General features: G+C 43.7%; 1 protein-coding gene and 2 non-coding genes across 3 annotated transcripts; 2 read left to right on the forward strand and 1 right to left on the reverse strand.

Moving 5' to 3' along the window:
• The first annotated feature begins 1,350 nt into the window (after positions 1-1,350).
• AP1S3 (adaptor related protein complex 1 subunit sigma 3) lies at positions 1,351-60,657 on the forward strand. The gene is made up of 5 exons (XM_038749233.1): positions 1,351-1,407; positions 38,840-39,018; positions 45,437-45,545; positions 56,254-56,391; positions 59,405-60,657. Exons 1-5 carry the CDS (start codon positions 1,405-1,407, stop codon positions 59,438-59,440), a joined length of 465 nt encoding a protein of 154 aa, XP_038605161.1. The 5' UTR covers positions 1,351-1,404; the 3' UTR covers positions 59,441-60,657.
• Positions 60,658-65,849: 5,192 nt separating this feature from the next.
• Positions 65,850-65,986, forward strand: LOC119931190. Its single transcript, XR_005452046.1, has one exon. It is a non-coding gene; the product is annotated as a small nucleolar RNA SNORA7 (small nucleolar RNA).
• A 5,073-nt stretch (positions 65,987-71,059) lies between these two features.
• Positions 71,060-71,253, reverse strand: LOC119931090. The gene has a single exon (XR_005451954.1). It is a non-coding gene; the product is annotated as a U2 spliceosomal RNA (small nuclear RNA).
• Between the last annotated feature and the right edge of the window lie 836 nt (positions 71,254-72,089).

Consider the following 72,089-nt stretch of genomic DNA (forward strand, 5'->3'; position numbering starts at 1 on the left):
GTGCTTTGCATGTAGTAAGCGCTTAATAAATGCCATCATTATTATTATTATGGGTTCTAAACCCGGCTCTGCCACTTGTCAGCTGTGTGATTTTGGGCAAGTCACTTCTCTGTGCCTAAATTCCCTCATCTGTAAAATGGGGATGAAGACTGTGAGCCCCCCTCATGGGACAACCTGATTACCTTGTAACCTCCCCAGCGCTTAGAACAGTGCTTTGCACGTACTAAGCGCTTAATAAATACCATCATTATTATTATTATGGGTTTTAATCCCGGCTCTGCCACTTAGCTAGATGACTTTGGGCAAGTCACTTCACTTCTCTGGGCCTCAGTACCTGTCAGCTGTGTGAGTCTGGGCAAGTCACTTCTCTGTGCCCAAATTCCCGCATCTGTAAAATGGGGATTAAGACTGTGAGCCCCTCTTGTGGGCCAACCTGATCACCTTGTAACCTCCCCGGCGCTTAGAACAGTGCTTTGCACGTAGTAAGCGCTTAATAAATGCCATCATTATTATTATTATGGGTTCTAATCCTGGCTCTGCCACTTGTCAGCTGTGTGAGTTTGGGCAAGTCACTCCTCTGGGCCTAAATTCCCTCATCTGTAAAATGGGGATGAAGACTGTGAGCCCCCCTCGTGGGACAACCTGATCACCTTGTAACCTCCCCAGCGCTTAGAACAGTGCTTTGCACGTACTAAGCGCTTAATAAATGCCGTCATTATTATTATTATGGGTTTTAATCCCGGCTCTGCCACTTAGCTATATGACTTTGGGCAGGTCACTTCACTTCTCTGGGCCTCAGTACCTGTCAGCTGTGTGAGTCTGGGCAAGTCACTTCTCTGTGCCTAAATTCCCTCATCTGTAAAATGGGGATGAAGACTGTGAGCCCCCCTCGTGGGACAACCTGATCACCTTGTAACCTCCCCAGCGCTTAGAACAGTGCTTTGCATGTACTAAGCGCTTAATAAATGCCATCATTATTATTATTATGGGTTCTAATCCGGGCTCCGCCACTTGTCAGCTGTGTGAGTTTGGGCAAGTCACTCCTCTGGGCCTAAATTCCCTCATCTGTAAAATGGGGATGAAGACTGTGAGCCCCCCTCGTGGGACAACCTATCACCTTGTAACCTCCCCAGGGCTTAGAACAGTGCTTTGCACGTAGTAAGCGCTTAATAAATTCTATTATTATTTTATTATTACTGGTGGCGGTGATGGAATACAGGTGAGGCCGGCTCTGTGCCCTGGCCACCTCCGGGCGAGGGCGGGGAGGGGGAGGAGGAGGAGGAGGAAGAAGAGGAGGAGGAGGAGGAAGAAGAGGAGGAGGAGGAGTTTGGTAACTTTCATTTTGGTGGCATTGTGGGAAAGAGCAATGGTCTGAAGGCGGCTCAGCCAGCGTTGGAGCCCACCATGGTGAGTCACCAGGCCCGGGGGCTGATGAGCTGCTCACCTGGCTGCCTGTCACCTGCTCACCTGGGTGCTCACCTGGGTGCTCACCTGGGTGCTCCTCACCTGCCGGCCGGGCCGGGGGGCGGAGGGGACACCCGGGGAGGGGAGGGGACACCTGCGGATCGCTCAGCCATTCAATCCATCCTGTTCATTGAGTGCTCACTACCTGCACAGCGCTGGCCTAAGCTTAGCACTGCAACAGCAGGCCCCTTTCCTGCCCCCAAGGTGCTCAGGATTGGGGGCGGTGGGAGGGGACACCTGGGGATCATTCAGTCATTCATTTATTTATTTATATATATGTATTTATTCATGTTTATCGAACGATTACTGCGTGCAAAGCACTGTGCGAAGGGCCCGGGAGAGTGCTCTGCAACAGCAGGCACCTTTCCTGCCCCCAAGGAGCTCAGGATTGGGGGAGGTGGGGAGGGGACACCTGCGGATCATTCAGTCATTTATTTATTTATTTATTTATTTATTTATTTATTTATTTATATATTTATTCATGTTTATCGAACGATTACTGCGTGCAAAGCACTGTGCTAAGCGCCCGGGAGAGTGCACCACAACAGCAGACTCCTTTCCTACCCCCAAGGAGCTCAGGATTGGGGGCGGTGGGAGGGGACACCTGGGGATCATTCATTCATTCATTCATTCATTCATTCATTCATTTATATCGAACACTTACTGCGTGCAAAGCACTGTGCTAAGCGCCCCGGAGAGTGCACTACAACAGCAGGCACCTTTCATGCCCCCAAGGAGCTCAGGATTGGGGGCGGTGGGAAGGGGACACCTGGGGATCATTTAGTCATTTATTTTTATTTATGTATTTATTTATTCATTCATGTTTATCGAGCGCTTACTGCGTGCAAAGCACTGTGCTAAGCGCCCGGGAGAGTGCACTACAACAGCAGGCACCTTTCCTGCCCCCAAGGTGCCCAGGATTGGGGGCGGTGGGAGGGGACACCTGCGGATCATTCAGTCACTCATTCATTCATTCATTCATTCATTCATTCATTCAATCAATCATTCATTCATGTTTATCGAACGCTTATTGCGTGCAAAGCACTGTGCTAAAAGCCTGGGAGACTGCACTACAACAGCAGGCACCTTTCCTGCCCCCAGGGTGCTCAGGATTGGGGGCGGTGGGGAGGGGACACCTGCGGGCCATTTATTTATTTATTTATTTATTTATTTATTTCATTTAATCATTCATTCATTCATGTTTGTCGAACGCTTACTGCGTGCAAAGCACTGTGCTAAAAGCCTGGGAGAGTGCACTACAACCGCAGGCAGCTTTCCTGCCCCCAAGGACCTCAGGATTGGAGGAGGTGGGGAGGGGACACCTGCGGATCATTCAATCATTTACTTATTTATTCATTCATTCATGTTTATCGAACGCTTACTGCGTGCAAAGCACTGTGCTAAGCGCCCGGGAGAGTGCACTACAACAGCAGGCACCTTTCCTGCCCCCAAGGACCTCAGGATTGGGGGCGGTGGGGAGGGGACACCTGCGGATCATTCGGTCATTCACTCATTCATTCACTCATTCATTCATTCACTCATTCATTCATTCACTCACTCATTCATTCATTCACTCATTCATTCACTCACTCATTCATTCATGTTTATCGAACGCTTACTTTGTGCAAAGCACTGTGCTAAGCGCCCGGGAGAGTGCACTACAACAGCAGGCACCTTTCCTGCCCCCAAGGAGCTCAGGATTGGAGGAGGTGGGGAGGGGATACCTGGGGATCATTCAGTCATTTATTTATTCATTCATTCATTCACTCAATCATTCATGTTCATCGAACGCTTACTGCGTGCAAAGCACTGTGCTAAGCGCCCGGGAGAGTGCACTACAACAGCAGGCACCTTTCCTGCCCCCAAGGAGCTCAGGATTGGGGGTGGTGGGGAGGGGACCCCTTGGGCTCACTTGGAGTTCAGGGTTGGGGGTCAGGGAGAGGACACACCTGGGGATCTGAGCTGGGAGAGGGGACAGGGCGCAGAGGAGCCGGGGGTCCCGGGGGTCTCCAGGGAGAGGCCAAACAGGACCTGCACCCGGGCCGCGCGGATGGGGAACAACAAGGATGGTATTTGTTAAGCGCTTACTATGTGTCAAACACTGTTCTAAGCGCTGGGGTGGATGCAGGGTTATCAGGTTGTCCCAGGTGGGGCTCAAAGGCTCAATCCCCATTTTGCAGATGAGGGAGCTGAGATGCAGAGAATAATAATAATAATGGTATTTGTTAAGGGCTTACTATGTGTCAAACACTGTTCTAAGTGCTGGGGTGGATACAAGGCAATCAGTTTGTCCCAGGTGGGGCTCACAGTCTCAATTCCCATTTTGCAGATGAGGGAACAGAGGCACAGAGAATAGTAAAAATGATGATGGTATTTGTTCAGCGCTTACTTTGTGCCAAGCACTGGGGGAGATACAAGGTCATCAGGTTGTCCCAGGTGGGGCTCACAGTCTCAAACCCACTTTGCAGATGAGGGAGCCGAGACGCAGAGAATAATAATAATAATGATAATAATGGTATTTGTTAAGCGCTTACTATGCGCCAAGCACTGTATTAAGTGCTGGGGTGGATACAAGGTCATCAGGTTGTCCCAGGTGGGGCTTACAGTCTCAATCCCCATTTTGCAGATGAGGGAGCTGAAACGCAGAGAATAATAATAATAATGGTATTTGTTAAGCGCTTACTATGTGTCAAACACTGTTCTAAGCGCGGGGGGAGATACAGGGTCATCAGGTTGTCCCAGGTGGGGCTCACAGTCTCAAACCCACTTTGCAGATGAGGGAGCCGAGACGCAGAGAATAATAATAATAATGATAATAATGGTATTTGTTAAGCGCTTACTATGCGCCAAGTACTGTATTAAGTGCTGGGGTGGATACAAGGTCATCAGGTTGTCCCAGGTGGGGCTTACAGTCTCAATCCCCATTTTGCAGATGAGGGAGCTGAAACGCAGAGAATAATAATAATAATGGTATTTGTTAAGTGCTTACTATGTGTCAAACACTGTTCTAAGCGCGGGGGGAGATACAGGGTCATCAGGTTGTCCCAGGTGGGGCTCACAGTCTCAATCCCCATTTTGCAGATGAGGGAGCTGAGACACAGAGAATAATAATAATAATAATGATGATATTTGTTAAGCACTTACTATGTGCCAAACACTGTTCTAAGCGCTGGGGGAGATGCAGGGTCATCAGGTTGTCCCAGGTGGGGCTCAAAGGCTCAGTCCCCATTTTGCAGATGAGGGAGCTGAGACACAGAGAATAATAATAATGGTATTTGTTAAGCGCTTACTATGTGCCAAGCACTGTTCTAAGCGCTGGGGTGGATACAAGGCAATCAGGTTGTCCCAGGTGGGGCTCACAGTCTCAATCCGCATTTTGCAGATGAGGGAGCTGAGACGCAGAGAATAATAATAATAATGGTATTTGTTAAGCGCTTACTATGTGTCAAACACTGTTCTAAGCGCGGGGGGAGATACAGGGTCATCAGGTTGTCCCAGGTGGGGCTCACAGTCTCAAACCCACTTTGCAGATGAGGGAGCCGAGACGCAGAGAATAATAATAATAATGATAATAATGGTATTTGTTAAGCGCTTACTATGCGCCAAGTACTGTATTAAGTGCTGGGGTGGATACAAGGTCATCAGGTTGTCCCAGGTGGGGCTTACAGTCTCAATCCCCATTTTGCAGATGAGGGAGCTGAAACGCAGAGAATAATAATAATAATGGTATTTGTTAAGCGCTTACTATGTGTCAAACACTGTTCTAAGCGCGGGGGGAGATACAGGGTCATCAGGTTGTCCCAGGTGGGGCTCACAGTCTCAATCCCCATTTTGCAGATGAGGGAGCTGAGACACAGAGAATAATAATAATAATAATGATGATATTTGTTAAGCACTTACTATGTGCCAAACACTGTTCTATGCGCTGGGGGAGATGCAGGGTCATCAGGTTGTCCCAGGTGGGGCTCAAAGGCTCAGTCCCCATTTTGCAGATGAGGGAGCTGAGACACAGAGAATAATAATAATGGTATTTGTTAAGCGCTTACTATGTGCCAAGCACTGTTCTAAGCGCTGGGGTGGATACAAGGCAATCAGGTTGTCCCAGGTGGGGCTCACAGTCTCAATCCGCATTTTGCAGATGAGGGAGCTGAGACGCAGAGAATAATAATAATAATGGTATTTGTTAAGCGCTTACTATGTGTCAAACACTGTTCTAAGCGCGGGGGGAGATACAGGGTCATCAGGTTGTCCCAGGTGGGGCTCACAGTCTCAAACCCACTTTGCAGATGAGGGAGCCGAGACGCAGAGAATAATAATAATAATGATAATAATGGTATTTGTTAAGCGCTTACTATGCGCCAAGTACTGTATTAAGTGCTGGGGTGGATACAAGGTCATCAGGTTGTCCCAGGTGGGGCTTACAGTCTCAATCCCCATTTTGCAGATGAGGGAGCTGAAACGCAGAGAATAATAATAATAATGGTATTTGTTAAGTGCTTACTATGTGTCAAACACTGTTCTAAGCGCGGGGGGAGATACAGGGTCATCAGGTTGTCCCAGGTGGGGCTCACAGTCTCAATCCCCATTTTGCAGATGAGGGAGCTGAGACACAGAGAATAATAATAATAATAATGATGATATTTGTTAAGCACTTACTATGTGCCAAACACTGTTCTATGCGCTGGGGGAGATGCAGGGTCATCAGGTTGTCCCAGGTGGGGCTCAAAGGCTCAGTCCCCATTTTGCAGATGAGGGAGCTGAGACACAGAGAATAATAATAATGGTATTTGTTAAGCGCTTACTATGTGCCAAGCACTGTTCTAAGCGCTGGGGTGGATACAAGGCAATCAGGTTGTCCCAGGTGGGGCTCACAGTCTCAATCCGCATTTTGCAGATGAGGGAGCTGAGACACAGAGAATAATAATAATGGTATTTGTTAAGCGCTTACTATGTGCCAAGCACTGTTCTAAGCGCTGGGGGGGATACTAGGTGATCAGGTTGTCCCAGGTGGGGCTCACAGGCTCAATCCCCATTTTGCAGATGAGGGAGCTGAGATGCAGAGAATAATAATAATAATGGTATTTGTTGAGCGCTTACTATGTGTCAAACACTGTTCTAAGCGCTGGGGGAGATACAGGCTCATCAGGTTGTCCCAGATGGGGCTCACAGGCTCAGTCCCCATTTTGCAGATGAGGGAGCTGTGACGCAGAGAATAATAATAATAATGGTATTTGTTAAGCGCTTACTATGTGTCAAACACTGTTCTAAGCGCTGGGGAGGTTACAAGGTGATCAGATTGTCCCACGGGGGGCTCCCAGTCTTCAGCCCCATTTTACAGATGAGGGAACTGAGGCCCAGAGAAGTGGAGTGACTTGCCCAAAGTCACACAGCTGAAAAGTGGCAGGGCAGGATTAGAACTCACGCCCTCCGACTCCCAAGCCCGGGCTCTTGCGACTGAGGCAGTCCACACGGTTGGGAAAATTAGCTGCAGCTCCTGCTTGCCTTTTCCCATCCCTCCGAACTTGGGGTTCCTCAGCTCGATCCAGACTTTCCCCATCCCCTCTTATTGTCAGTCCCATGTTTGCCCCCCTCCTAGGAGCTTGTGGGAAGCGACTACCTTTTTTGAACCTGTGGCTACTCATTATATAATAATGATAGCATTTATTAAGTGCTTACTATGTGCAAAGCACTGTTCTAAGTGCTGGGGAGGTTACAAGGTGATCATGTTGTCCCCCGGGGGGCTCACAGTCTTAATTTCCATTTTACAGATGAGGGAACTGAGGCGCAGAGAAGTGAAGTGACTTGCCCAGAGTCACCCAGCTGACAAGTGGCGGAGCCGGGATTCGAACCCATGACCTCTGACTCCAAAGCCTGGGCTCTTTCCACTGAGCCACGCTGCTTCTCCATATAGAGACGGTCCCCTATAGGACTGTGCCACTTTCATTCCTTCCTCTCCTGTTTCCCAAAGATTCACGGAGGGAGTTGAGGGGAAAGGGTTCGGTGGAGATGAAATCATAGTTGGCCAAGTTTCCACGTCCTTACCTGGGCTTTTAACTAATAACACACACTGCTACTAACAATAATTGTGGTATTTAAGCGCTTACCATATGCCAAGCGCTGTACTAAGCGCCGGGATAAACGCAGTAGAACAGAGCTGACACAACCCCTGTCCCACGTGGGATGCGCAGTCTAATAATAGACTTCTAGACTGTGAGCCCACTGTTGGGTAGGGACCGTCTCTATATGTTGCCAACTTGTACTTCCCAAGCGCTTAGTACAGTGCTCTGCACACAGTAAGCGCTCAGTAAATACGATTGAATGAATGAATAATAATTGTGGGATTTGTTAAGCACTAATTAACTACATGCCAGGCACTGTACTAAGTGCCGGGGTGGATACAAGCAAATCCGGTTGGACACAGTCCCTGTCCCACGGGGGGCTCACAGTCTCAATCCCCGTTTTACAGATGAGGTGACTGAGGCTCAGAGAAGTGAAGTGACTCACCCAACGTCACACAGCAAACAGGTGGCCGAGCCGGGGTGAGAATCCAGGCCGTCTGATTCCCAGGCCTCCCGTTTCACCGATGAGGAAACTGAGGCCCGGAAAGCTTAAGTGACTTGCCCAAGGTCGCACAGCAGGCCAGTGGCAGAGACAGGATTACAATCAAGGCTTCCCAACTTCCAGAAATGTGTATTTTCCACTAGGCCGTGTCTTTCTTGCCCTCTCTTCCTTACCCCCTTGCTTTAGTCCACGGCTTCCTGGGTGATCAAATTGTGACCCTCAATCTGATGTTGGGTAGGGACCGTCTCTATATGTTGCCAACTTGTACTCCCCAAGCGCTTAGTACAGTGCTCTGCACACAGTAAGCGCTCAATAAATACGACTGAATGAATGAATGAATTTAGCATCTGGGGTTCACCTGAAAGAGTAGGTAGATTGGTGATGGGCAGGTTCAATATTATTTTATTTTGTTAGTATGTTTGGTTTTGTTCTCTGTCTCCCCCTTTTAGACTGTGAGCCCACTGTTGGGTAGGGACTGTCTCTATAGGTTGCCAACTTGTACTTCCCAAGCGCTTAGTACAGTGCTCTGCACACAGTAAGCGCTCAATAAATACAATTGATTGATTCAACAGAGTGAAGGTTTGTTGTGGGAAAGGAGTGTGTCTGCCAACTCTGCTATATTGTACTCTCCGAAGAGCTTAGCACAGTGCTCTGCACACAGTAAGCGCTCAGTATATATCATTGATTGATTTATTGACTCTGCGGAGTACAGGGGTGCTTTCTATAAATGGTGAGGCACTATAAAGGAAAGGACATCAAAACGGCACCTTGTCCAATCCTCTGCCTTCAAGCAGGTGAATTAGTAAACCACCCAGGCCCTGTGGTTCTTTAAAAAAAAATAAAGAAGATATTCCCATGTGTAAAATGAGGCATTATTTATACTTTTAGTGTATTTTTCCAATACAGAATTAATGCATGATTTTGAGTGATAATTTACTTCCTGAGCAGAAATTGTCAATTGTCCAGAAAACGCAAAGTTGTGGTTCCCAATATAAAAGTAGCTCAGTTTTATTCCAAATTCAATTTCTGTAAGGTAGGAAATGTCTTTTCTGGAGTACGCGTAAACTTTGCATTCCAGGCACGTAAAAATGTTAAGGGGGGGTGAGGTGACACACTGTGGAATCCCTTTTATTGTTGGAACATGAGACTTAACTGAACGTTGACATATTGCCACCTGAAACTGTCCTGTGATATTAATTACTGTGCCAGCTTCCTTCTGGATAGAGCCTTAAGAACATTTCTCACTCTCTGTACTTTCTGGGGTGGCAAAGTCGCGTTGGGAATTTGGCCCAGCCATGACCACAATTAGAAGGGCACAGTGTAAATTCAAGATCAAGGTGGGGCTAATTTATCAATCCAACTGTGTAATAATTTCCTTCTCTCCCTGATCCTTGGTAACCACTGCTTACTAATTTAATCTTCCCCACGAGGCAGGTGTGTTTGTGGCCGGGGCGGGGGGGAAATCTTCCATTTTAAAGATTGTTTTGACTCCATTTCTAAGTGGGGCAAATCTAGTAATAGCTGGAAAGAGCATGGACTTTGGAGTCCGAGGTCGTGGGTTCAAATCCCGGCTCCGCCACTTGTCAGCTGTGTGACTTTGGGCAAGTCACTTCACTTCTCTGGGCCTCAGTTCCCTCATCTGTAAAATGGGGATTAAGACTGTGAGCCCCCTTGGGGCAACCTGATCGCCTTGTAACCTCCCCAGCGCTTAGAACAGTGCCTTGCACATAGTAAGCGCTTAATAAATGCCATTATTATTATTATTATTATTATTATTATTATTATTCCATCGCTCTGGAGGCAAAATACATGTTACGGAGGCACTGATACTAGTCCCAAATCCAGGATTATCTCGGGAACCACCTTGCCCTCAACTTTATCTCTCCACCCTTCTGCCACCCTGGTGTGGCATCCCCACAACACATATATGTCTATATTTGTTATTTATTTATCTATGTATATTAATGTCTCTCTCCCCCTCTAGACTGTGAGCTCTTTGTGGGCAGGAACATGTCTGTTTGTGGTTCTATTTTACTTTCCCAAGCACTTAGTACAGTGCTTTGCACACAGTAAGCGCTCAGTAAATACGAATGAATGAACATTATTATTATTATTATTAGAATGAATGAATCCCCCTGCCTTACCTCCTTCCCCTCTCCACAGCACCTGTATATATGTTTGTACATATTTATTACTCTATTTTACTTGTACATATTTATTGTATTTGTCTTATTTTGTTAATATGTTTTTTGTTGTCCGTCTCCCCCTTCTAGACTGCGAGCCCGCTGTTGGATAGGGACTGTCTCTATATGTTGCCAACTTGGACTTCCCAAGCGCTTAGTACAGTGCTCTGCACACAGTAAGCGCTCAATAAATACGATTGAATGAATGAATGAATGAACTTGAGGGTTGGTTCGGCCTCCCTCAGCGTAATTCAGGACTATGTTGCAAAGCAAACTTTGGACTCGCACTTGACAGAGAGTCATTCGGCAACGGGAAATACTGCTGGGAGGTATTATCTTTTTCAAAACGAGATTAGAAGAATCACGGATTCTCTTTGTAGTATCGTCATCATCTGGGGCTAAAAACGTCATTGGGAGGAGATTTTTTGATGGTTTCAAACACCCACTAAGTGAAATGAAAAGGGGTGTCTCCACCCCCTTCCAAAAATATCTCTGATTGAGGCTTTAATTTGGTGCTTTCTCTGTCTTTGCATGGATAGCCTATTTGAACAGATGAATTCTGAAAACCTATCACAAACTGATTCTTAAAAAGCGTATGGCATCAAAGAATAATACAGTATTCCACCTGATTGGTTCAAAAAACAATGAGGAAATTGCTCTCCTTTTTTCTTAGGTAAGTGATGATTCTCGGCTGTGTAAACCAACAAGGTTTTTTTTTCAGTTTACACTAAAGATTTATACTTAAAAGAACTACATTTTAAAGCACGGTTTTATCTCTGGATAGAGAGTTGCCCGTAGAAGTCGAGGAGTGACAAGCCCATTTAATAGTCCTATATCTAGTTCACTTTGGTGAGTCATTCAGTTGTATTTATTGAACGCTTACTGCATGCAGAGCACTGTACTGAGCACTTGGGAGAGTACAATATAACAATAGAACAGACACATTTCCAGCCCACAAGGAGCTTACAGTTAAAAACATTTGTGCGGGTCTCACTGAACAATGACATGAAAAGTCATGAGTGCAGGGCAGTATCATCTGAGGGGGGAGAGTAAGTAAGAAGCAGCATGGCTCAGTGGAAAGAGCCCGAGCTTGGGAGTCAGAGGTTGTGGGTTCTAATCCTGACTCCGCCACTTGTCAGCTGTGGGACTTTGGGCCAGTCACTTAACTTCTAGACTGTAAACCCACTGTTGGGTAGGGACTGTCTCTATATGTTGCCAACTTGTACTTCCCAAGTGCTTAGTACAGTGCTCTGCACACAGTAAGCGCTCAATAAATACGATTGATTAACTTCTCTGTGCCTCAGTTACTTCATCTGTAAAATGGGGGTTAAGACTGTGAGCCCCGTGTGGGACAACGTGATTACCTTGTATCTACCCCAGTGCTTGGCACGTTAACAAATACCATTATTATTATTACAAAGCTGCTCTGGGTGTCACTGCAGCCTTATTTAGGAAGGCCCTGCTTGCTCCAGGTGGGAAGTGGCTCAAAATGTGCTGTAAATATGGCCAGCACACCCAACTCAGCCATTCTCATGATTAAGTGCGATTTCATGGTCAATTGCATCTTCAAAAACAAAGGACAGATACACACCCACATTATGTATACAATTGAATTCGAGTTTGGAAAGATTCAAGAGGAGGAAAATTTTGGTCACTTCTAATCAGTTATTAAGCATCCACATCACAAAGGCCATCATGCTTGGCCTGCAGCGTGTCTGTTGGAGTCACCCGTTGAGTATGACAGACAATAATTATAATAGTAATGATGACATTTATTAATCAATCAATCGTATTTATTGAGCGCTTACTGTGTGCAGAGCACTGTACTAAGCGCTTGGGAGATACAAGTTGGCAGCATATAGAGACAGTCCCTACCCAACAGTGGGCTCACAGTCTAAAAGGGGGAGACAGAGAACAAAACCAAACATACTAACAAAATAAAATAAATAGAATAGATATGTACAAGTAAAATAAATAAATAAATAAATAAATGAATAAATTGTGCCAAACACTGTTCTAAGTGCTGGGGGGGGGGGTACAAGGTGATCAGGTTGTCCCACGGGGGGCTCCCAGTCTTCATCCCCATTTTACAGATGAGGGAACTGTGGCACAGAGAAGTGAAGTGACTTGCCCAAAGTCACACGCCTTGGCCCTGGGATTTCAGAACCAAGAACCGGTGGGAAGTAATTGATTACGGTGCTGGTGGTTTGTGCAGTTTTACTACACAATCTCACACCTCCTGCTGGGGCATGGAGTTCAAGAAGTGAATAGAGAGCGGTGCAGCACATTACAAGAAGCAGCGTGGCTCAGTGGAAAGAGCAAGGGCTTTGGAGTCAGAGGTCATGGGTTCCAATCCCGGCTCCGCCACTTGTCAGCTTGTGACTTTGGGCAAGTCACTTCACCTCTCTGGGCCTCAGTTACCTCATCTGTAAAATGGGGATGAAGACTGGGAGCCCCCCGTGGGACAACCTGATCACCTTGTAACCTCCCCAGTGCTTAGAACAGTGCTTTGCACATAGTAAGCACTTAATAAATGCCATCATTATTATTATTATTATTACAAGAGTGCATGCAATAATTTCATCTACAAAACCCATTTGGAAAGCGGTCCAACATCAATGCTATGTTGTAGCACCCATATCTATGAGGTGATGGCCTTGGTAGTTTCCCAGTTTGGCCTGATATTTTTCAGAATTTCTTCTGGCCCAACTCACCTCGCAGGAAGCAGCATAGCATAGTGGATAGAGCACGGGCCTGCGAGTCAGAAGGTCATGGGTTCTAATTCCGTCTCTGCCACTTGTTTGCCGTGTGGCCTTGGGCAAATCACTTAACTTCCCTGTGCTTCAGTTACCTCATCTGTAAAATGGGGATTAAGACTGTGAGCCCCAGGTGGAACATGAACTGTTTCCAACCTGATTTTCTCGTATCCACTTAGTACAGTGCCTGGCACATAGTAAGCGCTTGACAAATACCATGATTATTATTATTATTAGAACACTCAAAGTGGTTCTTTGATCAGAAACCTTCACCACTGTTGGCATAGAGAAGCAGCGTGGCTCAGTGGAAAGAGCCCAGGCTTTGGAGTCAGAGGTCATGGGTTCAAATCCCAGCTCCGCCAACTGTCAGCTGTGTGACTTTGGGCAAGTCACTTAACTTCTCTGGGCCTCAGTTACCTCATCTGTAAAATGGGGATTAAAACTTTGAGCCCCCCATGGGACAACCTGATCACCTTGTAACCCCCCCAGCGCTTAGAAAAGTGCTTTGCACATAGTAAGCGCTTAACAGATAGCATCATTATAGTCTCAGCAGGCATTCCCCTGGTAGGGCTCTTTCCATATCTTAAATTCCATATCTCAGATTGTGGGTCTTGCCATCAGTTAATTCCAAAAAAGTCAGCTGATGCTGGATCTTATCTTCTGGATCGTCTCATGGATCTTCAAACTGAAAATATAGAAAACTAATCTTTCCTGAGGTGGTTTCTGAAATTTTCCTCCATCTAGTTGAAAGCCTAGTGTACTGTAGTTCGACAGTTCTCAAGGATTCCCGAGGGAAATAATTCATAAGCAGGAAATCGATTGCATTGAACTTCCCAAGCGCTTAGTACAGTGCTGTGCACACAGTAAGCGCTCAATAAATACGATTGAATGAATGAATACATGGAAAGGAGAATCTTATTTATTTATTTATTTATTTTATTTGTACATATTTATTCTATTTATTTTATGTTGTTAATATGTTTTGTTTTGTTCTCTGTCTCCCCCTTCTAGACTGTGAGCCCACTGTTGGGTAGGGACTGTCTCTATATGTTGCCAACTTGTACTTCCCAAGTGCTTAGTACAGTGCTCTGCACACAGTAAGCGCTCAATAAATACGACTGAATGAACGAATCCCAATAATGGGCTGTTTATTATTATTAATATGATGATAATATTTGGGGAATTTGTTAAATGCAGGCAATGTGCTAAACAATGTACTAAGCGCTAGGGAAGGTTCAAGCTAATCAGGTCAGATTCAGTCCCTGTTCCACATGGGGCCCACATTTTAGGGGAAAGGGAGAACAGGTATTGAATCCCTATTTTTCAGATGTGGAAACAGAGGCACAAAGAAGGGAAGTTACGTGTCCAGGGTCACATAGCCGACAAGTGGCAGAGCTAGGATTTGAACCCAGATCCTCTGACTCTCAGATTCATACTCTGTTCGCTAGGCCACGCTATGCTGCATGTTCTGCCTAAGCCTTAAAATCATGTGTGTCTTGTTGTCAGAGCACATACTCTTCATTCAATCATATTTATTGAGCGCTTACTGTGTGCAGAGCACTGTACTAAGCGCTTGGGAAGTACAAGTTGGCAAGTACATGCTAGTGCCTGAGGAAAAGTCTACTTTCACCACTGCTTTGCGCATTCTTTAACGAGGAAATTACCCAACCAGCGCGGTCTCTTCACCAACCGATGAAGCAAACTGAAAATTAAAGATGCTTTATGCTCCTTCATGTTCTTCTAAATGCATTCTACCGAGAACAACACCCTAGAGTTTTTGTTCTCCACTTAAAGAATAAGCAGTAATATTATTTATTAGAGAAGCAGTGTGGCATAGTGGAAAGAGCCCGGGCTTTAGAGAGTCAGAAGTCCTGGGTTCTAATCCCGGCTCCGCCACTGATCAGCTGTGTGACTTTGGGCAAGTCACTTGACTTTTCTGTGCCTCAGTTACCTCACCTGTAAAATGAGGATTAAGACTGTGAGCCCCACATGGGACAACCTGATCACAAGTGCTTAGAACAGTGCTTTGCACATAGTAAGCGCTTAACAAATGCCGTCATTAAATTAAATTAATTCTCTGTGCCTTAGTTACCTCATCTGTAAAGTGGGGATTAAGTGTGTGAGCCCCACGTGGGATAATCTGATTACCTTGTATGTATCCCAGTGCTTAGAGCAGTGCTTAGCACATAGTAAGCGCTTAACAAATGATATATTATTATTATTTATTAAGCACCTACTGTGTATAAGTCACTGTACTAACCACTGGAATAGAATCCTAACACAGGTGGAAATTAGACAGTGATCCTTGACCTTTGGAGGGCTCACAATCTTAAAATGGGGAAAATAAGATCTTTTAATAATGATATGCATTCTGCTGATATCACTCCTTTGAGAGCATTCCTTGAGAGCAGCAGAGCAACGCATAACAGACAAGAAGCAGCATGGCCTAGTGGATAGAGCACGGGCCTGGGAGAGAGCAAGACCTGGGTTCTAATTCTAACTCTGCCACTTGTCTGCTGTGTCACTTTGGACAAGTCACTTCAGTTCTCTGTGCCTCTGTTACCTCATCTGTAAAGTGGGGATTAATAATAATAATAATGGCATTTGTTAAGTGCTTACTATGTGCCAAGCACTGTTCTAAGCACTGGGAGGGATACAAGGTAATCAGGTTGTCCCACATGGGGCTCACAGTCTTAATCCCCATTTTCCAGATGAGGTAACTGAGGCACAGAGAAGTTAAGTGACTTGCCCAAAGTCACACAGCTGACACCCTCCTTCCTCTCCCCCTCCCTTCTTCCTCTCCCCCCCTCGGCTTACCTCCTTCCCCTCCCCACAGCACCTGTATATAGGTATATACGTTTGTACGGATTTATTACTCTTATTTGTACATACTTATTCTATTTTATTTTGTTAATATGTTTTGTTGTCTGTCTCCCCCTTCTAGACTGTGAGCCCACTGTTGGGTAGGGACCGTCTCTATATGTTTCCAACTTGTACTTCCAAAGCGCCTAGTACAGTGCTCTGCACACAGTAAGCGCTCAATAAATACGATTGAATGAATGAATGAATGACAGGCGGCGGAGCCGGGATTAGAACCCATGACCTCCGACTCCCAAGTCCGGGCTCTTTCCGCTGAGCCACGCTGCTTCTCTAAAGACGATGAGCCTTATGCAGGACAGGGACTATGTCCAATCAGTCAATCAATCGTATTTATTGAGCACTTACTGTGTGCAGAGCACTGGACTAAGCACTTGGGAAGTACAAGTTGGCAACATATAGAGACAGTCCCTACCCAACAGTGGGCTCACAGTCTAAAAGGGGGAGACAGAGAACAAAACCAAACATACTAACAAAATAAAATAAATAGAATAGATATGTACAGGTAAAATAAATAGAGTAATAAATATGTACAAACATATATACATATATACAGGTGCTGTGGGGAAGGGAAGGAGGTAAGATGGGGGGATGGAGATGGGGACGAAAGGGAGAGGTCCAATCTAATAAACTTGTCTCTACCCCAGTTCTTAGTATAGTGCCTGGCACATAGTAAGCGCTCAACAAATAGCATTAAAAAATGGTCTCCCGCAGAACAGTCCTATAACGCAGCAAGGAAAGCTTTTCAGGGACCTGCTCCTTGAAGTGTAGAGAGAACAAGAAGTAAGCGAGGTAATGGAGGGCAGGGAGGAAGCTGGCAAGGCAGTGAGACCTCAGGAAATATCCACCGTCACTCTCCGATCCCCTTTCCAACCTAGCTGAAAGTTGGATGGTCAGTTCATTTCATTTAATCGTATTTATTGAGCGCTTACTGTGTGCAGAGCACTGTACTAAGCACTTGGGAGAGAACAATAGAATAAGCAGACACATTTCCCTGCCCACAACGAGCTTTCCGCCCACCATCCCCTACTGCCGACAGAGACTTTGGAAGGATTGTCGGTCCTGGGATCTCCCGGGGCAATCATCGGTCCCTAAAAGAGAAGAAATGTGGCCTAGTCATCATCAGTCGTATTTATTGAGCGCTTACTGTGTGCAGAGCACTGTACTAAGCGCTTGGGAAGTACAAGTTGGCAACATAACTAGTTGGCCTAGTCGATAGAGCACGGGCCTGGGAATCAGAAGGACCTGACTTCTAATCCCAGCTCCGCCACTTGTGTGCTGTGTGACCTTGGGCAAGACACTACAATTCTCCGTGCCTCAGTTACCTCATCTGTAAAATGGCGATTAAGGCTGTGAACCCCATGTGCCCAGCCCAATTCGCTTGTCCCTACCCCAGTGCTTAGGAGCAGTGTCTGGCACAGAGAAAGCGCTTAACAAATACCATATTATTAATGTCCCTTCAGAGCTCTTTAGAACCCATCAGGCTCAGGAACAAATATTTTTAGCTCTTAATATAGCACAGCCAATATTGTCCATGTTCTTTCCTTTCATTAGCTTATCCACACAGCTACCCAGGGGGATAAAATGTTATCATTTTTATGAAACAGATGAGAAAATTGATTCCAGGGAAGGTATGATTTGACCAAGATCAAAAAAGCAAATTGTTGGCAGAGGTGAGATTAAAGTGATGTCCATTGGCTTCTACTTCGCAAAGTTATTCTGCAGACTTCTCTACCTTGTTTCCATGCCTGGTGTCTCATGCCGGGATCTTTAAGATTACTGACTTGGGTTGTGCCTCTAGGCTGGAAGCTTATAAAGGGCAGGGACCGTGTCCACTAGTTCTGTTGTACTCTCCCAAGCGCTTGGTAGAGAGCTCTGCACGTATTAAGCGCTCAATAAATACTATTGATTGATTGATTGAGCCTTGGTGAGCTTTCCTGAATAGGCGGAGGTTCTATCGCATCCTAAACTTTACGAGATGACGACCCATCTTGATTGTTTATATTTTGGTTGAGTCTTTTTCTATGAGAGGAAACAGTCTTCGAGGGGTGGTGTCCTAGGGGAAACTTGGGACTTTCAGTTCTGTCAGTGGAATTGTCAGTTATATATACCTCCGAGCTTGGGTGGATTCCTACAGTCTGGACAAGTCACTTAAATACGATACGATGCAGCCTTACTTTATCTCCCTATTAATCAATCGATCCAACAAATTTATTGAGCGCTTCCCATGTGCAGAGCACTGTATTATGGGAGGCTACAATATAATACCGTTGATAGGAACATTCCCTGCCCCACAAGGAGCTTACAGTCTAGAGGAATGTCTATAATAATAATAATGGTATTTGTTAAGCGCTTACTATGTGCAAAAAGCACTGTTCTAAGCGCTGGGGGGGATGTAAGGTGATCAGGTTATCCCACGGGGGGGCTCACAGTCTTAATCCCCATTTTACAGATGAGGTAACTGAGGCACAGAGAAGTTAAGTGACTTGCCCAAAGTCACACAGCTGACAAGCGGGGGAGCCGGGATTCGAACCCATGACTCCCAAGCCCAGGCTCTTTCCATTGAGCCACGCTGCTTCTCTTGTCTATCCACCTGTAACATAGAAAGAGTGTACATCCCAGTTGAATACTCGGACAATTACCTGGGGGTAGTAAAAGTATCTGTGCTCTGCACACAGTAAGCGCTCAATAAATACAATTGATTGAATTGTGTGTCACCCGTGCAAATTAATCCGGATTTGCAGCCCCTGATTATGCCGCCCTGTCCTCCTTTTTTAGAACTCTGCGTCAAAAGTCATGCTGCTAAAGAGAAGCAGTGGAAAGTACACAGGCCCAGGAGTCAAAGGACCTGGGTTCTAACCCTTGCTCTGCCACTTGTCTGCTGTGTGACTGTGCCTCAGTTACCTCATCTGTAAAATGGGGATTAAGACTGTGAAATCCATGTGGTACATAGACTGTATCTTGTTTGTGCCCGGTACTTAGTACAGTGCCTGGCACATAGCATTCATTTTGATCGAGTGATAGCTTGGCTTTCCTTCCCCAAACAGATTTTTAAATTGTGAGAGGGCTGAGAACTTGAGGCTGTGAGGGGGAAAAAAGTAAAGCTAAGTAACCAGATTTACTTCAGATATGAAGAAACAGAAAACCCAGGCACTCTGTGGGTTTTCTAATGTAGAAATTCAGGTCCTGCAGTAGCCTCAAGTTAGATTGTAAATGATCCCGGCTTCCTCCTTTTGCTACCTTGTTGCCTTTTTTGTCTCCTATTTGCCAACGTTTTCTTCTTCCTCATGGCAAAAGTGCAGCAGGAGCACTTCAGTAATCTTAGTGAAAGCAGCAGAAAGGGATGACAGCCCAGACCGACAAGCTTCCATCGGTCCAATCAATCAATCAATCAATCACATTTATTGAGCTCCTAACTCTGTGCGGAGCACTGTACTAAACTCTTGATAGAATACAATCAAATTAGTAACAGCTCTGCCCTCAAGGAACTTATCTAAGGACACATTCTCGAACTAATGAGAATTAGAACAGTTTTTTGGGGAAGCAGAAATCTGAGTATAATAATAATGATAATGGCATTTATTAAGCGCTTACTATGTGCAAAGCACTGTTCTAAGCGCTGGGGAGTTTACAAGGTGATCAGGTTGTCCCACATGGGGCTCACAGTCTTAATCCCCATTTTACAGATGAGGGGACTGAGGCCCAGAGAAGTGAAGTGACTTGCCCAAAGTCACACAGCTGACAAGTGGCGGAGCCGGGATTTGAACCCATGACCTCTGACTCCAAAGCCCGGGCTCTTTCCACTGAGCCACGCTGCTTCCATTTTTACATATAACTGCACTATCTGCATTATTCAGAACGGGCTGAATTTGCTCAAGGAATTCTTCTTGAATTCTTTTCCTTTGATTTCCTGTGGCAGATTTGAAGACATCGCAACGATAAGTATATGGTCTGGCATTCTCTAAAAAAGGATGTTTTTGAGACGGATGTAATTATATACAAATGTACTGCCTACATTTCAAACTTCCTATTGTGTTCATTGTTAAATCACTTGAAAAGGATGTTGTCATTCGGGGTTGTGAAATCCCATTCGTAAAGTGAGGAGGTCTTGGAAATCACTGATGTTTATTTCATAATCACCATGGTGAGGCAGATTTCGAGATATTAGCAGCACTATTGTTAGCAGTTTCTGTATAGAGTTTCATCACATGTATTGTAGTATTGAGGCTCTAACTCTATTAGGAAGAAGAAGGAAAGTATATTGAATTTCCTTATATCTTGCTTCCTGTAGGCCCTTGACATGTGCATAGGGCAGAGTTTATTTTAAGTAATTCAGTGGTCTTTATGAGTGTTAAAAATTCACAATCCTTGGGACAGGAAGCCAGATCAGAGTGGCACTTTCCGCTTGTCCCTAGGCAGAGCATGGTAAAAGGTAAACAGGCATCTCTCTTGCCTCTCTACTGGGTAATAATAATAATAATGATGATGATGGTACTCGTTAAGCCCTTACTATGTGCAAAGCACTGTTCTAAGCGCTTAGTACAGTGCTCTGCACAGAGTAAGCGCTCAATAAATATGATTGATGATGGGGGGATACTAGGTGATCAGATTGTCCCACGTGGGGCTCACAGTAAGTTCCCAGGAGGTTGGAAATCAGTTGCCCTGTAACTCTGTAGCAAAAATATGTACCCCAAAAGCAGGTTTGAGGGGCTCCAAGATTTATTTTAGGCAAACCACAGGTTTTGTGATGGAATGGGCTCTAACCTCTCTAATCTCCAGGGGGATTCAGGTGTAACTGCTCCCCCTGCCACTCCCAGAACTCCCTGAAACCAAATCGCGTGATGCGGGAGACAGGATCCTTGAAATTGGCCCAGCCCTCAGGGGTCTCCAAACTAGGAGTGGCCCTATTTATCCCCATCCCATTCCCCATCTTCTTCCACAGAGGGCAGGTCCCTCAAGGCCAAGTAAACCCTTGGTGGTCTCAGATGCCCAGGGAGTCTCCAAAGCCTGAGGGTGACACAGCACATCAAACTGTGTGTACAGTGTTTGCTGGCTTTGAAAAGTCCAGGTAGTCATCAGTCTTCTCTGCTAGAGAATCTGATGATCGGAGTTCCGCTTCGGCACCAAAAAAATGATATCTGGGATTGTCTTCTTCACCATTATTTCATCATTTCTTGACCGGCACAGTGTCCTTTTTGCCACTCTGGTTGGAGCAAGTGTTAAAAAATAGGAGGACCTTAAGGCTTAGTGTTCCTGCATGTTTCTGTGAAGACAGGATTTAAAATTTTATTCAGTGTTGTGGCGTCTTCAAGGCTTAAGTCACTGGCCGCAATTCTCAATGTCCCATGAACTCACCTGTCTCTACTTAACTTCTCTGTGCCAGTTACCTCATCTGTAAAATGAGGATTAAGACTGTGAGCCCCATGTGGGACAACCTGATCACCTTGTATCCCCCCAGTGCTTAGAACAGTGCTTTGCATATAGTAAGTGCTTAACAAATAGCATTATTATGATTATTATTTAAAGCAGGCATATCCCAGGAGAGTAATTATTTGCTCACCTTTGTATTCCACTCTTCAAAACGGCCATGTTGAACTAGATGGGGAGATGTGAGGGAATGCAAGCCTGGGAGCTTTCCATTTATGCCACCTTACACACAAAGCAACTAAGCTGGCATGGAAGAAAATTGAAAACTCAGAAAAAGTGAATCACCCCTCACAAGCCAAAAAGGTCGATATGAAGAATGTCATTGTGTTTCATCTTCAGAGATAATGTTATTTATTAATGGGGTCCCCACCCATGTTTTCAGGCAGGACTGTGACGAAGGATTCTTGATTCTGGCTCAGCTTAAAGAGGGGTTAGTAATAATCGGAGTTGTATTCAAACAGAAGAAAATCCTTCTGCTGTTTATACCAAATAGAGTTAATACCCCACCTTCAGTGGCTGATTATAGTGTTCACAGAGAACAGATCCTGGTGTCCTATTGAGCCAAAAGATGTGGTCAGAATGGTCAACTGTGGGTATTCCACCCACAAGGGCAGAGCTCCCACCACCATGCTCAGAGCCCATTTCAGTTGCTCTTTCCCTCCTAGCCCACTGTTGGGTAGGGACCGTCTCTATATGTTGCCAACTTGTACTTCCCAAGCGCTTAGTACAGTGCTCTGCACACAGTAAGCGCTCAATAAATACGATTGAATGAATGAATGAACACTGTGCTGTACTTCATGGAGAGCATTTTCATTTTGTAGCTTGTAATTGCACAAAGTAATGTTTACTGAGCCTGATGGGTTCTATCAATATTTCAGGACAATTGACATCTTTGCATTTCTGCCCCTCCTATCTCCACGTACACACCTTCAAAACTTATTCCTCTGGAAGATATCTTGAGTAAACTAGGTTCAGAGTTGGGGAATGATGAGCTTTTACCCGGAGCCATTTTCATCAGGGTTGGTGTGTGACTTAATCACTGAGAAAACCTGGAATGTAGGTAACCTAATAAGTCAGATTTTTAGCTCATAGGGGGAAAGAAAACGTAAGGCTCATTAAGCATTCTGAAGGGAAAAGAAAGTATGTCAATAAAGCATTGTGATTATTTTTGAGAATATTCATAAAGTGTAGAGCTGTCTTTTACATGAACAATATGCCTCACTAGATAGAAAACACGATTGCTAGCAGCATGGCCTAGTGGAAAGAGCACAGTGTCTCGGAACCAAGAGACCTGTGTTCTAATCCTGGGTCTTCCACTTATCAGCTGGGTGACCTTGGGCTAGTAGTAATAGCACTAATAATAATAATAATAGTATTTGTTAAGCGCTTACTATGTGCAAAGCACCGTTCTAAGCGCTGGGGAGGTTATAAGGTGATCAGGTTGTCCCAAGGGGGGGGGGGGGGGGCTCACAGTTTTAATCCCCATTTTAGAGATGAGGTAACTGAGGCACAGAAAAGTTAACTGACTTACCCAAAGTCACACAGCTGGTAGTTGCCGGAGCCGGAATTTGAACACATGACTAATAGTATTTATTAAGTATGTAGTGTGTGCAGAGCATTGGAATTAGCATGGCGTAGCGGGTAACGCACGGGTCTGAGATTCAGAAGGTCATGGGTTCTAATCCCGGCTCCCCCACTTGTCTGCTTTGTGGCCTTGGGCTAGCCATTTCACTTCTCTGTGCCCCAGTCACCTCATCTGTAAAATGGGGATGGAGACTGTGAGTCCTGTGCAGGACAAGGGCTCGTATCCCACCTGATTTGCTTGGAGCCACCCCAGCGCTTAGTTCTGTGCCTGGCACAAAGTAAGCACTTAACAAATATCATAATTATTATTATTATTATACTAAGAGCTGGGAAAGAATGCACAGATGGGAATTAAGGTCCCAACCTTCGGGGGGGCTCACAATCTAAGAATAAAAAGGTGAAGAGGGGACAGGTGACGGACGCATAAGGAGAGATGAAACAAAGCACGAGGATAATGTAAAGACCAGAAAAATATATGAGGCATTATGGTGACAGGAGCAGAATTTTAGCCTTCTGGTGTCTCACAGCCCAACATTCACAACTGCAGCCATGGTGACTGCTACAGAAGCAACCTTCGTTCATTCATTCATTCAGTTGTATTTATTGAGTGCTTACTGTGTGCAGAGCACTGTACTAAGCGCTTGGGAAGTACAAGTTGGCAACATATACAGACGGTCCCTACCAAACAGCGGGCTCACAGTCTAGAAGCGGGAGCCTTCACAGCCTCCTGACATTTTGTGCAGGTGGTAATAATAATTGCGGAATTTTTTAAGCGCTTACTGGGTGCCAGGCCCTGTTCTAAGCGCTGGGATGGATAACAAGCAAATCGGGTTGGGCACAGCCCTGTCCCACGTGGGGCTCCCAATCTTAATCCCCATTTTCCAGATGAGGTAACTGAGGCCCAGAGAAGTGAAGTGTCTTGCCCAAAGTCACACAGAAGACACGTGACGGAGCCGGGATTAGAACCCAGATCCTTCTGACTCTTAGGTCCATGGTCTATCCACTAGGCCAGGCTGCTGATATTTTTTTTTCTTTCTCATTTTCTTTCTCTTAGCAGGTCGGGATCGAGGGCCTTGAGTGAAGTGGACAGCTGGGGTGGGTTCCCGGGGAGACGGCGTAGTGGGCTGATAGAGGAGGATGTCAAAGGCCCTGGATGTCACAGAAGGAAGGTGGCCACCACAATGGAGAGGGAAGCCTGTGAAACGCTCTGCAGCAATTAGAATCCATTAACTGCTCTGTGCCTCAGTTTCCTCATCTGTAAAATGGGGATTACATTCCTGCTCTCCCTCCAGGCTGTGAGCCCCAGGTGGCATAGGAACCGTGCCTGATCTGATTGTATTGTATCTACTTTCAGTACTTAGCAATCAGCCAATCAATCAGTGGTATTTATTGAGCGTTTCCTATGTGCAGAGTGCTGTACTAAGCCCTAGGAAGCATACAGAACAACAGAATTAGCAGACATGTTCTCTGCCCACAGTGAGTTTACGGTCTAGAGGGAGGAGCTAAATAGTATTGTATATTGTATTGCATTATTGTATTGTATGGGGAAGCAGCATGGCTCCCTGGAAAGAGCCCGGGCTTTGGAGTCAGAGCTCATAGGTTTGAATCCCGGCTCCGCCACTTGTCACCTGTGTGACTTTGGGCGAGTCACTTCACTTCTCTGTACCTCAGTTTCCTCATCTGTAAAATGGGGATTAAGGCTGCGAGCCCCATGTGGGACAACCTGATTACCTTGTATCCCCCCAGCGCTTAGAACAGTGCTTGGCGCATAATAAGTGCTTAACAAATGCCATCATTATTATTATTATTATAGAATAAATTGGGTCAGATTCAAATTCAGCATATTTAAAAGCTGCAGTATTCCTTAGCACCATTTAGCCCTTTTCCGTGCCCGTAACGAGCTTACAGTCTAGAGAGGGAGACAGACATTAATGTGAATCAATCAGTCATATTTATTGAGTGCTTACTGTGCTTGCTTGGGAGAGTATAATACAACAGAGGCGGCAGACACGTTCTCTGCCCACAGCGAACTTATAGTTTAGAGAAGTGCTTAGTGTAGTGCTTGGCATGTAGTGAGCATTTAATGCCACCCTTTTTCTTTTCACAATGGCAGTGGAAGGTGAAGTTCTTGATCTCAGCATTGCCAACACAATTTGTACTTGGGTTTTACTTCTGTCCTTCATATACAGAAATGACAGCATTGAAGATGAGGTCCCAACCCCACTTACAGATGTGGCCGAAAAACCCAATGCCGAGATGAACACTGCATCTCCTGGTTGCGTGTTGTGTTAGTATCCTGTCTTCTATAACTTACAAAATTTAATTTCAGACGGTAATATGACTTCACATTAACATTTGCTTGAAGTCATCACAACTATTTTTGACTGCTGATGCAAATCGAGACTCCTTGATAAAGAAATAGTCACCGGAAAGGTCTTGATTTCTTCTCCAAATGCAAATTTCAGATGCCCTTCCACCCAGAAATTTCCTTGGCCCACTTCTGAGTTTTTCTTATGCTGTTGCCCTTGGTCAGTCCCAACTTTTTCAGAGTAGAGTTTAGCCAAACAATTCCACAGGAAACCTGTTAGGAAAAAAGGGAATGTCAATTCCCTAACTTTGAATTCAATTTATTATTAACCTAAACTCCCTAGAGCAATTACTTCCTGATTGGCTGTCATTGTTAAAGAAATAGATCAAGGGGAATTTTCTCCTTTGATGATTTAAGAGTGATCTTGAGGAGCCAAATAACAACTGTAAAGTTTTTATGAAGGTTAAAAAAAATTAAAATCTTAATTATAAGCCCTGTTGTGCTTTCTCAGGTACCTTCCAAAAGATTCAGAGCAAGCAGGATTTATAATAATAATAATAATGATAGGGTATTTAAGTGCTTATTATGTGTCAGGCACTGTTCCAGTTGCTGAGGTCGATACAAGTTAATTCACTGAATGCGGTCCCTGACCCACATGTAGGAGGGAGAAGAAATATTTAATCCTCAGACTGATGAGGAAACTGAGACACAGAGAAGTAAAATGACTTGTCCAAGGTCACACAACCAGAAAGTGGCAGAGCTGGGATTAGAACCCTGTTCCTCTGTCTCCCAGAGTTGTGTTCTTTCCGCTAGGCCACTGCATAATAATAATAATAATGATGGCATTTGGTAAGCGCTTACTATGTGCAAAGCACTGTTCTAAGTGCTGAGCATAGTCTAAGCATCTAAGCATAGTCCATTAGTTGAATTTCTGTCAAAATGTGAGAATGTAAGAAATGAAGCATTGCCAAAACTGAATCAGATGATCGTCTATTGAGCTCAGGATTCTGTGATGACAAGCGGTAACATCATCATCATCATCAATCGTATTTATTGAGCGCTTACTATGTGCAGAGCACTGTACTAAGCACTTGGGAAGTACAAATTGGCAACATATAGAGACAGTCCCTACCCAACAGTGGGCTCACAGTCTGAAAGGGGGAGACAGAGAACAAAACCAAACATACTAACAAAATAAAATAAATAGAATAGATATGTACAAATAAACTCTTTCAATCAATCAGTGGGGTCTATTGAGCACTTACTGTGTGCAGAGCACTGTACTGAGCACTTAAATACTTGGATGCGTGGCAGGACCCTGTGATGGTACATTCTTTAACATTAGTTCCGCTGTTCAGCGCTGTGCCCCAGTGCTTAGAACAGTGCTTTGCACATAGTAAGCACTTAATAAATGCCATTATTATTATTATTAGGGGTATACCATAAGCATCTCTCATTTTTCCCTTCTGCAAGAAGAGTCATTCTTCTGTTTGAAGGTGACACTGCTGACTGTGAGGGTTTTTTTTGCGCGAGAAAACTCTCACATGCTTTGTTACCCAATGTGGACGCTTGACTGAATTTAACCAGCGCCCTACTGAATATACAGACCCGTTCAGCCTGCACAGCTTCTTGGGATAATGAATTCCGCATGCTGCTACCCGCTGTTTCCTTTAATTTCCTTTTGTGTGTTTCTTCTTACCTGCCTTCTCTCATGGACACAATGCTAGAATTACAGTGACGAGGTAGTACTGACACCCTCCCTCCCGAATCTCTTTTATTTGGGTCTATTTTCAAAATCATTATCAATCAATCAATTCATCGTATTTTTGGAGTGCTTACTGTGTGCAAAGCACTGTACTAAGTGCTTGGGAGTGCACGGTACAACAGAATTAGCAGACAGGTTCCCTGCCCACAATGAGCTTACAGTCTAGAGGAGGAGCTGTAATGTATTGTAGAAGAAATTGAGTCAGTTTCAAATTCAGCATCTTTTTAAAAGGTGCAGTGTTCCTTAGGGCCATTTAGTGCCTTTACCTACTAGTTGTTTAGGAAAGCTGCGTGGCTCAGTGGAAAGAGCCTGGGCTTGGGAGTCAGAGGTCATGGGTTCTAATCCCGGCTCCGCCACTTGTCAACTGTGTGGCTTTGGGGAAGTCACTTCACTTCTCTGGGCCTCAGTTCCCTCGTCTGTAAAATGGGGATTAAGACTGAGAGCCTCCCGTGGGACAATCTGATCGCCTTGTATCCCTGCCGGCGCTTAGGACAGTGCTTTGCACACAGTAAGTGCTTAACAAATACTATTATTATTATTAAAGCTTGGAAATTGAGTGCTAAAGTGCCCACTGTAGCACCCATTATTTGATAGTATTTGCCAACTGCCCACCTGCAGTGAAAGTCAGGGCCTGTCCAGAAGATGCTTACATGGTGCTTTTTAATCTCTGAAAGTCATCTCCTAGCGACAGAACTAACGAATCCTATCGATAAGCCGCATTCCGAGAATGCCCGGAATCTTTTTCAGTAGCTCCTTTCCTTCTTCCTCATCCTTATCTTTGTCAAGTTTTAAAGAACCGAGTGCGACGGCAAGCAGGCGGGTATTCATTCGTTCAGTCGTATTTATTGAGGACTTAGTGCACAGCACTGTACTGAGAACTTGGGAGAGTACAGTATAACTATAAACTGACGCAGTCCCTGCCCACAAGGAGCTTCCAGTCTAGAGGGGGAAATGCAGGTCCTTTAGGGAGCTGATTCTTGGAAGACTGCTCTCTTCCCACCTCTGATTTCTGGCTGTTCTGCATTTGTCTGTGGGAGTCTTCAGTGCAGTGTTCGGCGGTGATCATCAATCATCATCATCAATTGTATTTATTGAGCGCTTACTGTGTGCAGAGCACAGTACTAAGCGCTTGGGAGGGACAAGTTGGCAACATATCCAGGCCTTGGTGGTGGTAAGCACTGGTGAATGCATTATGGAGGAAATCAGTTGACTGTCACACCCTCCATCCCCTCACTCACGATCTTCCATCCAGCCAGGTTTGCACCTGAATGAATCAGGAAACAACCCTAAAGCCAAATAATAATCACAGTAATGATAATAATGATGATCATTCATTCATTCAGTCGTATTGAGCGCTTACTGTGTGCAGAGCACTGTACTAAGCGCTTGGGAAGTACAAGTTGGCAACATAGAGAGACGGTCCCTACCCAACGGTGGGCTCACAGTCTAGAAGGGGGAGACAGAGAACAAAACAAAACATATTAACAAAATAAAATAAATAGAATAGATATGTACAAATAAAATAAATAAATAGAGTAATAAATACATACAAAAATATACACATATATACAGGTGCTGTGGGGAGGGGAAGGAGGTAATGGCTGGGGGGGATGGGGAGGGGGAGGAGGAGAGAGGAAGGAGGGGGCTCAGTTTGGGAAGACCTCCTGGAGGAGGTGAGCTCTCAGTAGGGCCTTGAAGGTATTCATTCAATTGTATTTATTGAGCGCTTACTGTGTGCAGAGCACTGTACTAAGCGCTTGGGAAGTACACATCGGCAACATATAGAGACGGTCCCTACCCAACAACGGGCTCATAGTCTAGAAGGGGGAGACAGACAACAAAACAAAATGTTAAGCACTTACTGTGTTCCAGGAACTATACCAAGTGTGGGGGTAGATAAACAGTCATGGGGGGTTTTTGATGGCATTTATTAAGCACTTACCATGTGCAAAGCACTGTTCTAAGCGCTGGGGAGGTTACAAGGTGATGAAGGTGTCCCACAGGGGCTCACAGTCTTAATCCTCAGATTAAGGAAATCCTCAGATGAGGTAACTGAGGCACAGAGAAGTTAAGTGATTTGCCCAAAGTCACACAGCTGACAATTGGCAGAGGCAGGATTCATTCATTCATTCATTCAATCGTATTTATTGAGCGCTTACTGTGTGCAGAGCACTGTCCTAAGCGCTTGGGAAGTACAACAGTGCTTTGCACATAGTAAGCGCTTAACAAATACCAACATTATTATTATTACAAGTTGACAACATATAGAGATGGTCCCTACCCAACAGTGGGCTCGATTCGAACCCATGTCCTCTGACTCCAAGGGCCGTGCTCTTTCCGCTAGGCCACGCTGCTTCTCTGATTGGGTTGGCACTCAATCAGTACTCAAGTATAGTATCTACGCCAGCGCTTAGAGCAGAGCCTGGCAATATAGTAAGCACTTCACAGAGACTATAAAAAAATAGCAAAAAACCCCCAGATCTTCTGCAAGTGAGAACTCTGGCAAATTGAAGCACTGATGCAGAGAAGTGTGACGCTTGTGGATAAAGGGATAGAACATAATGATGAACACTTCCCCACCAGCAAAGCATGAACACAATGAACAGTGAAATCAGTGTTGTACACAGCCTGCCTGAAAATGGCCAAAGCAAGCCGAGTTCCCTCATGATGCATTTATCGTGTTTGTTCCCTCCACGGGTCATTGAGAGGTGAGGTTTTATTCAGATAAGTAGAGATAGAGAAGCAGCGTGGCTCCGTGGAAAGAGCCCGGGCTTGGGAGTCCGAGGTCATGGGTTCAAATCCCGGCTCCGCCGCTTGTCAGCTGGGTGACTTTGGGCAAGTCGTTTCACTTCTCTGGGCCTCAGTTCCCTCATCTGGAAAATGGGGATTAAGACTGTGAACCCCCCGTGGGACAACCCGATCACCTTGTATCTTCCCCAGCGCTTAGAACAGTGCTTTGCACATCGTAAGCGCTTAACAAATAATAATAATAATAATGGCATTTATTAAGCGCTTACTATTGCAAAGCACTGTTCTAAGCGCTGGGGAGGTTACAAGGTGATCAGGTTGTCCCATGGGGGGCTCACAGTCTTAATCCCCATTTTACAGATGAGGTAATTGAGGCACAGAGAAGTTAAGTGACTTGCCCAAAGTCACACAGCTGACAATTGGCAGAGCCGGGATTTGAACCCATGACCTCTGACTCCAAAACCCGTGCTGTTTCCACTGAGCCACGCTGCTTCTCCAGTAATAATAATGGCATTTGCTAAGTGCTTACTCTGTGCAAAGCACTGTTCTAAGTGCTGGGGGAGGGGATACACGGTGATCACATTGTCCCACGGGGGGCTCACAGTCTTAATCCCCATTTTACAGATGAGGTAACTAAGGCTCAGAGAAGTTAAGTGACTTGCCCAAGGTCACACAGCAGACATGTGGGGGAGCTGGGATTAGAATCCATGACCGCTAACTCCCAAGCCTGGGCTCTTTCCACTGAGCCACGCTGCTTCTCTAATGTCATTATTATTATAAATGTTCAGTAGATAGCAGGTTTGCCCTTTGGGGTGAAGTGGGCAGAGACATGGCTAGTCAATCAGTCAATCAATCAATCAATCAATTGTATTTATTGAGCGCTTACTGTGTGCAGAGCACTGTACTAAGCACTTGGGAAGTTCAAGTTGGCAATATATAGGGACAGTCCCTACCCAACAGTGGGCTCACAGTCTAAGCCCTTCAAGTGGAATGAGGGCTTCCTTAGTACAGTGCCAAGCCTTAGTACAGTGCTCTGCACACAGTAAGCGCTCAATAAATACGATTGAATGAATGCTCTGCACGCAGTAAGTGCTCAGTAAATACAGTTGACTGACTTGGTGCAGAGGTGTGAAGGACACACCTTCAGGAGGCCTTCCCAGACTGAGCCCCTTCCCTCCTCTCCCCCTCGTCCCCCTCTCCATCCCCCCCATCTTACCTCCTTCCCTTCCCCACAGCACCTGTATATATGTTTGTACAGATTTATTACTCTATTTATTTATTTATTTATTTTACTTGTACATATCTATTCATTTTATTTTGTTAGTATGTTTGGTTTTGTTCTCTGTCTCCCCCTTTTAGACTGTGAGCCCACTGTTGGGCAGGGACTGTCTCTATATGTTGCCAATTTGTACTTCCCAAGCGCTTAGTACAGTGCTGTGCACACAGTAAGCGCTCAATAAATACGATTGATGATGATGAAGGACAGACACCCGGACCCGAAGTCCAACTGCAATCAGTGGCTCTATGCAGCTCCTCACTTCCAGGCATGTAATAATAATAATGATGATTCTGGTATTCAAGAGCTTACTATGTGTCAAGCACTGTACTAAATGCTGGGGTAGGTGGAAGATAATCAGGTCCCACATGGGGCTCCCAGTCTAAATAGGATAGAGAACCGGTATTTGAACAGGTACTAAATCCCCATTTTGCAGATGAGGGAACTGAGCCACAGAGAATTTAAGCGATTTGTCCAAAGTCACCCAGCAGATAAGAGAAGCAGCGTGGCTCAGAGGAAAGAGCCCGGGCTTTGGAGTCAGAGGTCATGGGTTCAAATCCCTGCTCTGCCAAGTGTCAGCTGTATGACCTTGGGCAAGTCACTTCTCTGTTCCTCAGTTACCTCACCTGTAAAATGGGGATTAAGACTGTGAGCCCCCCGTGGGACAACCTGATCACCTTGTTACCTCCCCACCACTTAGAACAATGCTTTGCACATAGTAAGCACTTAATAAATGCCATTATTATTATTATTAGGGGTATACCATAAGCATCTCTCATTTTTCCCTTCTGCAAGAAGGGTCATTCTTCTGTTTGAAGGTGACACTGCTAACTGTGAGGGGTTTTTTTGCGCGAGAAAACTTATTAGTGGCTTAATAAATGCCATTATTATTGTTATTGTATTATTATTGTATCTTCCCCAGCGCTTAGAACAGTGCTTTGCACATAGTAAGCGCTTAATAAATGCCATCAAACAAAAAAGAAAGTGGCAGAGCTGGGATTAGAGTCCAGGTTCTCAGACTCCTGGGCCCATGCTCTACTGCTGCTCACAAGGAGCAGGTACCTCTGGAGCCTGGAGATCCTGAATGATGCTACCAAGTTCCCAATCAATTAATCCGTTAATCAATTAATTGTGTTTATTGAGCACTTCCTGTATGCAGAGCACTCTCCTAAGTACTTGGGAGGCCTCAGTTACCTCATCTGTAAAATGGGGATTAAGACTGTGAGCCCCCCGTGGGACAACCTGATCACCTTGTAACCTCCCCAGTGCTTAGAACAGTGCTTTGCACATAGTAAGCACTTTACAAATACCATTATTATTATTATTATTACAATGCAAACAGAGTTGGTAGACACGTTCCCAGCCTGCAATGAGCAGTCTCCAATTGTCCCTGAGAATATTCACTCATTCATTCAATTGCATTTATTGAGCGCTTACTGTGTGCAGAGCACTGTACTAAGCGCTTGGGAAGTACAGTTCAGCAACAGAGATAATCCCTTCCCACAATGGGCTCACACAGTCTAGAAGGGGCGAGACGGACATCAAAGCAAGTAAACAGGCATCAGTAGCTTCATTATAAATAAATAGAATTATATACACATCATTAATAAAAATAAATAGAATTATAATTATGAATAAGTACATATATACACAAGTCCTGGGGGTTCAGGGAAGGGAGGTAGAGCAAAGGGAGCCAGTTGGGGGAATGGGGAGGGAAGGGGGAGCAGAGGAAAAGGGAAGCTTAGTCTGGGAGAATGGAATGGGAAACTCTACGAACGTCCATGGGTACAGTGCCAACTTCAGCTAGAATAAAAATAAGACTTACTAAGGGCTATTAACTGCTTACAATGTTCCAAAAGTTGTTAAGCATTAAGTAGGTCCAAGCTAATTTGTTGACTGGTTCTGTTGTGTTGGACTCTCCCAAGAGCTTAGTACAGTGCTCTGTGCACAGTAAGTGCTCAATAAACACCATCGATTTGGTCTGCTCTAATGCATGATTTCATGAAGTGATTTTGATAGAGCGCTATTGAAATACGAGGGCACATTCTGCCCTCAGCTCGAATCTATTCCAGTTATAACAGGATCCAATTTGGTACAGGTAGACTTGGGCTAGGAAGAAACAGATGCACGGCTTTTACTCAAGGTGGGAGGATTATAAGAATTTTTCCACAGCCCGAGTTTCTTAAAGGACTCAACAACTGTGTTATAACTGTAATATTGAATCATACCAACTTCATGTCTTTGATTTTTGCTGTTCATTGAACTGTGATCCCCCAATTTTCCGCATTGCTTCAAGGTGAATAAAGCCATTTTTGCCTCATTCCTTTTCCAGAGGCTGATATCATCACTGCCACTGCCCTGCTGGTAGAATATCAGCAGGCCCCATTGAGATCGGTCGCTGAATGGTTTCCAACGTTGCAAAACACCTAGCTTTTAAAACAGTAAAAGGCAAACCTGCTTTTCATATCCTGCATGGCGCTGGGTGCTTCTGAACAATAAATACATAGGGGTTCTTCCTGTTACTAAGCGCTTACTAAGAAGTTAAATATTAACACTAAGTAAAAAGTTGTTTTTCTGGTCCCCAAGTAGCTATTAACATTATTTCTCCTTTTACCAACTGACTGTAGGTACTCAAACTAGGTTTTCCTTCTTGCTTTTTTTTAGCAGGAAGACAACATCTCAAATTGTAGCCCCGCCCTTCTGAAAAGCTGGTATTGGGTCTGTATTTTTAATTCAACAACAACAGCATTTATTGAGCACAGGCCTACGAACTCAGGAACGTAAAATAGAAGTAATAGACATCGTCTCTGCCCTTGAGGAGCTTGCAGCCTTATGAGGGACTTACAAGATCGGTTTTAATTCTGTGAGGTTAAAACTGAGAATTTTTTCTTAATTAAAAAAAAAAACCAACAACCCAAAACCTCAATACAAAATATTTTTATTTTTACATTAGTTCGTCTAGTGAATCAGTGTGTGGAGATGGTGGCATCTTGTGCATTAGCTGAAAATAAACTAATTGAATTTTTTGCAGCTTCCGAGGATATAGCGTGGCTCAGTGGGAAGAGCCCAGGCTTGGGAGTCAGAGGTCATGGGTTCTAATCCCGGCTCCGCCACTTGTCAGCTGTGTGACTCTGGGCAAGTCACTTAACTTCTCTGTGCCTCAGTTACCTCATCTGTAAAATGGGGGTGAAGACTGTGAGCCCCACGTGGGACAATCTGATTACTTTGTATCTCCCCAATGCTTAGAACGGTGCTTGGCACATAGTAAGTGCTTAACAAATGTTATTTAAAAAAAATTATCGGGAGCCGTCTCTCTCTCTCTCTCTCTCTCTCTCTCTCTCTCTCTCTCTCTCTCTCCCCCCCCCCCTCTCTCTCTCTTCCTCTCCCTCTCTTCCTCTCTCTCCCCCTACCCTTCTGTAATTTTCTTCTTGAACCAGACTTATAGCTTGTTCACTCAGAAACTCATTCTCCCCTCTCTGGCCGCCTCCAACAAAACTCCCTGTCGTCCTGAGAGAAATGCCAAGAAACGGGATCAGGAGTGGATGAATTGTGTGGCATCCCTGGGGGAATCTGTGTATGTTTGAGAGGAGGATGACCTTTGTATGTGTGCTGTGATACTAGTCCAGTGTTTGTGCCATGAAACAGTTGGACCAGAAATGGGTAAACCATGCCCCATCTCCTCTTTAAGGAAGCGATAGCCTCTGGACCAGGGAGAGGTCCCACATGACACCAGAATTTTGGTTTGGCGACCAACCCAGAAGACTGGTTTAGTTCTCTGTTCCTTCATTTGAGTACAGACTATGGAGTCTGATTTTACCTTTGAGCTCATGCTAAGCCTGCCTTAGGCCTGAGTCTTCCCAGCATGAAATGCAAAACCCCAAATAATAGTGATTTTTACTGGCTTTCCTCATCCCAGATATTTATAGCACCAACCGTTTCTGTTTCCTCTGAGTCTCCCTATTCCTTCCCTGTTGCAGCAATCTAGATTGTTCTGCATGGCACAGAATCCTTATCAAGATCACGGGACCAGTTCATTCCACAGGTTGTAGAATAATTGTGGTATTTGTTAAGCATTTACTGTACGCCAGGTACCGCGCTAAGTGCTGGGGTGGATACAACAAATCGGCTTGGATATAGTCCCTGTCCCACATGGAGCTCCCAGTCTCAATCCCCATTTTCCAGATGAGGTGACTGAGGCCCAGAGAAGTGAAGTGACTTGTCCAAGGTCACACGGCACACAAGTGGCAGAGGTGGAATTAGAGCCCATGACCTTCTGACTCCCAAGCCCAAGCTCTGTCCACTATGCCATGCTGCTACTTCTGGAAGATGAGCCGTCTAAATGATAATAATGATGGCATTTGTTAAGCACTTACTATGTGCAAAGCACTGTTCTAAGCGCTGGGGGGGATACAAGGTGATCAGGTTGTCCCACATGGGGCTCAAAGTCTTCATCCCCATTTTACAGATGAGGTAACTGAGGCTAAGAGAAGTTAAGTGACTTGCCCAAGGTCACACAGCAGACTTGTGGCGGAGCCGGAATTCAAACCCATGACCTCTGACTCCAGTCGTATTTATTGAGAGCTCACTGTGTGCAGAGCAGCGTGGCTCAATGGAAAGAGCACGGGCTTGGGAGTCAGAGGTCATGGGTTCTAATTCCGCCTCTGCCAATTGTCAAGTGTATGACTTTGGGCAAGTCACTTTCACTTCTCTGAGCCTCAGTTACCTCTTCTGTAAAATGGGGATGAAGACTATGGGCCCCACGTGGGACAATCTGATCACCTTGTATCCTCCCCAGCGCTTAGAACAGGGCTTTGCACATAGTAAGTGCTTAACAAATGCTATCATTATTATTACTAAGCACTTTTAGATCATCGAAAAGATCTTTTTATTGGAGATCTAAGATCCCACCACCCCACATCCCCCACATAAAACAGTCAAGGAATGGCTGGGCATTTGGGCTATGCCCCTTTCTCTCTGAATAACTGGATCCCAACCATTCAGGAGTTCTCCTTGCTGCTTCCTCCCAGCTCCTCTGACCTGCACCTATCTCTTCCTCCCTTCTTCCCCATCTCTAGCTCCTTATCTTCTCCACCTGCACCTTAATTCATCCTCTTCTCTTCCTTTCCTTCTCCTCTTTAACCTGTGCCTCTACTCCCCTTCTCCCTCAGGTCTCTTCTGGCTTCTCCTTTCTTCAGTCTTGGGCCTCAAGACTGCTTCTCCAGACGGTGGGCATTTCTGAAGTTACTTCAAATCTGGGAGCTATCCCAGGCAGGCTTGGGAAGATGGCCTTCCTCTGGGGCCATGTCCATGGCAGCTCAAAGCAAGCTTACCAATTACTGGAGCCCGAAAGGCAATAATAATAATAATGATGGTATTTGTTAAGCGCTTACTAGGTGCCAAGCACTGTTCTAAGCACTGGAGGGATACGAGGTGATCAGGTTGTCCCACGTGGGGCTCACAGTCTTAATCCCCATTTTACAGATGAGGTAACCGAGGCCCAGAGAAGTGAAGTGGCTTGCCCAAAGTCACACAGCTGGCAATTGGAGGAGCCGGGATTTGAACCCATGACCTCTGACTGCAAAGCCTGGGCTCTTTGTTGCACCTAAATAACTTGAGCATTTCCCCCATAAAAATCTCTACTCTAAATTCAGTTAACCCTTTGAACTGCTCCCAATCTTCCAAGCTAAAAAACCCTCAGGCTCTCATGTACTCTCCCTTCAAAGCTCTACTGAGAGCTCACCTCCTCCAAGAGGCCTTCCCAGACTGAGCCCCCTTTTTCCTCCCCTCCTCCTCCCCATCCCCCCCTGCCCCACCTCCTTCCCCTCCCCACAGCACCTGTATATATGTTTGTACAGATCTATTAGTCTATTTCACTTGTACATATTTACTATTCTATTTATTTTGTTAATGATGTGCATTTGGCTTTAATTCTATTTGTTCTGACGACTTGACACCTGTCCACATGTTTTATTTTGTTGTCCGTCTCCCCCTTCTAGACTGTGAGCCCATTGTTGGGTAGGGACCATCTCTATACGTTGCCAACTTCCCAAGCGCTTAGTGCAGTGCTCTGCACACAGTAAGCGCTCAATAAATACGATTGAATGAATGAATGAACTTCTCACCCTCCACTCTAGTAAGCGCCCAGGATCTGATTCCACGGGTGCTGGGCCGTGAAGTTGGATCAGAGATAATTGAGCCCTTTCCACTTTTCTCTCTCATTTCTGTCTTAACCTCTCTATCCACATCGTTCCCACAGCCCTGGTTCAGCCACTGAGTTTGAATCCAATTCTCCACCTGTTTTCCTGTTCCCTTTCTTTTTCAGTTGCTATTATGCCGTTGATTCTAAAGCAGCAAGATTTTCAAGCAATGACCAGGTTTTTTAATTGTATTTGTGAAACGCTTACTATGTGCCAGACACTGTACTAGATGTTAGGATAGTAATAATAATGATTGTGGCATTTAAGTGCATACTATGTGCCAGGCATTGTACTAAGTGCTGGGATAGATTATTATATTATTATATTATTATATATTGATTATATTAATTATTAACAACAACAATTACATTATTAATTATAATTAGTAATTTTAATTATAATTATATTAATTATAATATACAATATTATTATACATCGTTGTATTATATAATAATAATAATAGTGGTATTTGTTAAGCACATACTATGTGCCAGGCACTGTACTAAGCATTGAGGTAGATACAAGCAAATTGGGTTGAACACAATCCCTGTCCCACGTGGGGCTCAAAATCTTAAGCCCCATTTTACAGATGAGGTCAACTGAGGCACAGAGAAGTTAAGTGACTTGCCCAAACTCATGCAGCAAACCCCCTTGTAGTAACTTAAGATGAAACATGGTTTTTTTCTTGAAATTGGGTACTAAGTAAAGGTGGTATTTCATTAATTGCTTTGATAGGTTGTTTTCAAGCAAACAAAACATTATGTCTGATATAACTGGCAAAAGGGGCATATAATAATAATAATAATAATGGCATTTATTAAGCGCTTACTATGTGCAAAGCAGTGTTCTAAGCGCTGAGGAGGTTACAAGGCAATCAGGTTGTCCCACAGGGGGCTCACAGTCTTAATCCCCATTTCACAGATGAGGGAACTGAGGCACAGAGAAGTTAAGTGACTTGCCCAAAGTCACACAGCTGACAACTGGAAGAGCTGGTATTCGAACGCATGACCCCTGACTCCAAAGCCCGTGCTCTTTCCACTGAGCCAATGTATGTTGCTCACCGGAGGTATTAACTGAATTAGGCCTCGTTATTATTATTATTTCTGGTTGAAATGTTCCTTGAATTGTTTGAAAGAGGTAGCAGACCTCCAAAAACTGAGTTTCCTCCTTTCTTCCTGACTGGAACAGACTCAATCTCCAGAACACTTTGTGGTTAAATCAATTTTGCAATGATGACTTCTGTAAGGTCGCATTACTGGATTCTGAGAGCTGAGGGGGAAATCCTTCAGGGTCTTGAGTTATTTTTTTGTTTCATTGTAGAGAGGGGGATGTGTGGATTAGCCATAATTCAGTTGTCTGTTCAATGCTTCCCTATTTCAGAATGGATAATAGAGAATATGCGTTTCACCCAATTTCATTTCTTTATTGTAGCCAGTTTGAATTATGCCATCATATCCTACTAATACTGATTTTACTCACTGTTTTTAGCAGAAAATTGGTATTTAGATTATTCTGTTTTTCTTCTCTTCATAAATAGAATAGTATGTTTTGGCATATTGGTCAAGAGCACCCAAGTCCAGGTGAATTTCTTTTCCAGTGGACATTCTGTTCCTTTTTAATTAACCAAGAATTTGCTTTCCGTGAGATGGATCCTGAAAAGAAACTGATAACCCCTGTGCTTTATTTGCTCTAGATACATTTCATATTGCTGTTCAGTCGCCAAGGAAAATTAAGGCTGCAGAAATGGTACACAACACTCCCTGATAGAGAGAGGAAAAAGATCAGCCGGGAAATTGTTCAAATTATTCTGTCTCGAAGTCAAAAGGCAAGCAGTTTTATTGACTGGAAGGAACTAAAACTTGTTTACAAAAGGTGTGAGTAATTTTATGAGGGTTTTTTTAAATACTGTTTGCTTTAATCCTGAAAATATGCAACTGCTGGGTATTTAAAGATGTACATTTCAGGGAGGCTGTATGCCCAGTTCATTGGTTAATCTAGAGGCCTGTTTCTCAGTTTAGTACAGTTGTGCTTGCGTTTGGGGGAAGGAATTTCACTAGACTGTAAACTCATCCTCTATACTGTAAGGGCCTTGCAGATAGAGAAGCAGCGTGGCTCAGTGGAAAGAGCCCGGGCTTTGGAGTCAGAGGTCATGGGTTCAAATCCCGGCTCTGCCAATTGTCAGCTGTGTGACTTTGGGCAAGTCACCTAACTTCTCTGTGGCTCCGTTCCCTCATCTGTAAAATGGGGATTAAGACTGTGAGCCCCACGTGGGACAACCTGATCACCTTGTAACCTCCCCAGCGCTTAGAACAGTGCTTTGCACATAGTAAGCACTTCATAAATGCCATCATTATTATTAACCATTGCCCCACCACGCATTTTCTGTGTGACCTTGGGCAAGTCACTTCACTTCCCGTGCCTCCGTTACATCATTATTATTATTATTATCTCACTCTCACCGTCAACCCTTTGCTCCACTTCCTTCTGCCTGGGACTCCCCTCCCCCTTCATTTGTGATGGACTCCCCATCTTCAAAGCCCTGCTAAAATCACATCTCCTCCAGGAAGCCTTCTCTAACTAAGCTGTCATCCCCACCACCTTTATTTTCCTTCCCTCCTTCCTTATCTGTCCCATCTCCACAGCACATAATAATAATAATAATAATAATAATAATAGTATTTGTTAAGCGCTAACTATGTGCCAGGCTGGGGTGGATGCAAGCAAATCGAGTTGGGCACAGTCCCTGGCCCACATGGGGCTCACAGTCTCAATCCCCATATTGCAGTTGAGGTAACTGCAGCACAGAGAAGTGAAGTGACTTGCCCAAGGCCACCCAGAAGACGAGTGGCAGTGCTGGGATTAGAACCCACGTCCCCCTCTCCATCCCCCCGATCTTACCTCCTTCCCTTCCCCACAGCACCTGTATATATGTATATATGTTTGTACATATTTATTACTCTATTTATTTTACTTGTACATATCTATTCTATTTATTTTATTTTGTTAGTATGTTTGGTTTTGTTCTCTGTCTCCCCCTTTTAGACTGTGAGCCCACTGTTGGGTAGGGACTGTCTCTATATGTTGCCAACTTGTACTTCCCAAGCGCTTAGTCCAGTGCTCTGCACACAGTAAGCGCTCAATAAATATGATTGATTGATTGATTGATTGACCTTCTGATTCCCAGGCCTGTGCTCTATCCGTACCGTTCGCTGCACACAATAAGTGCTCAACCAGTCCCATCACTCGATAGCGGTCTTACGCTGTGATTCTTTGACTTACCCTGTGTCTCGAGCCTCGATGTAGCTCATTTCGAGCTCTGCAAAGCAGCGTGGCTCACTGGAAAGAGCCTGGGCTTTGGAGTCAGAGTTCATGGGTTCAAATCCCGGCTCTGCCAATTGTCAGCTGTGTGACTTTGGGCAAGTCACTTCACTTCTCTGGGCCTCAGTTCCCTCATCTGTAAAATGGGGATTAAGACTGTGAACCCCCCATGGGACAACCTGATCACCTTGTAAACTCCCCAGTGCTTAGAACAGTGTTTTGCACATAGTAAGCGCTTAATAAATGCCATTATTATTATTATTATTATTCACCCAAAGTGCTGGATAGAGTCCTTGATGTCATTACCAATTCTTCCATTGCTTAAACGGGAGAAGCCTTGGCCTGCTTTACGGGACCAATTCCTGCCTTAGCAGCACATGCACGTTAAATGCTGTAAACCAAGAGGCCTTAACTTCCTTTAGAAATTGTACCCCTGCATTTTTTTAAATCCAAGTTTTCTCTAAAGTACTCTCCGTGGCGCACACCTCCACTCACATGGAAATACTTGTCTGAATGGGGAGGCCACTTGCATATTCTCCCCCCCCCCCCCCCCGCCTTACCTCCTTCCCCTCCCCACAGCACCTGTATATATGTTTGTACAGATTTATTACTCTATTTTACTTGTTCATATTTATTCTATTTATTTTATTTTGTTAATGTTTTGTTTTGTTCTCTGTCTCCCCCTTCTAGACTGTGAGCCCGCTGTTGGGTAGAGACCGTCTCTATATGTTGCCAACTTGGACTTCCCAAGCGCTTAGTACAGCGCTCTGCACACAGTAAGTGCTCAATACATACGATTGAATGAATGAATGAATATGTAAAATGAGGATTAGGACTGTGAGCCCCACGTGGAACATGGACTGTGTCCAATCTGATTAACTTTTATCTATCCCATTCATTCATTCAATTGTATTGAGTGCTTACTGTGTGCAGAGCACTGTACTAAGCGCTTGGGAAGTACAAGTTGGCAACAGTGCCTAGCACATAGCACGCACTTAACAAATACCATTAAAAACGGAAACCAAACCAAAGACAAGAAGCTGTCAATTTGGTTGGGAGAAAATCCTCTGTGGTTGTTTAAGATGCCAGTCGGCTGAGGGTGGGACAAGTCCACCCCTCTTTTGAAGTCAGTCAGTCAGTCAATCGTATTTATTGAGCGCTTTCCTGCTCCTCTGCTCCCATTTCCTTGTTCCCGCTTCCTTGCTTCCGCTTCCCTGCTCCCACTTCCTTGCAGTCGCTTCTCTGCTCCAGTCACTATTCCTTGCGAGTCACAAACTCCTGAGTTTGACACGCCTGATCTCACCTCGACTGTAATCGTACTTTCCTAAGCGCTTGCAACAATGCTGGACACATAGTAAGATAGTACCTTAATGATAATCTACTCCACTAATTCAGCACAGGTGTGGATTGATAATCAGAAACTCATCAGAATCTCCTAAGTGATAATAATAGTTGTTATTGGTTTTTTTTAATGCCTGTTACGTGCTAAGCATTGTATTAAGCACTGGACTGCAAGCTCATTATGGGCAGTGAATGTATCTGTTGTTATATTGTACGCGCCCAAGGACTTAGTAACAGTGCTCTGCACATAGTAAGCACTCAATAAATACAATTGACTGACTGATGGGAAATACATGATAATAAATCAATGGTATTTATTGAGTGCTTACTATGTGCACAGCACTGTTCTAAGGGCTTGGGAGAGTACAACAGAGTTGGTAAACATGAGCCATGCCCAAAAGGAACTTATATCAATCAATCAGTCAATCAATCGCATTTATTGAGCACTTACTGTGTGCAGAGCACTGTACTAAGTGCTTGGGAAGTACAAGTTGGCAACATATAGAGACAGTCCCTACCCAACAGTGGGCTCACAGTCTAGAAGGGGGAGAACTTATAGTAATAATAATAATAATAATAATAATAATAATAATGGCATTTGTTGAGTGCTTACTATGTGCAAAGCACTGTTCTAAGCACGGGGAGGTTACAGGGTGATCAGGTTGTCCCACGGGGGGCTCACAATCTTAATCCCCATTTTACAGATGAGGTAACTGAGGCCCAGAGAAGTGAAGTGACTTGCCCAAAGTCACACAGCTGACAATTGGCGGAGCCAGGATTTGAACCCACGACCTCTGACTCCAAAGCCCGGGTTCTTTCCATTGAGCCACGCTGCTTCTAGTACAAAGAGGGAGACAGAGATTAAAATAAATTACAGATAGGGGAGATAGCAGAGTATGTACCTAAGTACTGTGAGGCTGGGGAGAGTGTCAAAGTAGTTAAGTGTTTAATCAAATCGGCAGTCCCTGTCCCACTTGGGGCTCACAGTTTAAGGGGAAGGGTCAACAGGTATTTCATCCCTATTTTGAAGAGGGGGAAACTGAGGCACAGTGAATATTACACAGCAGGCAAGTGGCAGAGCTGGATTTGAACCCAGGTCATCCGACTCCCAGACCTGTGCTCTAATTTCTAAGCAAGCAACATTTGTTTAAACTAAGATCTTGGGAGATAAAACCTTTGAAAGAGAGCTTGGGAGAGAAGTGGCAGAAAGAGCCAGGGAGATGGACATCTCCAAGGATTACAGCCAAGAACCGAGGCAAGAGTAGACATACGATAGGATTTTTTTAAAAAATTTTATGGTAGTTAAGCGCTTACTTTATGCCAGGGGCTGTACTAAGTGCTGGAAGTCATTCATTCATTCAATCGTATTTATTGAGCACTTACTATGTGCAGAGCACTGTACTAAGCGCTTGGGAAGTACAAGTTGGCAACATCTAGAGACGGTCCCCACCCAACAGCGGGCTCACAGTCTAGAAGGGGGAGACAGACATCAGAACAAAAGATATTAACGAAATAAAATAAATAGAATAAATATGTACAGGATTCATACAAGCTAATCAGTCCCTGTCCCCCCGGTTCCACATGGGGCTCCCAGTCTTACAGATGAGCGAACTGAGGCACAGAGAAGTTAAGTGCCCTGCCCAAGGCCACACAGCAGATAAATGATGGAGCCAGAATGAAGGAAGAGCAGCGGGTTGAGGAGAGGAGACATGGAACAGTCTGTTGATGTTTCTCTTTGATCAAGTAATCAATCAATCAATCAATCAATCAATCGTATTTATTGAGCGCTTACTATGTGCAGAGCACTGTACTAAGCGCTTGGGAAGTACAAATTGGCATCACATAGAGACAGTCCCTACCCAACAGTGGGCTCACAGTCTAAAAGGGGGAGACAGAGAACAGAACCAAACATACCAACAAAATAAAATAAGTAGGATAGAAATGTACAAGTAAAATAAATAAATAAATAAATAAATAGAGTAATAAATATGTACTGTAATGGTATTTATCGCGCACTTACCGTAAGCAGAGCGTAATACTAAGTTTTTGGGAGAGTACAATACAACACAGTTGGTAGGCATGTTCCCTGCCCATAAGGAGCTTACAATTCAGAGGTGGCTGTCCTTTCCCTCCTCCCCAAACCAAGGTCCATTTCTAATCTTCCTGGCCCTCTTCTCCTAGCTAACGGTGGATGGCTCTAACTGACCTCTTCTTCCCCAGACCTTGGTATGGATACTGTCATCAATAGCACAGATTTTTCAAGCCCTTCTGTGGTTCCCTGCCCGCTTGATTCATTCATTCAATTGTACTTATTGAGTGCTTACTGTGTGCAGAGCACTGTACTAAGCACTTGGGAAGCACAAGTCGGCAACATATAGAGACAGTCCCTACCCAACAACTGGCTCACAGTCTAGAAGGGGGAGACAGACAACAAAACAAAACATGTGAACAGGTGGCAAGTCATCAGAATAAATAGAAGTAAAGCTAGACGCACATCATTAACAACATAGAGTAGTAAATATGTACAAGTAAAATAAATAGAGTAATAAATCTGTACAAACATATATACAGGTGCTGTGGGGAGGGGAAGGAGGTAGGGTGGGGGGATGGAGAGGGGGAGAAGAAGGAGGGGGCTCAGTGTGGGAAGGCCTCCTGGAGGAGGTGAGCTCTCAGTAGGGATTTGAAGGGAGGAAGAGAGCTAGTTTGGTGGATGTGCGGAGGGAGGGCATTCCAGGCCAGGGGGAGGACGTGGGCCGGGGGTCAATGGCGGGACAGGCGAGAACGAGGCCCAGTGAGGAGGTGAGCGGCAGAGGAGCGGAGGGTGCGGGCTGGGCTGGAGAAGGAAAGAAGGGAGGTGAGGTAGGAGGGGGCGAGGGGATGGACAGCCTTGAAGCCAAGGGTGAGGAGTTTTTGCCTGATGCGTAGGTTGATTGGTAGCCACTGGAGATTTTTGAGGAGGGAAGTAACATGTCCAGAGCGTTTCTGCACAAAGACGATCTGGGCAGTGGCATGAAGAATAGACTGAAGTGGGGAGAGACAGGAGGATGGGAGATCAGAGAGGGGGATGATGCAGTAATCCTGTCGGGATAGGATGAGGGATTGAACCAGCAGGGTAGCAGTTTGGATGGAGAGGAAAGGGTGGATCTTGGCAATGTTGCGGAGGTGAGACCGGCAGGTTTTGGTGACAGATTGGATGTGAGGGGTGAACGAGAGAGCAGAGTCAAGGATGACACCAAAGTTGTGGGCCTGTGAGACCAAAGTTGCGGCCTTGTGAGATGGGAAGGATGGTAGTGCCATCTACAGTGATGGGAAAGTCAGGGAGAGGGCAGGGTTTGGGAGGGAAGATAAGGAGTTCAGTCTTGGACATGTTGAGTTTTAGATGGTGGGCAGACATCCAGATGGAGATGTCCTGAAGGCAGGAGGAGACACGAGCCTGAAGGGAGGGAGAGGGAGCAGGGGCAGAGATGTGGATTTGGGTGTCATCAGCGTAGAGATGATAGTTGAAGCCGTGGGAGCGAATGAGTTCACCAAGGGAGTGAGTGTAGATAGAGTCCTTACCCAACAATGGGCTCCTTGATGTTTCTTGAGACTTATAGAGTGGTGTATTTAATTCTCCTTTTCTTTTTTAAAGGTATGCCAGTTTATATTTTTGCTGTGCAGTAGAAAATCAGGATAATGAACTGTTGACACTAGAGATCGTGCACCGATACGTAGAACTACTGGACAAATATTTTGGAAATGTAAGTTTGGCTTTTAATTTTAAACAAATTGCAGTTGAGTAAAATTTCTCTAAAATTTCTCTGTTGTCCCATCATCTTTACTTTGTTTCTAGGGTATCTGTGTAGTTGATGTGAGGCAGGGTGAGAACTATAACAATCTACAATTAAAAATGGAGCAAGAAATTTGAAGATAATTTGGAGAAACGCCTAGTAGGAAGAGCACTGGGTTCTAATCTTAGCTCCTCTACTTGTCTGCTATGTGATCATGGGAAAGTCACTTAATTTATCTGTGCCTCATTTTCCTCATCTGTCGATTGGGAATGGAATATCTGTTCTCCCTCCCCATAAGACTGTGAGCTCCATGCAGGACAGAAATTGTGTCTGACCTGATTAAGTACTTAAGGTCTTTGATACCTTATGTTGCCAACTTGTACTTCCCAAGCGCTTAGTACAGTGAATGGAATATCTGTTCTCCCTCCCCATAAGACTGTGAGCTCCATGCAGGACAGAAATTGTGTCTGACCTGATTAAGTACTTAAGGTCTTTGATACCTTATGTTGCCAACTTGTACTTCCCAAGCGCTTAGTACAGTGCTCTGCACACAGTAAGCACTCAATAAATGATTGAATGAATGAATGATACCTCAGCCCCACAGTACTTATGTAACTATTTTTATACCCCAGTGCTTCGTAGAGTGCTTGGTACATAATGAGTAATGAATAATTAGTACATAATAAGTGCTTATCTATTATCATTATTATTATTATTAGTGCCCCCAAATGCCACTTTCTGAACCTGGGAGAAGCCCACATCTGCCAACATATTGAGTAATTAAAGGTTGATGACTGAGAAATCCCTCCTGTGGCCCCTGTGGCCCCCAAAGAGGCTCCTGGACACCCTAAGGTATGCGGAGGAAACTGATAGCTTGACCGTGTTAGGTGCTGACCCAGAGAAATTCAGCAGAGATGGTAGATGGCCTCAGACAATCCCGCTAAGAAATTCTCCTTACTGATCATCAGGCTTGAAATGAAGGAGGAGCAGTGTGGTCTAGTGGATAGTGCTGAGGAGCAGCGTGGCTCAGTGGAAAGAGCCCGGGCTTTGGAATCAGAAGTCATGGGTTCAAATCCCCGCTCCGCCCATTGTCAGCTGTGTGACTTTGGGGAAGTCACTTAACTTCTCTGTGCCTCAGTTATGTCACCTGTAAAATGGGGGTTAAGACTGTGAGCCCCCCGTGGGACAACCTGATCACCTTGTAACCTCCACAACACTTAGTACCGTGCTTTGCACATAGTAAGCGCTTAATACATGCCATCATTGTTATTATTATAGAACCCGGGCCTGGGAATCAAAAAGACCTGGGTTCTAATCCCAGTTCCACCATCTGTCTACTGTGTGACCTTGGGCAAGTCACTTCACTTCTCTGTGCCTCAGTTACCTCACCTGTAAAATGGGGATTATGACTGTGAGCCCCATGTGGGATGTGGACTGCGTCCAACCTGATTACCTTGTATCTACCCCAGTTCTTAGATCAGTGCCCGGCACATAACAAATGCTTAACAAATACCATTAAAAAATAAATGAAGGTACTACTTGGAATCAGTCAATCAATCAATCATATTTATTGAGCACTTAATGTGTGCAGAGCAATGTACGAAGTTCCTGGGAGAGTACAATTCCAGAGAGTTGGTAGACACATTCCCTGCCTATAGCAAGTTTGCAGTCTAGAGGGGGAGACAGACATTACTATAAATAAATAAGGTGCAGAAATGTATAGAAGTGCTGTGGAGCTGTGGGAGAGGTGAATAAAGAGTGCTAATCCAAGTGCAAGGGTGACACAGAAGAGCGTGGGAGAAGAGGAAATGAGGACTTAGTCGGGGAAGGTCTCATGGAGAAGGTGGGCTTTTAATAAAAGCTGTGAAGGGGGAAGAGTGATTGTCTGTTGGATATGAAGAGTGGAAGCGTTCCAGGACAGAGGGAGGATGTTGGGGGGAGAGGTCAGTGGCAAGATATACGAGATCAAGGTCCAGTGAATAGATTGGCATTAGAGGAGCTAACTGTGCTGGCTGGGTCGTAGTTGGAAATCAGGGAGGTGAGGTAGAGTGGGCAAGGTGATTGAGTGCTTTAAAGCCTGTGGTAAGGAGTTTTTATTTGCAGTGGTGTTTGGGCAACCGCTGGAGGTTCTTCTGGAACCATGGACTGAGTGGTTTCATAGGAAAATGAGCCAAGCAGCGGAGTGAAGTTTGCCCTAGACTCGTGAGAGACAGAAGGCCGGGCGGTCAGCAAGGTGGTTGGCGAAATAATCAAGGCGGGATGGGATAAATGCATGAATTAACATGGTAGCAGTTTGGATGGAGAGGAAAGAGCTGATTTTAGGGATGTTGTGAAGGTTGAACCTGCAGGATTTGGTGACACTGAATAAGTGGGTTGAATGAGAGACATGAATAGAGGATAACACCGAGGTTACTCGCTTGTGGGACGGGAAGGTTGGTGGTGCTGTCTACAGTGATGGGAAATTCGTGGGGATGACAGGATTTGGTTGGGAATATAAAGAGTTCGGTTGGAACTTGGAACCAGTTTGTTTTAGGCTGATCTGCCCTGGCAGGTGTTGTCCAAATAAAATATTTTTTTCAGCAAACAAGCATTTTAATGGAAACAATCATTGCATTCTAAAAATTCAATTAGCATGGAGCTATTCATTCTGTGGCCATTCAGTGAAGGCTTGTAGGTAGATTGAGATTTCAGAATATCGCCCCTCGTAGTTTCGATTATGTGAGCTCTGTCAGCTCTCAAGCCACTGTCTCCCCCCTACTTATCTTTGCTCTTCTTCCTCTACACCCCAGCTCATAAACTTTGCTCCTCTCAAGCCGACCTACTCCCTGAGCCTCGTTCCCGTCTCTCTCACCTTTGAACTCTTGCTCACATCCTCTCTCCGGCCTGGAACTCCTCTTCCTTTCTATTTGGCAGACGACTGCTCTCCCCAACTCCAAAGCCTTTCTGAAAATCAAGTCTCCTCCAAGAAGCCTTCCCTGACTACTCTAATCTCCAATTTCACCCCAACTACCATTCCAGCACTTCCCTGTCACCTAAACACTTGCGTACTGACTTCCCACCCCCATAAGCATCTATGTTCATATCCTTAAAATATTATTATTTATTCAGATCAGCAAGCCATGTGAAGAGTGCAGGTCTGTTTGAGCACACTACTGTGATGGCTGAATTTCCTCAATCCTTCACTCTTCCCGAAATCCCTTTGTTTTCCTCTGTGTTATTTCCACAAAGGACATTCCCTGCCCAATGCTTTGTCACAGACTGACCCAGCTGCGGCAACGAGACGTGGAGAGGACTTTTGGTCTTGGCTCGGTTGATTCAGTTTGAACCAGAGACCTGAAAATGACAGAGCAACTTTGAAAGGAATATGGCTCTTGTTCAGTGGCAGCTTATGTCGATAATAAACAGTGAAATTGCCGGGAGCCCTGTTTCTGCTAGAAATCTCTACTCCTCCATCCCTGATCCTCCGTCTTAACCATGAGAAGGTGTTTCTAAATCAAGATAGTGAAGGATGTTAGCCCTTCTTTTGCCCACCAAAAATAAAGTTCTGAAATGATTTCAGGACATCAGTGGCGTGGTATGCTCTCCCAAGCACTTAGTACGGTGCTGTACATATAATAATGGTAATGATGATGGCATTTATTAAGTGCTTACTATGTGCAAAGCACTGTTCTAAGCGCTGGGGAGGTTACAAGGAGATCAGGTTGTCCCACGCCGGGCTCCCAGTCTTAATCCCCATTTTCCAGATGAGGTAACTGTGGCACAGAGAAGTGAAGTGACTTGCCCAAAATCACACAGCTGACAATTGGTGGAGCCGGAGTTTGAATCCATGACCTCTGACTCCAAAGTCCATGCTCTTTCCACTAAGCCACGCTGCTTCTCTCTATATATACTATATACTATACCATATACATATACCATGTACCATACATGGTCAATAAATACCACTCAGTGGAAAGAGCTTGGGCTTTGGGGTCAAATCCCGGCTCTGCCACTTGTCAGCTGTGTGACTTTGGGCAAGTCACTTCACTTCTCTGGGCCTCAGTTACCTCATCTGAAAAATGGGGATTAAAAACTGTGAACCCCCCTGTGGGACAACCTGATCACCCTGTAACCTCCCCAGCACTTAGTACAGTGCTTTGCACATAGTAAGTGCTTAACAAATACCATTATTATTATTATTATTATTATTATTATTATTATTATTATTATTACCCCAGAGCTTAGTACAGTGCTTGGCACATGGTAAGTGTTTAACAAATACCATTCTTATTATTATTATTAGGCAGCGTGGCTCAGTGGAAAGAGCACGGGCTTTGGAGTCAGAGGCTAGGGGTTTAAATCCTGGCCTGCTAATTGTCAGCTGTGTGACTTTGGGCAAGTCACTTCACTTCTCTGTGCCTCAGTTACCTCATCTGAAAAATGGGGATTAAAAACTGTGAGCCCCCCGAGGGACAACCTGATCACCCTGTAACCTCCCCAGCGCTTAGAACAGTCCTTTGCACATAGTCAGCGCTTAATAAATGCCATCATCATTATTATTATTATTATTACCACCTGTTCTCCCATTGGTTCCTCTCAAACCAACCTACTCACTGTGCCTCACTGTCACCTCTGTCACCATAGGCTTCTTGCTCCTTCTCTTTTTCCTGGGACTCTTTCCCCCCTTCCTATCTGGCAGACCTCTGCTCTTCCCATCTTTAAAGCCTTCCTGAAATCACAGCTCCTCCAAGGAGGCCTTCCTTGATGTTTAATCACTTATGTTCCCACACTGTTTACTCCCCCTAAGGCTACTTGAAGATTTCCACATCACATAAACATTTGGGTACTCACTCCCTGTCTGTTCCTTCCCACCCCTCAATGCCATCGGATTGTAAAATCCTTGCAGCCCAGGATTATTTCTGTTAACTCTGTTGTATTCTCACAAGTGTTCAGTATGTTCAAAAATGCCACCGGATTGTAAAATCCTTGCAGCCCAGGATTATTTCTATTAACTCTCTTGTATTCTCACAAGTGCTCAGTATGTTCAAAAATACTATTGATGGACTGATTGAAAAGAGAAAAATCCTAGCCTATATGTTCACTGAGGCGGAATAAATACTAATTGGTGGCTCGATCAGATTTCAAACATTTACATAGTTCTTAAAATGTACATTTCGACTTTATCTGCTCTTCCACAAAAATCAAAAAGTCTCCAGGTTCCCTTTAAAAGGTGCTTTTTCATATTAATGCTGAAGATTTTCTTTAACCCCCTTCCCACCCCATTACCCTAAGACAGACGTTGAAATCTCTCCTGTAGTATTGGAATAAAATGCTTTTCTGTAGGGGGTAAATCAAAACCTTCTTCTAATTACTTAGCACCTTTTATAGTACTTTGTAATCTTAAGCGATTTAGGAAGATTAGCTAGCTAAATCTTTTCATCACCGTCAAGTGGTGGGTAAGTAGCATTAGTCCCATTAAAGAGAGGCTAAAGGGAAATATCCAAAACCCCAGAGTAGATTAGGCTCAGGGAATAAGGGATAAGGAACACCCAGGGTCTATGCCAAAGCATAGAAGCAGCATGGCTTCATTCATTCATTCATTCAATCGTATTTATTGAGCGCTTACTGTGTGCAGAGCACTGTACTAAGCGCTTGGGAAGTCCAAGTTGGCAACATCTAGAGACGGTCCCTACCCAACAGCGGGCTCACAGTCTAGAAGGCTTGATGGAAAGAGCCCAGGCTCGGCTTGAGAGTCAGAGGACGTGGGTTCTAATCCTGACTCCACCACTTTTCTGCTGTGTGGCCTTGGGCAAGCCATTTAATGTCTCTGTGCCTCAGTTACCTCATTTGTAAAATGGGGATTAAGACTGTGAGCCCCAAATGGGACAATCTGATTACCTTTTTTCTACCCAGTGCTTAGAACAGTGCTTGGCACGTATTAAGCACTTAACAAATGCCATAATAATAATTGTTATTATGTACATAATAATTATATTATTATATATTATTATTACATACATAATTATATAATAATAATCATTATTATTAAAGCTACAGTCCTTTCCTCAGAAGTACATCTTTGCCCCATCAAAACTCAATGATTATAGGACCTGCTGAAGTGCACGTAACATGAGTTTTTAAAAAAGGACAATTTGAGGCCCTGTTGTCAACATGGCCTAGTGGGTAGCACACGGGCCTGGAATTCAGAAGGACCTGGGCTCTAATCCCGGCTATGCCACAGGTTTGTTGTGTGACTTTGGGCAAGTCACTTAACTTCTCTGGCCCTCAGTTTCCTCATCTGTAAAATGGGGATTAAGACTGTGAGCCCCACATGGAACAGGGACTGTGTCCAACCCCATTAACTTGTATCTACCCCAGGGCTTAGTACAGTGCCTGGCACATAATAATAATGGCATTTATTGAGGGCTTACTATGGGCAAAGCACTGTTCTAAGTGCTGGGGAGGTTACAAAGCACTCAGGTTGTCCCACAGGGGTCTCACAGTCTTAATCCCCATTTTACAGTTGGGGTAACTGAGGCACAGAGAAGTGAAGTGACTTGCCCAAAGTCACACAGCTGACAATTGGTGGAGCTGGGATTTGAACCCATGACCTCTGACTCCCAAGCCCGTGCTCTTTTCCATTGAGCCACGCTACTTCTCTAGTAAGCACTTAGTACATAGTACTAAGCACTAAGCACTTAGCACATAGTAAGCACTTAATTACTACAATTATAATTATTATTATTCCCTAGAAACACTCTTTCACAACGATTGTGTCTAAAATGAAAGCAGAATGAAATTTTCTGGAACTTTATTCCCGCCCTTATTGGGCCTCCTGCCAGGTAGAATATGAGACATATCATCATAAATCATTTTTTAATTGATCTTGAACATATCATAGTTGTTGCTACTTCCATTTTATATATTTGGATTGACTGTTGCTGTTTGTGCCTTCAGGTGATTTTCTAATGGAGGGTGTCATGAATAATAATAATGAATAGCAGGTATGAGACCTATGTGGGTGTTCTAAATTTATTTAGAAATTTAGCTGCAGAAGTATGGTATTCAGCATCATCAACAATATTTTTTAACAGTAATAATAATGATGACATTTATTAAGCACTTACTATGTGCAAAGCTCTGTTTTAAGCGCTGGGGAGGTTACAAAGTGATCAGGTTGTCTCATGGGGGGCTCACAGTCTTCATCCCCATTTTACTGATGAAGTAACTGAGGCACAGAGAAGTGAAGTGACTTGCCCAAAGTCACACAGCTGACAATTGGCGGAGCCGGGATTTGAACCCATGACCTTTGACTCCAAAGCCCGTGCTATTTCCACTGAGCCACGCTGCTTCTGCTAGCACTTAGCTGCAAGATGCACACGTCAGAGTAAGTCGAACAGAAAATCCAACCGAAGATGGATAAGTGTGTAAGTGTAGTTGTGACATACAGGCAAATGAACACACATCTTTTATGGATGAATCGATTTGCTATCAGATAATCACTCAATCAGTGATATTTATTGAGTGCTTACTGGGTGCAAAGCACTCTAGTAAGTGCTTGGGAGAGTACAGCATGGCTCAGTGGAAGGAACATCTATTCTATTTATTTTATTTTGTATGTTTGGTTTTGTTCTCTGTCTCCCCCTTCTAGACTGTGAGCCCACTGTTGGGTAGGGACTGTCTCTATATGTTGCCAGCTTGTACTTCCCAAGTGCTTAGTACAGTGCTCTGCACACAGTAAGTGCTCAGTAAATACAATTGATTGATTCAGAGGTCATGGGTTCAAATCCCAGCTCCTCCACTTGTCAGCTGTGTGACTTCACTTCTCTGTGCCTCAGTTACCTCATCTGTAAAATGGTGATTAAGATTGTGAGCCCCACATGGGACAACCTGATCACTTTATATCCTCTCCAGCGCTTAGGACAGTGCTTTGCGCATAGTAAGCGCTTAACGAATACCAAAATTATTATTACAGTACAACAGATTTGGTAGACACGTTCGCTGACCACAGTAGCTTACAGTCTAATAATGATAACATTTGTTAAGCGCTTACTATGTGCAAAGCACTGTTCTATGCGCTGGGGAGGTTGCAAGGTGATCAGGTTGTCCCACAGGGGGCTCACAGTCCCCATTTTACAGATGAGGGAACTGAGGCACAGAGAAGTGAAGTGACTTGCGCAAAATCACACAGCTGACAAGTGGGGGAGCCGGAATTTGAACCCATGACCTCTGACTCCAAAGCCTGGGCTCTTTCCACAGAGCCACGCTGCTTCTCAGCGTGGCTGAGCAGTCTAGAGGGAAAGACAGGCATTAAATAATTGCCATGGGGCTGAAGTTGGGGTGAATCTCAAGTGCTTATAGGGCACAGATCCAAGTGAATAGGTGACACAGAAAGGAGGGAAACTGAGGGAAATGAGGCTTTTGTCAGAGAAGGCCCATTGGAGGACTTGTGATTTTAATAAGGCTTTGAAGGTGGGGAGAGAGGTGATTTGTTTGATATGAAGTGGGAGGGAGTTTGGGCCAGAGGGAATATATGGACAAGTGGTTGGCGGCAAGATTGATGAGATTGAGGTATAGTGAGAAAGTCAGCATTATAGGAGTGAAGTGAATGGGCCGTGTTGCAGTAGAAAATCAGTGAGGCAAGGGAGTAGTAGAAATAGTATTTATTAAGCGCTTTCTGTGTGCAGATCACTGTACAAAGTTAGGACCAGCCCGGTGGCAGAAGGGTTTTTTCCTCTGCCTCCCACCATCTAACTGTGGGAGCCCCCCAAACCTCAGTCCTGGGTCCCTTCTATTCTCCATCTAAACCTAGTCCCTTGGAGAACTCATTTGCTCCCACAGCTTCAACTACCATTTCTACGTGGGCGATTCCCAAATCTACTTCTCCAGCCTTGTCCTCTCTTCTATAGTCTCATATTTCTTCATTTCCCCAGGACATCTCTACTTGGATATTGCGGTGATACCTCAAAGTTAACGTGTCCAAATCGGAACTCATTTTTTCACCCGAACCATGATCTCCCCGTCTTTCTCGTCAATGTAGACAACACCACTAGCCTCCCTGTTTCACCAGCTAGTAACCTTGCCGCTCATCTCTCGTATTCAACCCATATGTTCAATTTGTAACAACCTCCTTTTGGTCCCACCTTCATGACAGCTCTAGAATCTGCCCTTTCCTCTCCATCCAAACCGCCACCATGCTGAGCCAAGCGTTTGTCATTTCCAGCCTTGACTTCTGGATCAGCCTCTTTGCCGACTTTCTTCCTCCCATCTCTCCCTTCTCCAGGCCATACATCACTCTGCTCCCTGGATCATTTTTTCTGAAAAATCTTTCTGTCCATATCTCCCCACACCTCAAAGACCTCCAGTGGTTGTCCATCCATCTCTACACTAAATAGAAAATTCCTCACCCTTGACTCCAGAAGAGCTCTCCCTCCCACCTAAACTTCGCTGACCTAATGGGAAGCAGTGTGGCTCAGTGGAAAGACCCCGGGATTTGGAGTCAGAGGTCATGGGTTCAAATCTCGGGTCTGCCAATTGTCAGCTGTGTGACTTTGGGCAAGTCACTTCACTTCTCTGTGCCTCAGTTACCTCAACTGTAAAATGAGGATTAATACTGTGAGCCCCCTGTGGGACAACCTGATCACTTTGTAACCTCCCCAGTGCTTAGAACAGTGCTTTGCACATAGTAAGCACTTAATAAATGCCATTATTATTATTATTATTGTTAATGTCCATCTCTCCCTGTAGACTGTAAGCTCCTTGTGGGAAGAGGTTGGATCTCTTGTATTTCTCCAGTTGCTTAATACAATGCTCCATACACAGTAAGGGCATGATATATACCACGATTGATAGATTGAAGTGATGGTGATGGTGATTAAAATATAGTGGTTACTTCACTCCTTAGTTTGAGCAAGAAGTCATGTCAAATTTTCAAGAATCAATCATATTTATTGAGCATTTATTGTGTGCAGAGCATTACCGCATTAAGCGATTGGGAGAGTGCAATGCAACGGAGTTGGTAGATACGTTCCCTGCCCACGACGAACTTCAGTCTAGAAGAGAAGGATATCTGTTTTAATTTGTATACTGTGAAGTGTGAACACAAATGAGATAAATGAACCTGAAAAAGGCAGTCTGTCTTTGAATTTCTGACTCTTAAAAATCAACCTGGATAGCAATAAATTGGAATCCAGATATGAGAGGCCTCAAGTGAGCTCCCAGGGGAGGGAAAACAGTAAGGTGAGTATAAATTCTGCTAGTTTCTGAACATTCATCTGAGTCAGGATTAAGGTGTTCTTTGGCAGAGAAGCATGTGCCTAGGATGATTTGGAAGCACTTAGTTCAGTGTTCTGCACACAATAAAAGCTCAAATACAATTGATGAATTTGGAAGCAAGAATGAAGTAGGGGTGCGGGAAGGGGAGTGTTGAGGTGAACTCTTGAATTCTTTCAGCACTGTGATTCTAATTAAATGAGAAAACAGCATACAACTAAATGCTCTGTTGCTGTAGAGATTGGATATTTTGAAGATTTGAGGTCTGAAATGCTCAAACTCCATGTTTTTCAGAAAAGTACTGGAAATACTGTCAGTATTTTATTAGCCCGCCACAAGAGTGCATCTGTTGAACGGTTTTGACAGTATAACAGATGTTTGCAGATGAATACACACCTTATCAAAATCTTAATTTTCATCCCACTAGGTCTGTGAGCTGGATATTATCTTTAATTTTGAAAAGGCTTATTTCATTCTTGACGAGTTTATAATGGGTGGAGAAATCCAAGAGACGTCAAAAAAATCGGCAGTCAAAGCCATAGAAGATTCTGATATGTTACAGGAGGTAAGAACGGCAGCCAACAGAATCGCATGCAGAACTGGGAAATGACATTACTCAGCAAGAAATTTTTAAAAAGCCTTTTAGCTAAACTGACTGTGGGCAGGTTCGTATGATAGTTATCCAGATAATTATCCAGAGCACTCTGACCCAATTATTGGAGTGTTTTATGGGGAAAGTGTTTTTTGGCTTAAATTATCTGAATTAAAACCTTAATTCTTTATTTCCTTTTATGCATGTAAACCCGGCTTCACTGTGAGCGTACATGCTTGCAATTAATTCTTTCAGACTTGGCAATTGTTTTGAGCTATTTTAATTTCACTTTTTCATAGCTTGCACAGCTAATTCCAAAAATGTATGGGAAAGCAGAAGAGTAAAAGATTTTAGCTCACTTGCTGGAAATATCTTCGAAAACGGCATTCACCAATTTTGTTAAACAATTTTGACACCACTTAGAGAGTAACTTTTTGTCTACTCGAAAACAGCATTCACCAATTTTGTTAAACAATTTTGACACCAGTTAGAGAGTAACTTTTTGTCTACTCTTGTGCTCATAAATAAGTCAGGAGCACAAGAGATTTGTATGCAAAGATGTCTTTAATCAGAAGCAGGTTCTGGAAGTCTCGATTATTGTTTCCAGATTACCACACGAGTGATTCTTATACACTGAGGCCTAACATTAGCATCAACTTTTTTTTTCCACGGTATTCGTTAAGCACTATGTGTTAGACACCGTACTAAACTGTGGATAGATACATGATAATCAGGTTGGACACAGTCCATATCCCACAAGGAGTTCATAGTCAATCCCCATTTTACAGATGAGGTAACTGAGGCACAGGGAAGTGAAATGACTTGTCCAAGATCACACAGCAGTCAAGTGGCAGAGTTGCAATTAGAATCTAGGTCCTTCTGACTCCCAAGCTCATGCTGTATCCACTAAGCCATGCTGCTTCTCTTACTTCATCTGGAAGTAAGCGGCATTTTCTAATGACCCAGAATTCTGTAGAAGACGACTGCCCAAAGGATTAGGCTATTCATTCATTCCATCATATTTATTGAGCGCTTACTATGTGCAGAGCACTGGAATAAGCACTTGGGAAGTACAAGTTGGGAACATATAGAGACAGTCCCTACCCAACAGTGGGCTCACAGTCTATATTGGGTTTTAGCTGCCTCTTTGAATGTAGGGTTTAGACACTTTAGCGTTCCCTTTTTTAGACTGTGAGCCCACTTTTGGGTAGGGACTGTCTCTATATGTTGCCAACTTGTACTTCCCAAGTGCTTAGTACAGTGCTCTGCACACAGTAAGCGCTCAATAAATACAATTGATTGATTGATTCCCTTTTGGGAACACATCTTCGCTCCTTTAGTGCTTACCTTCTCACCATGCCGGATTAGGCTATATTGGGTTTTAGCTGCCTCTTTGAATGTAGGGTTTAGACACTTTGGAGTTTCCTTTTGGGAACACATCTTTGCTCCTTTAGTGCTTACCTTCTCACCATGCCGGATTAGGCTATATTGGGTTTTAGCTGCCTCTTTGAATGTAGGGTTTAGACACTTTGGACTTCCCTTTTGGGAACACATCTTTGCTCCTTCAGTGCTTACCTTCTCACCGTGCCGGATTAGGCTATATTGGGTTTTAGCTGCCTCTTTGAATGTAGGGTTTAGACACTTTGGAGTTCACTTTTGGGAACACATCTTTGCTCCTTTAGTGCTTACCTTCTCACCATGCCGGATTAGTCTATATTGGGTTTTAGCTGCCTCTTTGAGTGTAGGGTTTAGACACTTTGGAGTTCCCTTTTGGGAACACATCTTCGCTCCTTTAGTGCTTACCTTGCCAGATTAGGCTATATTGGGTTTTAGCTGCCTCTTTGAATGTAGGGTTTAGACACTTTGGAGTTTCCTTTTGGGAACACATCTTTTCTCCTTTAGTGCTTACCTTCTCACTGTGCCTCAATCTCACCTGTCTCACTGCCAACCCCCAGCCCACCTCCTGTCTCTGGCCTGGACCACCCTCCCTCCTGTAATCCTACTGCCTACCACTCTCCTCAGTTTCAAAGCCCTACCAAAGGCCCATCTCCTCCAATAGGTCTTCCCAGACTAAGCCCCACTTTTCCTCATCTCCCATTCCCTTCTGCGTCACCCTTAGTCCCTTTGTTCTTCCCCCCTCCCAGCCCCAAAGCACTTATGTACATATTTGAAATGTTATTTATTTGTATTGATGTCTATCTCCCTCACTCTCAACTGTGGGCAGGGAATGTCACTGTTTATTATTTTATTGTACTTTCCGAAGCACTTATTATAGTGCTCTGCACACAGTAAGCACTCCATAAATATGACCGAATGATTGAATGAATGTTGATAAGCAATTGAAGCTGAATTGGAGAAGCAGCATGGCTCAGTGGAAAGAGCACGGGCTTTGGAGTCAGAGGTCGTGGGTTCAAATCCCAGCACCGCCAACTGTCAGCTGTGTGATGTTGGGCAAGTCACTTAACTTCTCTGTGCCACAATTACCTCATCTGTCATAATGGGGATTAAGACTGTGAGCCCAGCGTGGGACAACCTGATCACCTTGTAACCTCCCCAGCGCTTAGAACAGTGCTTTGCACATAGTAAGCACTTAATAAATGCCATTATTATTATTATTAATTAACTAATTAATATGATGGAAGCCCCGTGTGGTCACTTGCCAAACTGGGCTAGTGTGGAGTGGTTCCAATGACTCGTGGACGGTCCCTTTACTCTCTCCCATCTGTGTCTGAGTCAAAGCTGTGCTGTTCTCACTGGCTCTATTAGCTTTCTACAGTTAGTAATTAATGACAGCTATTTAGTTTCAGAACATATTAGTTTTTCTATCAAGCCCAAGATTTCTTGAGTAAATTAGAACACCTTTTTAATCGGAAATTACTCCTGGATGGTTTTCCTTTAATGGTAAAATGAATTGATTTTGCCTGCTGTAGAAAGCTGTGATTTTCTGTGAACCTTTATAAATGTAATGAATCCATTTATTTTTCAGACAATGGAGGAATACATGAACAAACCTACATTTTAATATCAAATCTACTTGAAGACAAAAAAAAATCTGCACATTGTACACACACAAAACTCAACATGCTGCAATTCATTTCTTAAGTGCCAGAGCCTCTAAAAATACCAAAAAGAACTAAAAGGAACTATGTGCAAATTAGTAAAATTTTCATTTTGGTGAATATAACATATTTATGATTACACATCTGTATTATATGTAAAATAAATTGTATCTAGCACTGTTGGAATTTTTAAATCATTGTATTATCCACTGCTAATTTGTTTGATATCAGGATTTTAGCTACAAAATCAAACTTTGATATGTTACTGAGAAATAGCTAGCAATATATTTTTCCTAGTTTTGAGCCACCACTTATGAGATTTTATTGACTGTTTTGCATACTTGGGGTAACAATGACTCCTTTTCTAAATGAGTTGTTTATGGAATACAATTTCACAATGATTTAATGACATGTCAGGCACTGTGACAATTTTTCTGTCAACTTAAATGCAAATATATAGGTCTGATCCTTGAATTTGTAATTTCTAGTTAATGAGAGAAATATGTACTTTGGGGAACAATTTTAAGAAAGTGAATAGTAGATTATACACATATTTAATATACTTATATTCATGTATATTTTCAACAATTGTCTAGGTTGGGAATTTTCTACCTTTTTTGCTAAAAAGAGAAATGGGATAGCACCATTTGGCTGTATTTTTTAATCCGAAATAATATTTGTAACTATATATTCCTGAATAACAGGCCCAGTTAGGCTTCAAATGACTTGAGTGATGGGATAACGATGATGACGATGATGATGTATCCATGATTTCCCTTGAGATACTGGGTAAAATTCAGTATCAAAGAGGCTTTCTTATAGGGTCCAGGACTGTCTCATGCATAGTGTGTGCTCAGAAAGTATTTGGGGATATTTGTAACCTTTCTGTCTCTGCACACACAAAATTCCAATTCACTAGATGCTGAGTTTTTCTTGTATTTGGGAGTGTAGAATCTGACCCTCCCATAGGAATTATTTCCCAATTTCCCACCTCAATTTGTGTGTTTTCTGACTTTTGAAGTGGAATACTAATTGGCTCCCAAATCCTATAGGTCAATGGCAATGGGAAGAGAGTGAAGGTTATGGGTATGTTTGACAGGAGCCAGTCTGTATCGTATCAGGGAAAATTATCAATGGTATGAAAAAAATGAATAAATAAATGAAAGAAACTGAAAATCAAGTATGCCATCCTTGGTTTCTGAAGAGGTATTGTGTAGCTTTTCTCAGTGGCTTCCTGGGAGTTGCAGCTTTGAGAGATTGCTGGGAACAATCAGGAGGGTTAATCAGAGACAAAGGACCCTTAAAATCATCAAGAAGGTCAGAGATAGTATTCCCTGGAGGCAAGTGTGCCTGTCTTTGGAGTCTCATCAAATCAGTGTCAAATGTGTGGCTTATTGGAAAGAGCAAAGGCTTGGGAGTCAGAGGATGTGGGTTCTAATCCTGCCTCAGCCACTTGACTGCTGTGTGACTTTGGGCAAGTCACTTAACTTCTCTGTGCTTCAGTAACTTCATCTGTAAAATGGGGATTAAGACTGTGAGCCCCACATGGGACAACCTGATTACCTTGTGTCTACCCCAGTGCTTAGAACAGTAAGTGCTTAACAAATATTATTATCATTATATGACTATGATGGTATTCCTGAGTTCATTAGGTTGGTCTCCAGCTCAGAAACTCAGTTCCTAAAATTAAAATTTATCTCTGGATGTCTACCTCAACTTGGGGAGAAGAGAACCTGGTAGTATTTGAAATTAAAAATTAAATGCAGTTGAATTTTCTATTGTAGTCCTCCCAAATTACCACGACTTTTACAGCTTAACACTAGAAGTACCTTAAGGTTTTGCATCAAATTCCATCAATGGAAGACTATGCAGTAATTGAGATTCTCCTCGATCATTTTATGATTCTTTGGCACCCCTTGGGTCTTTGTTTTGTGGTGGGAAGTTTTCTTCATGCACTGTTTCACCTAAAAATAAAATAACACTGGAATTTAGAGAGGATGATATCTGTAAATGCAGTGCTTTATGTGTTCAACTAATATGCCTAGATATACTTTGGACTGATAGCCATCACTTCTTCCTCTACAGGAGATTACCTTATCCACCATTCATTAGTTTATCATTTGTAAATATCCATGGTGTTCATAGCACTGTGTTAGGGAAGTAACAGAGGTGAAAAAAGCCACATTCCATCCATCCTTAAATTGCTCAGAATACAGTGGAGGAGATAAAGTACATAGTCAGCTATACTTATTTTTTAACTTTGAATCCTAAACACAATCTGAAGAACACTCAAGGAAGAGAATAGTGCAAAAATGGTTCCCTCTGCACCCTCCTGTTTCTCTTTAAGCCCAATTTATCGAATTTCCCTCACCTACTATTATAGGAAATGTTGGTAAAATTCTATCAAGCTCTTGTCAGACCATGGGAATACACATATTCTGGAAAGCCCCCTGTCACAGGACAACTGCAGTTCCGTCTCCCACTTATTTACTTTGTCCTTCAAGAGAAAATGATTTTGAATGCCAGAAGGTTTACTTCCTCATTCAATAGATGCTATTATCCTCCAGGTGTATTATTCAAATTGGATTCAGGAACAAAGAGTCACAAAATTAGGGAAGTGGGAGTGGTTGATCTTAACTGTAACAAAAACATTTTGACTGGTGTCTGACCTTAGATAGCATTCTCTTAGATCCAGTGTCGCTTTCTGGCATCATTTTCTGTGAGTGTACACCTAACGTCTGTTTAATTCAGAAGGTTTGATGCCTCATCGTGGAATTCAATATTCGTTGGTGGGTACAGATAGCTTAGCTTGTGTCTTTTTGTCCTAAGCACCAGGAAACAAAATGAGAACATAAGCAATGCCATTATCAGCTCAGGCCAAATGCCTCTGTGTGTGTCTCTGACAGTGACAACAGGACACTTGGAGGTTATAACAATACCCTCTCTGACATCAATTCTGGTGGTTAAAGTTGCCCCAGTGGTTAAATCCCTAACTTCCTCCCTCTCTACCTCTAATTTTAGGTGACTATAGCTCGAGTAATCCATTGTATTCATGAATTTGTCCAAGTTCCTCTCAAATCTGCTATTTTCTAAAAGCCCCAAATCCATATGCTTACCACTAACGGAAGTACAGTTGACATTGGAAAAAAAACAAAACACAATTCAGTAGGCTGATCTTAACATTTTCTAGTTAAGCATCAGGGTTAGCAATTAATTTAACTCATAGACTGGATCAGACATTTGGAGGAGAAAATGGCAGCCTATTCTGATCATGTTAATGCCAACGGACTATGATGGCATTACTGAGTGCAAATGGTTATGTATTTTTCCAGTTTCCCCATTTATTCATTCATTCATTCATTCATTCAATTGTATTTACTGAGTGCTTACTGTGTGCAGAGCACTGTACTAAGCGCTTGGGAAGTACAAGTTGGCAACATATAGAGACGGTCCCTACCCAACAGTGGGCTCTCAGTCTAGAAGGGGGAGACAAAGAACAAAACAAAACATATTAACAAAATAGAATTTAATCTCTCGACTTTTTTAAGGTGACCCACAGGCAGCCCAATAGTAGCCATCAGGACAAAAATGAGGGCTTGGGCTTTGCATTATCCCCATCCTCATTTTACCCATCCTTAAACTAGAAATATTTGAACATTATTCTGGATGAATATTTGAAAAAAAAAACAACCAAAGTGCTTCACAGCTACACTCACATGGAGAGTGGGTTGTTAAGTGTATGACCTCCAAGAGTAGTGTGTCATGAAAAACAATTTTAACAATCTCCTGTGCTAAGTGAGGAAAACATTTAAAGTAATGTGATTTCTGAAGTTCTAGGGAATTCCTGAATCACAGAAGGAACACCATTATAAAATATTTCAGCTCCAAGGAAATTCAAGGAGAGCCAGAAAATAAACTTCATACCTAATTATGGGTAGCCTGGAAAAAATACAAAATTGAGCCCTGTTAGTGGTCTTGTAACTTGTAATACTATCATGGTTTTGCTACTAATGTAATCGTTCGGGTAAAACCTCTAGTTTACCCCGATGCACCAGGTATGTGATTGTGGTTTTTATAGTATTTTATGGTATTTAATAATGATGGCATTTGTTAAGCACTGTTCTAAGCTCACAGTCTTAATCGCCATTTTACAGGTGAGGTAACTGAGGCGCAGAGAAGTTAAGTGACTTGCCCAAAGTCACACAGCTGGCAAGCAGCAGAGCCGGGATTAGACCCCATGACCTCTGACTCCCAAGCCCGTGCTCTTTCCACTGAGCCATGCTGTATTTGTGCTTACTATGTGCCAGGCACTGTACTAAATGCTGGAGTAGTTATATGTTGCCAACTTGTACTTCCCAAGCGCTTAGTACAGTGCTTTGCACACAGTAAGCGCTCAATAAATACGATTGAATGAATGAAGATAATCAGTTTGGACACAGTCCACGTCCCACATGGGGCTCCCAGTCTTAACCCCCATTTTACAGATGAGGTAGCAGAGAAAGAGAGAGGTGAAGTGACTTGCCTAAGGTCACAAAGCAGACAAAGTGGTGGAGATGCAGTTAGAACCCAGGTTCTTACGACTCCTAGGCCTGTGCTCTGTTTACTATCAATCAATCGTATTTATTGAGCGCTTACTTTGTGCAGAGCACTGTACTAAGCGCTTGGGAAGTACAAGTTGGCAACACATAGAGACAGTCCCTACCCAACAGCGGGCTCACAGTCTAGAAGGGGGAGACAGAGAACAAAACCAAACACACTAACAAAATAAAATAAATAGAATAGATATGTACAAGTAAGATAGAGTAATAAATATGTACAAACATATATACAGGTGCTGTGGGGAAGGGAAGGAGGTCAGATGGGGGGATAGAGAGGAGGAGAGGAAGGAAGGGGCTCAGTCTGGGAAGGCCTCCTGGAGGAGGTGAGCTCTCACTAGGGCCTTGACTCATACTCATACTAGCCATGTTGCTTAAAAAGCATTTGGCACTAGACCTGCTTCCTAGGCCACCATAAGCCCTCTTGAACTACCGCCACGACCCAATTGGCAAGGAGCATCTCACCCATTATCCGTGTTCCTCATCCTGCTCTCAGCCAGGGAATCGGCAGGGAAGCTTCCATGTGGCCCCGCAGGGGCTGAAAGGGAGAGGTCAGAGGTGCCAACGGCCTCAGGCATCAGATTTTAATCGGGTGAATTCCAGGACCAATCTGAAAGAAAACACGAAGGACAGAGCGTTCTGCAGCCTTGTCTTCACGCAGCCAATCTAGTCAGTCGTATTTACTGCAATATTTCTCTAGCATTCCCAAGCTAAACCGGGCTTTGTTATCACTATTTACCAGCCCCACTCAGGTTGAACTGGAAACGAAGTCGGACCCAACCCGAGTAACTTGTATCTACCCCAGTGCTTGGCACGCACAAACACTTAGCAAGCACCATTATGAATATTATTATTATTATCCCATACGACAGTTATGAAGTAAGATTCCCCACAAATTGGTCTTCTCCCTAGCCTGAGGTTTTCCTGTTGTAAACCTGGAAGGTTTACTCATTCATTCAATCGTATTTATTGAGCGCTTACTGTGTGCACAGCACTGTACTAAGTGCTTGGGAAGTACAAGTTGGCAACTTATAGAGGCAGTCCCTACCCAACAGTGGGCTCACAGTCTAGAAGGGGGAGACAGAGAACAAAACAGAACATATTAACAAAATAAAATAAATAGAATAAATATGTACAAATAAAATAAATAAATTAAATAGAGTAATAATAATGCAATAATAAGTAATAATAGTCACTTTTAGCCCCAACTTAACTGCCTCTTTCATCATCATCATCAATCGTATTTATTGAGCGCTTACTGTGTGCAGAGCACTGTACTAAGCACTTGGGAAGTACAAGTTGGCAACTTATAGAGGCAGTCCCTACCCAACAGTGGGCTCACAGTCTAGAAGGGGGAGACAGAGAACAAAACAAAACATATTAAGAAAATAAAATAAATAGAATAAATATGTACAAATAAAATAAATAAATTAATTAAATAAATAGAGTAATAATAATGTAATAATACTCACTTTTAGCCCCAACTTAACTGCCTCTTTCACACAGAGATCAGGTCATTGAGTCACCGGACCAGTCAGCCAGCATCATTATCAACTCATCTGAATGATGCTTTTGACTTTCACGGTCCCTAAGCTATTCCTCCGGGCCACTGCTGGCTTGGGCAGTGTGAAAGCCTGCCAACACCCTGAACTTGTCCCACGGTTTTTTGGGCTTCCTCTACTGGCAGAGTTGGCAAGGAACTTGGGCCAAAACTTTTAAGCGATTTTAGATTTCTGTCCAACCACAACCTTTATAAAATTTGTAACAAGCAAATTGCCAGTTCTCGGGGTGCACCTGGAGAGTTTCCAGTTCTCTACCAGTCTCAACTATGGGAGGGAGACTCAAGCAGAGGCCTACCCATTCCATTCCTAGCTTGGCCAGTGGCTAGCGAGTGGAAGGCAATCTGCTACAAGTCAAAACCCACCTGTTCTGGGCAGCAATCAATCGTATTTATTGAGCGCTTACTGTGTGCAGAGCACTGGACTAAGCGCTTGGGAAGTACAAGTTGGCAACATAGAGACAGTCCCTACCCAACAGTGGGCTCACGGTCTAGAACGGGGAGACAGAGAACAAAACAAAACGTATTAACAAAATAAAATAAGTAGAATAGATATGTACAAGTAAAATAAATAAATAAATAGAGTAAGCAGCGATACGGGAGAGAGTCAAGGGTGGATACTCAAGTGTACTGCACGGAAGGAGGCAATGGTAAACTACTTCCATATTTTTTACCAAGGAAACTCTGTGGATCCACTACCAGAATGATTGCAGATGGAGTTGGGGCGTTTTGGGAGAGATGAGTCCATGGCGTCGCCATGGGTCGGAGATGACTTGACTGCAAAAGACAAGACAAATCGCCAGTGTATTTTTAAAATGTAACAAGCAGGAAAACCTTTGTCTCCAAAATCTAACCACTGGGTCCTCATTATTATTTTTAATATTGAAGTTGCTACTACCATTAAGCATACAATGGTTATACATTTGTAAAGCCTAAATGCTTTAGAAACAGCTTGGTCTAGTGGAAAGAGTACAGGCCTGGGAGCCAAAGGACCTGGGTTCTAATTCTGACTCTGCCATTTGTCTGTGTGACCTCGGGCAAGTCACAACTTCTCTATACCTCAGTTACCCCATCTGCAAAATGGAGATTCGATGCCTGTTCATCCTCTTAGACTGTGAGCTCTATGTGGGATCTGATAATCTTGTAACTTCCCCAATACTTAGTGCAGTGCTTGGCACATAGTTACTGCTTAACAAATACCACAATTATTATGCAGTGTGCAAAGCAATATTCTAAGCCCTAAGATCTTTTATGAAAATCAATTAAGAAATGGTCCTAGGTCCTCTTAAAATCCTCACCTACTCGAACAAGTCTTCCCTCACTCACCAGTAACCTGAAACCTGAATTTCATCAACTCTTCAGTTACCTCTTACAATTATGAATTTATTTATTCATGCCCATTTTCAGCACTATTGTGTCTATATATATAACAACATTCCTTTTAATTCCTTCTGATTTCACAGCTTGTAAATATTTCTATATCTTTCTTCCCCATTAGAATGTAAGCTCCAGGTAGACAAGGAACTTGCCTAGTGGTCTGTTATACTTCCCAAACAGTACAGTTTCTTCCAACACCATGTTGCACTGTATTTAGCATGTTGTCAGAAGAATGTTCCCTAATTCTGTCATCATGTTATCTTTAAAACGAGTGGTGAAAACACATTTTGGCAGAAAAATGCGGATAAGGTCTTGACAAATCAAAAAATACTTCAAAATAATAGAGTGTCTTTCCTCCCCAGAAGTGTGAAGGACTGTTGCATTCTATTTCTTCAGGACTGCTAGGTCTTAGAACTCTATTTTCACATATGTTGTTTCAGACTAATTTAAATGGCTTTCATACATACTTTCGAACCCCTCAGTAGAGCTACAGAGATTTTCTACCTTTGTTTTTACTTTTTCCTCACTCTTAACCAGAATCACAATTCAGCTTTCAATTTCTTGGTTTTATTTCTAGGCCAAAGCGAATCACTGCTTTCACCTCTCAGGGTTTTTAAAAATACAGTTTGGCACACAGTACCCTCCAGAATGGCTAATTTTCAGCCTCACTCTTTTCAGCTCGTACTACTGAACATATTATAAAAAGCCCAAAGTAATCGGTTGGATTATACCACTGGCTCCTTAATTATTGTATCCATCTGTTTTCTCCATATTTGTAACAGAGACTTTTTCAATTCCATGCAACTAATAAAATGAACTAGCTTTAAATATCTCAATCCATTCTGTATTATTTTATTAACTGAGATAGTGCCACTTGTCTGCTGTGTGACCTTGGGCAAGACACTTCACTTCTCTGGGCCTCAGTTATCTCATCTGTAAAACGGGGATTGAAACTGTGAACCCCACGTGGGACAAGGACTGTTCAAGCTTTGCTTGTATCCACCCCAGTGCTTAGTACAGTGCTTGGCACATAGTAAGCACTTAAATACCACGATTATCATTATTCAAATCATAAACCATAAAATATTGGCATCTCACTGTGGTTTGGATTATTAGAAAATTGAGCTTCCTAAAAGCAGAGATCTTTCAGAGCTGATACCCTGCAATATGTAGATTCACTAAAAACTCTGATGCCTGCAGACCCATTTGACATGTGTGTATAGACACACACACACACAAAACACGAGTTTATTTCTGTGAAAATGTATTATTTCTTTCTTCCTAAAATTAAGTGGTTAGAGAGAGAAGGGAGAGCTCCGGATTCTCTGAACAGTATCTTAATTAAAGATCACAAATCCGTCACTTGGGAGCTTTAAATCGCCACTTGAAAAATGGAGGACTAATGTATTACCTGAAGTTGTGATCAAGTCAGACTGGTGCTCCCGGAGCCTGAGAAGACCTTGTGATGCTTGGGCGTTTCTTATCAGCAGCATCCCAGCTCCGTGCGGTTCACAGACATTCCTCGACTTTTTCCCTCCACTCCGGTTGACTTTGGGCAGCAACTTCCTTGATGTAGCTCAGACCCTGGTGGGAAGGTGCCTTGGAGGAAGTAAAGGAACGTTTGTTCCTCAAATCCACTTTGCTAACTAACAAGGATTAGTGTTCAAACATTTGTTTGGTGGCAGAAATGTACTTTACACTTTTTTATTTTGATGGGATGTGTTAAGCACTTACTCTCTGCCAGGCACCGTACCAAGTGCTGGGAAAATTACAAGATAATCGAGTTGGATACAGTCACTGTCCCACATGGGGCTCACGGCCTTAACCCCCACTCTACAGATGAGTTACCTGAGGTGCAAAAGTTAAATGATATGCCCAAGGTCACATAGCAAACAAATGGTGGGGCTGGCATTAGAACCCAGGTCTTTTCATTCCCAGATCCAGGGTCTTTCCAATAGACTCTGCTGCTTCTCCTAACAAGTGGCGGAGCCGAGATTAGACTCCAGGTCTTTCTGAATCCCAGGCTTATGCTCTAATCAGTAGGCTATGATGCTTCTCACAGTTAAATAATAATAATTTTGGTATTTGTTAAGCACTTACTATGTGCAAAGCACTGTTCTAAGAGCTGGGGAGGATACAAAGTGATCAGGTTGTCCCACGTGGGGCTCACAATCTTAATCCCCATTTTACAGATGAGGTAACTGAGGCACAGAGAAGTTAAGTGACTTGCCCCAAAGTCACACAGCTGACAAGCGGCGGAGCTGGGATTTGAATCCATGACCAAGAAAGACAGAAGGCCATACTACGAGGGGAAAAGAAACTAAGGTTAACCCAATTATCTAATACTGCTATTGTGTTCTTACCTAATCCCAAAGTTATGGAAAAATAGTGTTGAGGTGCTCACCCTATGTGCAGAAACACACACATGTACACAGCCATTTCTTCTGACAACGACATGCATTATTGCTAAAAATATTCCCTGAATCTGTAATTGCATTCTATCCAAAATGCATAGGGAAAACACACATTCTGGAAAAAGTAACGTATTAAAAACCCTGGGTGGATCTAAATCAGCAGGACTTCCTGACATGCTCTAGGAATTGGTGGAGGCCTTTGCAGAGCTAATAGATGGTATTTTGAAAATTCATGGGGAAGAGACAATGTCCCTCTGCCCATATTTAAAGAAGGGAAAAAGGATGATCCTGGTAATTCCATACTTGTCAATTAACATCAAAACCTGGGGTGAGATTACAAAAAAGGATCCGATAGTCAATTTGCAACTCCTGAAAGACCATAGACCGTGAGCCTACTGTTGGGTAGGGACTGTCTCTATATGTTGCCAATTTGTACTTCCCAAGCGCTTAGTACAGTGCTCTGCACACAGTAAGGCTCAATAAATGCGATTGATGATGACAAAGCCACCAATCATCCCCACAAAAGATCATCTTTTTCTCTGAGTGATAGACTACATAAACAAAGAAGAAAGAGCTATCTTTCTAAATCACAATAGAAATAGTGCCAGGTGTATGTATTTCAGAAGCAATGATGTGTTGAAGTTTTTTTTTTCCTCTTTCCTTAACCCTGGATTTAAAAATAAATAAATAAATAAAGCCAAACAAATTCTAGTAAGTGCCTGAGTTTCTCTAAATAGGATTGCTCTTTCTGAGGAATTACGTATGGATCTGAGCCAATGAGTTCAGTCAGGTGATCTCAGCCAGAAGGATTCAGAAGTCATCAGATATTCATTACAGGATGGCTATTGGGTTAAGGAAGTTAAATAGTTAAGGAAGCTTGCCAGCAGAACAGCTTGGAAAGGTACAGCTTCAGTCAAACTGCCTTGGGAAAGTTGTTCCTTTGTCAGTAATGCTCAGGGATTGGCAAAGAATGGGCAGAGGACTGTAGGTGGGAATCTCAACAAAGGAGAGCAAGAAAAAGAGTACTGAGTTAGGGAAGTAGCAATTATTTGTGCCACTAACTGCCAGGTGCTGAAAGCGGAAAGCAGTGTTCACATCAAACTTATTTAGAGAGGAAACTGCCACTGGAATGTGGGCTGTCAGTGAACATTTGGCTGGAGTCCAAGGTCCTAGTCTACTTTTAAAGACTATGGCAGTGACTGAGTTCTTTCTCACCTGCAGATATGTTTTCTTTTGACTATTACCCCTCATTTACATACATTCATCCGCGCACTTATCGTGTCTTGCCTTGAGTACTCCATCAGCCTCCTCACTGACCTCCATGTCTCCAATCTCTCCTCTTTCCAGTCCACACTCCACACTGCGTCATTTTTCTAAAAAAACAAAATTCAGTCTACATCCCTCTCCTCCTCAAAAGCCTCCAATGGTTGCCCATCCACCTCCACAGCAAACAGAAACTCCTTACTGTAAGCTGTAAGCTCTTTGTGGGAACGTGTCTAACTGCTCTGTTCATTCATTCATTCATTCAATCGTATTTATTAAGCGCTTACTGTGTGCAGAACACTGTACTAAGCGCTTGGGAAGTACAAGTTGGCAACATATAGAGACGGTCCCTACCCAACAGTGTGCTCCAGGCTAGGAAATCCCTTCTAGACTGTGAAGTACTGCAATACCAGGCCGATGCATGGAGGGGACAGAGCAAGCTCCCACCCCACCTCCTTTCTCCAAAAAGCTGCTTAACACAGCGTCTTCACATCGAAGACATATCAGATATTAAACTGATAAGACCAGAAACTACACATGCTCTGTTGAATTGCACTCTGCCAAGGGATCAGTATCATGCTGTGCACACAGTAAGCGCTCAATGAATACCCCTGATTGATTTAAAGCACTCCATCAACTCTCCCCCTTGTCCAAGTCTTCCCTCTGGCTTAGAACTCTTTCCCTCCATTATTGAGCCGGTTTTCCAACCTTTCTATTTTTTCAGTTTCCATTCAGTACTGTCATAGTACAATCACACACATGCCACACCATGTTTTGATGGTATTGTTTTTAAACTAAGGAATAACATGGTGATTTTCTTTATACAGTTAATTCAAATGACCTCGAGAGAGTCAAGCTTAATGGCGTATAGACATTTGTTGTAATCTTTCAGGGTCAAGGCTTTTGGCACTTTAAATCTGTCTTGAAGGTAATATAAGAGGCTTGAATATTTGTATATGTTGTGTGTTTTGAACTTGATGGTTACTGTATAGAGACTGTGTTAATGACAGTCAACTTTGGCTAAATTCCCGCCTAAGTCTTGGGTCTGTACTAGTAACTGGGGGATTCCACACATGTTCATTCATTCATTCAAAAGATTTATTGAGCGCTTGCTGTGTGCAGAGCACTGTACTAAGCGCTTGGGAAGTACAAGTTGGCAATGTATAGAGAAGGTCCCTACCCAACAGCGGGCTCACAGTCTAGATGTGATTAGGAAAAGCAATATCTCTGGATATGGGGAGCTGACCAAAGCCAAACCTTCAGCTTAAGTACACTGGAACAGCTGGGGTATCAATCGTATTTATTGAGCGCTTACTGTGTGCAGAACACTGTACTAAGCGCTTGGGAAGTACAAGCTGGCAACATATAGAGACGGTCCCTACCCAACTGCTGACTTCCACCCCGG

The sequence above is a fragment of the Tachyglossus aculeatus genome, chromosome 7, assembly GCF_015852505.1.
Source record: "Tachyglossus aculeatus isolate mTacAcu1 chromosome 7, mTacAcu1.pri, whole genome shotgun sequence".
In the NCBI taxonomy this organism is placed as follows: domain Eukaryota; kingdom Metazoa; phylum Chordata; class Mammalia; order Monotremata; family Tachyglossidae; genus Tachyglossus; species Tachyglossus aculeatus.

What these genes read in the sequence shown, in the direction of transcription:
- AP1S3 (XM_038749233.1), top strand. An exon ending in CTAAAACTTGTTTACAAAAG is followed by an intron (nt 39,019 to 45,436) that starts GTGTGAGTAATT and finishes TCTTTTTTAAAG; the next exon opens with GTATGCCAGTTTATATTTTT. An exon ending in ATTCTGATATGTTACAGGAG is followed by an intron (nt 56,392 to 59,404) that starts GTAAGAACGGCA and finishes TTTATTTTTCAG; the next exon opens with ACAATGGAGGAATACATGAA.